The following is a 72,089-nucleotide window of genomic DNA, read 5'->3' as shown; positions in this document are numbered from 1 at the left end:
CAAACTGAGCAATCAGGGGAGAAGGGCCTTGGTCAGGGAGGTGACCAAGAACCTGATGGTCACTCTGACAGAGCTCTAAAATTCCTCTGTGGAGATGGAATAACTTTCTAGAAGGACAACCATCTCTGCAGCATTCCACCAATCAGGCTTTTATGGTAAACTAGCCAGACGGAAGCCACTCCTCAGTAAAAGGCACATGACAGCCCGGTTGGAGTTTGCCAAAAGGCACTTAAAGACTCTCAGACCATGAGAAACAAGAATCTCTGGTCTGAATGCCAAGCGTCACATCTGGAGGAAACCTGACACCATCTCTACGGTGAAGCATGGTGGTGGCAGCATCATGCTGTGAGGGTACTTTTCAGTGGCAGGGACTGGGAGACTAGTTTGGATCGAGGCAAAGATGAATGGCGCAAAGTACAGAGAGATCCATAATGAAAACCTGCTCCGGCGCGCTCAGGACCTCAGACTGGGGCGAAGGTTCACCTTACAAAAGGACAACGACCCTAAGCACACAGCAAAGACAGTGCAGGAGTGGATTCGGGACAAGACTCTTAATGTCCTTGAGTGGCCCAGCCAGAGCCCGGACTTGAACCCGATCTAATATATCTGGAGAGACCTAAAAATAGCGGTGCAGCAACGCTCCCCATCCAATCTGACAGAGCTTGAGAGGATCTGCAGAGAAGAATGGGAGAAAATCCCAAAATACAGGTGTGCCAAGCTTGTAGCGTCATACCTAAGAAGATTCAAGGCTGTAATCACTGCAGAAGGTGCTTCAACAAAGTACGGAGTAAAGGGTCTGAATACTTCTGTAAATATTTCATTTTGTTTTGTTTTATTAATTAGCAAAACATTCTAAAACCTTGTTTTTGCTTTGTCATTATGGGATATTGTGTGTAGATTGATGACGGAAAAAAACAATTGAATCCATTTTAGAATAAGGCCATAACCTAGCCAATTGTGGAAAGGTCAAAGGGTCTGAATACTTTCCGAAGGCGCTGTATATACATACACTACATTACCAAAAGTATATGGACACCTGCTCGTCGAACATCTAATTCCAAAATCATGGGCCTAATATGGAGTTGGTTCCCCTTTTGCTGCTATAACAGCCTCCACTCTTCTGGGAAGGCTTTCCACTAGATGTTGGAACATTGCTATGGGGACTTGCTTCCATTCAGCCACAAGAGCATTAGTGAGGTCGGTCACTGATGTTGGGCGATTAGGCATTCCAATTCATCCTAAATGTGTTCGATGGGATTGATATCAGAGCTCAGTGTAGGCCAGTCAAGTTCTTCCACACCAATCTTGACAAACCATTTCTTTATGGACCTCGCTTTGTCCATGGAGGTGTTGTCATGATGAAACAGGAAAGGGAAAGGGGGATACCTAGTCAATTGTACAATTTAATGCATTCAACTGAAATGTGTATTCCTCATTTAACCCAACACCTCTGAATCAGAGAGATGCGGGGTCAGCCTTAAACGACATCCACGTCTTCATTGCCCAGGGAACAGTGAGTTAACTGGCAGAACAACAGATTTTTACCTTGCCAGCTCCTGGATTCAATCCAGCAACCTTTCAGTTTCTGGCCCAACGCTCCTACCCTCCAGGCCACCTGCAGCCCCTTGAAAGCCTGCCACAAAGTTGGAAGGACAGAATCGTTGGGAATGTCATTGTATGCTGCAACGTTATGATTTCCCTACACTGGAATAAAGGGGTATAGCCCGAGCCATGAAAAACAGCCCCAGACCATTATTCCTCCTCCACCAAACTTTACAGTTGGTTCTATGCATTGGGGCAGGTAGCGTACTCCTGGCATCCACCAAACCCAGATTAGTCCGTTGGACTGCCAGAACGCGTTTCCACTGCTCCAATCCAATGGCGGCCAGCTTTACACCACTCCAGCCGACGCTTGGCATTGCACATGGTGATCTTAGGCTTGTGTGTGGACTGCTTGGCCATGGAAACCCATTTCATGAAGCTCTCGACAAAAAGTTATTGTGCTGACGTTGCTTCCACAGGCAGTTTGGAACTCGGTAGTGAGTGTTGCAACCGAGGACAGACAATGTTTACATGCTTCAGCACTCGCCGGTCCCGTTTTGTGAGCTTGTGTGACCTACCACTTCGCGGCTGAGCCGTTGTTGCTCCTAGACGCTTCCACTTCACAATAACAGCACATACAGTTGACCGGGGCAGCTCTAGCAGGGCAGAGATTTGACAAAATGAAAGATGGTATCCTATGACGGTGCCACTTTGAAAGTCAATGAGCTCTTTAGTAAGGCCATTCTACTGCCAATGTTTGTCTATGGAGAATGCATGGCTGTGTGCTCGATGTTATACACCTGTCAGCAATGGGTGTTGCTGAAATAGTCCACATACTTTTATATATATAGTGTATTTATCTGAACATCCAGTTGTGTATCCTACCCTCAACGTAACTGCAGTAATGGTTCAGTCCAAGCTAGGTAGGGCTCAGTGGATGTGTTTAGCTGGTCATTTGAGCTCAGATTGTTGGTTGGGTGAGGCTGTGGAGACTTTTGTATAAGTTTATTTATTCTTTTTTCTAACAATACTGAACAAAAATATAAACGCAACATTCAACAATTTCAAAGATTGTATTGAGTTACAGTTCATATAAGGAATCAGTGAGAAATCTGACATAAATTCATTAGGCCCTAATCTATGATTTTCACATGACTGGGCAGGGGCGCTGCCATGGGTGGGCCTGGGAGGGCATAGGCCTACCCACTTGGGAGCCCAGCCAATCAGAACGAGTTTTTCCCCACAAAAGGGCTTTATTACAGACAGAAATACTCCTCAGTTTCATCAGCTGTCCGGGTGGCTGGTCTCAGACGATCCCGAAGGTGAAGAAGCCGGATGTGGAGGTCCTGGGCTGGCGTGGTTACACATGGCTGCGGTTGTGAGGCCGGTTGGACTACTGCCAAATTCTCTAAAATGACGCTGGAGGCAGCTTATGGTACAGAAATGAACATTAAATTCTCTGACAACAGCTCTGGTGGACATTCCTGCAGTCAGCATGCCAATTGCACGCTCCCTCATTTAGCGTTTATATTTTTGTTCAGTATACTGTAATTACATTTTCTTTATCATTAATTGTTAATAAATCCACCACTTTTTTGCACTGGACCTCTGGCATTCTGCTTCCATCCTTCTCCATGCACCATCATCTTTAAAGGTTCATCCAGTACCAACTAGCCACAAACACATCCCTACTCAGTGGTGGTGCTACTGGCATTTCCACAATTGGTGGCAGGAGTGGGATGGTTTGCTGAAGAAGACACTGGAGATGATCGTGGAGAAGCATTATTACAACACCAGAAGTGTTGCCATGTCCAATCCCCAGAGGAAGCCCATTCATCTTAAACCAGGGGCTATTCAATGGGGCCATCTGTCTGAAAAGGAGGTCCAATGAGAAGAAGGAGCTGTAGGCGGAGTGACAGGGATGGAGCTGGCACCAGAAGAACAGGCGCCAACTGACCAGCTAGGAGCCCTGTATGCACTGGTCCGCAAGCAGATTGAAACCTATGAGAGGGAGGCCCAGAAGCAGGAGCAACGATGGTGGCACGTCCTGGTACAGCTGAACCAATTGCAGGACGACATGGATGGGGCGCCAGGAGAGGCCGGCGGTAGGGGTAGGCAGGAGCCCAGAGGAGCCCAGGTGATCCCTTATTGATGTCACAATCAGTGTAGATGATGGGGAGAAGACAGGTTAAATAACAATTTCTAAGCCTTGAGAGAATTGAGACATGGATTGTGTACAGGGTTGCCATGTCCGCGGTTTTCCCGATATTGGGCTACTTTGAAAAATATGTTGCAGGTGAAAATGTATTGGTCGTGGGTTGCGGGTTTTTGTGCTACTTCTAAATTGCATGAACTCATACCAGAGCAGTATGAGAGAGAGGGCTGTCCGGTTGATTAACTCATACCATAGCAGTATGAGAGAGAGGGCTGTCCGGTTGATTAACTCATACCATAGCAGTATGAGAGAGAGGGCTGTCCGGTTGATTAACTCATACCATAGCAGTATGAGAGAGAGGACTGTCCGGTTGATTAACTCATACTAGGGTTGGACGGTATATCATTTCCTCGTACCGTCCTTCTCTCACACCGGGATTTATGGTATTACCGGCTTAGTACACAAGGGGGTACCAAAAAAACACACAATTCTTTGTTTTTTCACGCAGGAAAAACCTAGTGGCCTGGTACTTTAATGCAGGCAAACTTAAATCCGTTTTACCTCATTTCTACCAGCATGTCACATGTGCAACCAGAGGAAGAAAAAATACTCTAGACCACCTTTACTCCACACACAGAGACGTATACAAAGCTCTCCCTCGCCCTCCATTTGGAAAATCTGACCATAATTCAATCCTGATTCCTGCTTAAAAGCAAAAACTAAATCAGGATGCACCAGTGACTCGCTCAATACGGAAGTGTTCAGATGACGCGGATGCTATGCTGCAGGACTGTTTTGCTAGCACAGAGTAGAATATGTTCTGAGATTCATCCAATGGCATTGAGGAGTACACCACCTCAGTCACCGGCTTCATCAATAAGTGCATCGATGACGTCGTCCCCACAGTGACCGTACGTACCCCAACCAGAAGCCATGGATTACAGGCAACATCCGCACCGAGCTAAAGGCTAGAGCTGCCGCTTTCAAGGAGCGGGACACTAATCCGGACGCTTATAAGAAATCCCGCTATGCCATCAGACAAACCATCAAACAGGCAAAGCGTCAATACAGGACTAAGATTGAATCCTACTACACCGTCGCTGACGCTCGTCGGATGTGTTAGGGCTTGCAAACTATTACAGACTACAAAGGGAAACCCAGCCGCGAGCTGCCCAGTGACACGAGCCTACCAGACGAGCTAAATGCCTTTTATGCCTTCTTCGAGGCAAGCAACACTGAAGCATGCAGCTGTTCCTGACGACTGTGTGATCACGCTCTCCGATGTGATCAAGACCTTTAAAAAGGTCAACATTCACAAGGCTGCGGGGCCAGACGCATTACCAGGACGTGTACTCAGAGCATGCGAGGACAAACTGGGAAGTGTCTTCACTGACATTTTCAACCTCTCCCTGACCGAGTCTGTAATACCTACATGTTTCAAGCAGACCACCATAGTCCCTGTGCCCAAGAAAGCGAAGATAACCTGCATAAAATGACTACCACCCCGTAGCACTCACGTCGGTAGCCATGAAATGCTTTGAAAGGCTGGTCATGGATCACATAAACACCATCATCCCGGAAACCCTAGACCCACTCAAATTCGCATAACGCCCCAACAGATCCACAGATGACGGAATCTCAATCGCACTCCACACTGCCCTTTCCCACCTGGACACTTATGTGAGAATGCTATTCATTGACTACAGCTCAGCGTTCAACACCATAGTGCTCAAAAAGCTAATCACTAAGCTAAGGACCATGGGACTAAACACCTCCCTCTGCAACTGGGTCCTGGACATCTGCCCCCAGGTGGTAAGGGTAGGCAATAACACATCTGCCACGCTGATCCTCAACACGGGGGCCCCTCTGGGGTGCGTGCTTAGTCCCCTCCTGTACTCCCTATTCACCCAAGACTGCGTGGCCAAACATGACTCCGATACAATCATTACGTTTGCTGACGACACAACAGTGGTAGGCCTGATCACCGACAACGATGAGACAGCCTATAGGGAGGAGGCCTGGACAACAACCTCTCCCTCAACGTGAGCAAGACAAATGAGATGATCGTGCACTACAGGAATAGGAGGGCCGAGCACGCTCCCATTCACATCGACGGGGCTGTAGTGGAGCGGGTCGAAAATTTCAAGTTCCTTGGTGTCCACATCACCAACAAACTATCATGGTCCAAACACACCAAGACAGTCGTGAAGAGAGCACGACAACACCTTTTCCCCCTCAGGAGACTGAAAAGATTTGGCATGGGTCCCCAGATCGTCAAAAAGTTCTACAGCTGCACCATCGAGAGCATCCTGACCGGTTGCATCACCGCCTGGTATGGCAACTGCTCGGCATCCGACCGTCAGGCGCTACAGAGGTTAGTGCGTACGGCCGAGTAGATCACTGGGGCCAAGCTTCCTGCCATCCAGGACCTATATACTAGGCGGTGTCAGAGGAAGGCCCCAAAAATTGTCAGACTCCAGTCACCTAAGTAATAGACTGTTCTCTCTGCTACCGCACGGCAAGCGATCCCGGATCGCCAAGTCTAGGTCCAAAAGGCTCCTTAACAGCTTGTATCCCCAAGCCATAAGACTGCTGAACAATTAATCGAATGGCCACTCTGACTATTTACATTGACCCCCCCTTTGATTTTACACTGCTGCTACTCACTGTTTATTATCAATGCATAGTCACTTTACCCCTACCTACATGTACAAATTACCTCGACTAACCTGTACCCTCACTCTAGTCTCTCTCGCTAGTCTCTCTCGCTAGTCTCTCTTTCTCTAGTCTCTCTCCAACTCTATTTTCCACTCCTGGTAATGGTTGAAGCCTTCTGTAACTTTCTGCTACTGTCCTCTACCTCTACTGACCTCTGAGTTGTGGAGTTCTGTCCAGCTCAGGCTGTGTGTGTGTGTGTGTTTGTGTCTTGAATCCTGCCCACCTTCGCTACTCACTGCAATTTCTTCTCGGCATGCATCCTACATTTACATTTACATTTACATTTACGTAATTTAGCAGACGCTCTTATCCAGAGCGACTTACAAATTGGTGCATTCACCTTATGATAGCAAGTGGGACAACCAAGGTGGATGTTGCCTATTTTTATATTCTATTAAAATAAATGTGTTGATTTTACACTAGGCAGAATGCATCTGATGAAAGCAGGTGAAGAGGAGGTTGTTGATTTGTGAAAGCATGCAGATGGCAAAAGAGAGAGAGAAAGAGGGAGGGAGAGAGAGAGAAGACGGCAGACAGAACAGAAGAGGTAGTAGAATAATTTAGGTGTTAATGACTCTCTCAGGTTCAGGAGTTCCTCACACCAAGGAAAAGGAGAATTCTAATTTCAGTTTAATGGCTTCAGTTTGCTGAGTTCCTTCGTGTGTGTGTGCGTGTGTGTGTGGGTGCGTGTGTGTGGGTGTCTTTCTGTATGTGTCTGCGCTGAGATGAGATGAATCCTCTAACAGCCTGGTAATAGCTTGACACAATGATTCAGTCAGTAGATAGATTTTGGGGATGGTTCTAGTCTTTGTCTCTTTCTGTGTACCAGCCCATGAACAGAAGAACGTCAGTAATGATTAGGTCAATGTCTGAGCGGGTATAGAAAGAGGCTTTCAGCAGAGTACATATGATTAGACCAGAAGAGGAAAAAGGGTCTCATTGTGGATGGGTGGAGGGGTATTTCCATTCTCTCAAGTCATCTCTCTCACTCGCACACAGAGGCCAAGGCCAACCCAGCGGTCAACCCCCAGAAAGAGCGACCGTAGGAGGAGGAGGAGGAGGAGGGAGGGAGGGAGGGAGAGAGAGAGAGAGAGAGAGAGAGAGATAATGAATTAGTCGTATGTAGGGATACACATGGTGGCCAAGCTCACCTCCTCCCTGTAGGTGGTCTCGTCATTGTTGGTAATCAAGCCTACTTATGTTGTGTCGACTGCAAACTTGATGATTGAGTTGGAGGCGTGCTTGGCCACGCAGTCATGGGTGAACAGGGAGTACAGGAGGGGGCTGAGCAAGCACCCTTGTAGGGCCCCAGTGTTGAGGATCAGCGAAGTGGAGATTTTGTTTCCTACCTTCACCACCTGGGGGCGGCCCGTAAGGAAGTCCAGGACCCAGTTGCACAGGGCGGGGGTTTAGACCCAGGGCCTCGAGCTTAATGATGAGCTTGTTAGGGTACTATGGTGTTGAAGGCTGAGCTATAGTCAATGAACAGCATTCTTACATGGGTATTCCTCTTGTCCAGATGGGATAGGGCAGTGTGCAGTGTGATGGCGATTGCATCGTCTGTGGATCTATTGGGGGTGGTAAGCAAATTGAAGTGGGTCTAGGGTGACAGGTAAGGTAGAGGTGATATGATCCTTGACTAGTCTCTCAAAGCACTTCATGATGACAAAGGTGAGTGCTACAGGGCGATAGTAATTTAGTTCAGTTACCTTTACTTTCTTGGGTACAGGAACAATGGTGGCCATCTTGAAGCATGTGGGAACAGCAGACTGGGAAAGGGAGAGATTGAATATGTCCATAAACACACCAGCCAGCTGGTCTGCGCATGCTCTGAGGACGCAGCTAGGGTTGCCATCTGGGCCGGCAGCCTTGCGGGGGTTAACATGCTTAAATGTCTTAATCACGTCGGCCATGGAGAAGGAGAGGCCACAGTCCTTGGTAGTGGGCCTCGTTAGTGGCACTGTGTTGTCCTCAAAGCGGGCGAAGAAGGTGTTTAGCTTGTCTGGAAGCGAGACGTCGGTGTCTGCGACATGGCTGGTTTTCCTTTTGTAGTCCGTGATTGTCTGTAGACCCTGCCACATACGTCTCGTGTCTGAGCCGTTGAATTGCGACTCCACTTTGTCACTATACTGATGTTTTGCCAGTTTAATTGCCTTGCGGAGTGAGTAGCTACACTGTTTTTATTCTGCCATATTCCCCGTCACCTTGCCATGGTTGAAAGCGGTGGTTCGCGCTTTCAGATTTGCACAAATGCTGCCATCTATCCACGGTTTCTGGTTAAGGTAGGTTTTTAATAGTCACAGTGGGTACAACATCATCTATACACTTCCTGATAAACTCAGTCACCGTTTCAGTGTATTCGTTTAAATTATTTTTCGGAAGCTACCCAGAACATATCCCAGTCCGCGTGATCAAACAATCTTGAAGCGTGGATTCCGATTGGTCAGACCAGCGTTGAATAGTCCTTGGCACGGGTACATCCTGTTTGAGTTTCTGCCTATAAGAAGGGAGGAGCAAAATGGAGTCGTGGTCAGATTTGCCGAAAGGAGGGCGGGGGAGGGCCTTATAACCATCCAGTTCGAATAGCAAAGGTCAAGGATTTTGGCAGCGCGAGTACAACAGTCGATATGTTGATAGAACTTCGGCAGCCTAGTCCTCAAATTTGCTTTGTTAAAATCCCCGGCTACAATAAATACACCCTCAGGATATGTGGTTTCCAGTTTGCATAAGGTCCAGTGAAGTTCTTTGAGGGCCGTCATGGTATTGGCTTGAGGGGGGATATACACAGCCGTGACTGTAACTGAAGAAAATTATCTTGGGAGATAATACGGTCGGCATTTGATTGTGAGATGTTCTAGGTCGGGTGAACAGAAGGACTCGAGTTCCTGTATGTTACTACAATTACACCATGAGTCGTTAATCATGAAACACACACCTCCGCCCTTCTGCTTCCCGGAGAGATATTTATTCCTGTCTGCGCGATGAACTGAGAACCCATCTGGCTGGACCGATTTCGACAGAATATCCCAAGACAGCCATGTTTCCGTGAAACAGAGTATGTTACAGGCCTTGATGTCCCTCTTTAAAGAAATCCTTGCTCGTAGTTCGTTGAATTTGTTAACCAAAGACTGAACATTAGCGAGTAGTATACTTGGAAGCGGTGGATGGTGTGCGCGCCTCCTAAGTCGAACCAGCAGGCCGCTCCGAGTGCCTCTCCTCCGCCGCCGATGTTTTGGGTCAGCCGCTGGAATCAGTTCAGTTGCCCTGGGGAGAGCAAACAAAGGATCTGCTTTGGGAAAGTCATTTTCCTGGTCGTAATCATGTGAGTTACCGCCGCTCTGATGTCCAATAGTTTTTCCCGGCTGTATGTAATGATGCAAAACACTTTCTGAGATAATAATGTAAAAAATTATACTTAAAAAAACTAAATTCTGCAAAGTTTCCTAAGAGCTAGTCGCGAGGCCGCCATCTTCATCGTCAGCACCAGGCTGATAGGGAAGGCAAGGTCAACTTTCACTCTCTTATTCTCTATCAGTCAGGGTTGGGGTCAATCACATTTCCATTCCCGTCAATTCGGGAATTATACTGAAATCCATGTCTATTCAATGCCTTTCAATTAGGAGAATTACTAAATTGGAATTTGGTTGACTTTCTGAATTGACTGGGATTGATAATGCATGCAACATCTGAGCAGGGGAACAACACAAACAACGGACCAATCGGAAGACGGCTAGAAGGTCAGGAACACCATTCAACATCTGAGCAGGGGAAATCAACCTAATTCTGCATTCATGACCAAGTGGGAAGGTGGTAATGAATTACCAGTTGTGATGTCGTGAATTCCAGTTGGATACATTCAGGTGCTTTGAGCTCGTTGAGAAACGCAGATTGGCTAATGGCCAACAAGCTGCATCGACTGTAAACTGAAAGTACAGCTATCAATCTTATAAACAAATCATAGTGTTCAAAAACCATATTAATAGATGTATTTGTATAAATACTGTTTTGTTGTTGCATGTAACTTCCAACTGCTAAAGTAAAAATGCTGTTATTGGGGTCATTGTCTTAGTAGGTGAGGTCAGAGGTCAGCTACTGCACAGTCGATAGAGTGGCACTCAACCTTAGTTGAGCCATGCATCGTCTGAGCAGGGGAACAACTTCCTGCCCCTGTCACCATTAGACGCACACAGTTGCTACCTTTAGGGGGTGGAGAAAGACTAGGTCTCAAAGCACAGAGACTAGAAGAGGAAATGACTGTTTATACACCATATCCCCTCCTGTAGAAACCAGCCATCGTAGTGGAGCAGGCACATGATTTCATAGAAAATGTGTCTTTGCTTTATAACTCCCTGCCCTCTAGACACAACTTTATTTTTTAACTCATAATACAAGTATGCTCATTGGATTCACCGTGCAACAATGTTACTTCCCCTTTAAGTCTATCCTTCCTGTTATGCCACCATCTCTTTGAGTGTGTAGCAGCCTGTCACATGATTTCATAGAAAATGTGTCTGCATTAGATCTCGCTGCCCTCCAGACACGTTTGTGTTGACTCAAAAGTGTCCATAATGCATCAAGTTTCTATGTTGATACAACATGAGGGAATAAATTGACTGTGGTGCATAGTGGATAATGAGTCTTGCTTTCAATTATGAGAACCATGGTTCTGTGAGGTCCTAAGAATAACACAATACAGAATTATCACATGGATGAAGTAATTAATTACAGTATGTCCCTTAGGGAAATTTGCTTGACAAATGCTTGATGGTTGAAATGTGTCCCTTGTGAATGTTAATAATACATCTAAGTAATACTTTATTTGAGTTCCTCCCATCTTTTTCAGGAGTCGGTTACTCCTGATAAAATGTAACTCGATACAACCACCTTTTCCAGTGATCACAAAAAAATAATGGCAAAAACAGCTAAGTATTTGTTCATCAACCCCCCAAATATATTCTACTGTTATTGTAGCCTACATTAAGAATTACACATTAGTAACAGTAGAATATATTTTTATTTATTAACTTTATTTGAACAGGGACAATGTACGACAAAACATAAGTCTCAGAAGTGAGAAGAGATACGGTGCAACAGATTTAGCGAACATCTCATTTACATCTGCAGTCTTCCTGTCAACATGGCTTCTGGTAACCACAATACTTTCCATCTCTCATATCTCATGACTTGTCTTTACATGAAGACGACCATATAGATGTCTTACTCCAAGTGTTCAGTGTAGATATTCCAGTGATGATATGAGTTAATGTCTAGTGTTCTCTGGCTTGGCTGTACTGAAGTGTTCCAATTAAAATGTCTTTAGGCCCTTTTCAAATCAAATCAAATCAAATCACATTTTATTTGTAACATACACGTGTTTAGCAGATGTTATAGTGGGTGTAGCGAAATGCTTGTGCTTCAAGCTCCGACAGTGCAGTAATATCTAACAAGTAATATCTAACAATTTCACAACATATACCCAATACACACAAAACTAGTAAGGAATGGGATTTAAGAATATATACATATATGGACAAGCAAAGACAGAGCGGCATGGACTAAGATACAGTAGAATATTATAGAATAGAATGCAGTATATACATATGAGATGAGTAGTGCAAGATATGTAAACATTATTAAAGTGACTAGTGCTCCATTTCTTAAAGTGGCCAGTGATTTCAATAGGCAGCAGCAGCCTCTAATGTGCTAGTGATGGCTATTTAACAGTCTGATGGCCTTGAGATAGAAGCTGTTTTTCATTCTCTCGGTCCCAGCTTTGATGCACCTGTACTGACCTCGCCTTCTGGATGATAGCGGGGTGAACAGGCAGTGGCTTGGGTGGTTGATGTCTTTGATGATCTTTTTGGCCTTCCTGTGACATCGGGTGCTGTATTTGTCTTGGAGGGCGGGTAGTTTGCCCCTGGTAATGCGTTCGGCAGACCGCACCACCATCTGGAGAGCCCTGCGGTTGCGGGCGATGCAGTTGCCGTACCAGGCGGTGATACAGCCCGACAGGATGCTCTCAATTGTGCATTTGTAAAGGTTTGTGAGGGTTTTAGGTGATAAGCCGAATTTCTTCAGCCTCCTGAGGTTGAAGAGGCTCTGTTGCGCCTTCTTCACCACACTGTCTGCGTGGGTGGACCATTTCAGTTTGTCGGTGATGTGTATGCCAAGGAACAAGAAGCTTTCCACCTTCTCCACTGCGGTCCCGTCGATGGGGATAGGGGGGTGCACCCTCTGCTGTTTCCTGAAGTCCACGATCATCTCCTTTGTTTTGTTGATGTTGAGTAAGAGGTTATTTTCCTGGCACCACACTCCCAGAGCCCTCACTACCTCCCTGTAGGTGGTCTCGTCATTGTTGGTAATCAAGCCTACTACTGTTGTGTCGTCTGCAAACTTGATGATTGAGTTGGAGGCGTGCTTGCCCACGCAGTCATGGGTGAACAGGGAGTACAGGAGGGGGCTGAGCACGCACCCTTGTGGGGCCCCAGTGTTGAGGATCAGCGAAGTGGAGATTTTGTTTCCTACCTTCACCACCTGGGGGCGGCCCGTCAGGAAGTCCAGGACCCAGTTGCACAGGGCGGGGGTTCAGACCCAGGGCCTCGAGCTTAATGATGAGCTTGGAGGGTACTATGGTGTTGAAGGCTGAGCTATAGTCATTGAACAGCATTCTTACATGGGTATTCCTCTTGTCCAGATGGGATAGGGCAGTGTGCAGTGTGATGGCGATTGCATCGTCTATTGGGGTGGTAAGTAAATTGAAGTGGGTCTAGGGTGACAGGTAAGGTAGAGGTGATATGATCCTTGACTAGTCTCTCAAAGCACTTCATGATGACAAAGGTGAGTGCAACAGGGCGATAGTCATTTAGTTCAGTTACTTTTGCTTTCTTGGGTACAGGAACAATGGTGGCCATCTTGAAGCATGTGGGAACAGCAGACTGGGAAAGGGAGAGATTGAATATGTCCATAAACACACCAGCCAGCTGGTCTGCACATGCTCTGAGGACGTGGCTAGGGTTGCCATCTGGGCCGGCAGCCTTGCGGGGGTTAACATGCTTAAATGTCTTAATCACGTCGGCCATGGAGAAGGAGAGGCCACATTCCTTGGTAGTGGGCCTCGTTAGTGGCACTGTGTTGTCCTCAAAGCGGGCGAAGAAGGTGTTTAGCTTGTCTGGAAGCGAGACGTCGGTGTCGGCGACATGGCTGGTTTTCCTTTTGTAGTTCGTGATTGTCTGTAGACCCTGCCACATACGTCTCGTGTCTGAGCCGTTGAATTGCGACTCCACTTTGTCTCTATACTGATGTTTTGCCAGTTTAATTGCCTTGCGGAGTGAGTAGCTACACTGTTTTTATTCTGCCATATTCCCCGTCACCTCGCCATGGTTGAAAGCTGTGGTTCGCGCTTTCAGATTTGCGCGAATGCTGCCATCTATCCACGGTTTCTGGTTAAGGTAGATTTTTAATAGTCACAGTGGGCACAACATCATCTATACACTTCCTGATAAACTCAGTCACCGTTTCAGTGTATTCGTTTAAATTATTTTCGGAAGCTACCCAGAACATATCCCAGTCCGCGTGATCAAAACAATCTTGAAGCGTGGATTCCAATTGGTCAGACCAGCGTTGAATAGTCCTTAGCACGGGTACATCCTGTTTGAGTTCCTGCCTATAAGAAGGGAGGAGCAAAATGGAGTCGTGGTCAGATTTGCCGAAAGGAGGGCGGGGGAGGGCCTTATAACCATCCAGTTCGAATAGCAAGGTCAAGGATTTTGGCAGCGCGAGTACAACAGTCGATATGTTGATAGAACTTCGGCAGCCTAGTCCTCAAATTTGCTTTGTTAAAATCCCCGGCTACAATAAATGCAGCCTCAGGATATGTGGTTTCCAGTTTGCATAAGGTCCAGTGAAGTTCTTTGAGGGCCGTCATGGTATTGGCTTGAGGGGGGATATACACGGCCGTGACTATAACTGAAGAAAATTATCTTGGGAGATAATACAGTCAGCATTTGATTGTGAGATATTCTAGGTCGGGTGAACAGAAGGACTCGAGTTCCTGTATGTTACTACAATTACACCATGAGTCGTTAATCATGAAACACACACCTCCACCCTTCTGCTTCCCAGAGAGATATTTATTCCTGTCTGCGCGATGAACTGAGAACCCGATTTCGACAGAATATCCCAAGAAAGCCATGTTTCCGTGAAACAGAGTATGTTACAGGCCTTGATGTCTCTCTGGAAAGAAATCCTTGCTCGTAGTTCGTTGAACTTGTTAACCAAAGACTGAACATTAGCGAGTAGTATACTTGGAAGCGGTGGGTGGTGTGCGCGCCTCCTAAGTCGAACCAGCAGGCCGCTCCGAGTGCCTCTCCTCCGCCGGCGATGTTTTGGGTCAGCCGCTGGAATCAGTTCAGTTGCCCTGGGGAGAGCAAACAAAGGATCTGCTTTGGGAAAGTCATTTTCCTGGTCGTAATCATGTGAGTTACCGCCGCTCTGATGTCCAATAGTTTTTCCCGGCTGTATGTAATGATGCAAAACACTTTCTGAGCTAATAATGTAAAAAATAATACATAAAAAAACTAAATTCTGCAAAGTTTCCTAAGAGCTAGTCGCGAGGCCGCCATCTTCGTCGTCAGCACCAGGCTGATAGGGAAGGCAAGATCAACTTTCACTCTCTTATTCTCTATCAGTCAGGGTTGGGGTCAATTACATTTCCATTCCTGTCAATTCGGGAATTACACTGAAATCCATGTCTATTCAATGCCTTTCAATTAGGAGAATTACTAAATTGGAATTTGGTTGACTTTCTGAATTGACTGGGTTTGATAATGCATGCAACATCTGAGCAGGGGAACAACACAAACAACGGACCAATCGGAAGACAGCTATAAGGTCAGGAACACCATTCAACATCTGAGCAGGGGAATAAACCTAATTCTGCATTCATGACCAAGTGGGAAGGTGGTAATGAATTACCAGTTGTGATGTCGTGAATATCAGTTGGATACATTCAGGTGCTTTGAACTCGTTGAGAAACGCAGATTGGCTAATGGCCAACAAGCTGCGTCGACTGTAAAATAAAAGTACAGCTATCAATCTTATAAACAAATTATAGTGTTCAAAAACCATATTAATAGATGTATTTGTATGAATACTGTTTTGTTGTTGCATGTAACTTCCAAATGCTAAAGTAAAAATGCTGTTATTGATGTTGTCGTGTATGAAGATTATGACGTTGTTAATGTTTTAAGTGGAACCAGAGAGGACTTTAATTTTAGTATCAAGAGGGAATGTTTTAGTGTAACGCCACATACAACAGACAGGAAGTGTGTTGTAGACAGAGGAGACTGGTGATTGGCCAGAAGAGGGAGCCCATCTTTTGCATTGTTTATAAGTAGGGGCTAAACGAAGGAGAAGGCAGAGCGGCCATTCTGAGGCGTCGCTCTCCGGGTTGGCATGTCACCTGTCACTTATGCTGAAGCTTGTGATATGAATAAACCTTATGATCCAAGTTCAGTATGAGCGGACTCCTTTGTTCATCAGCAATAATTGCCACCATTCACCCGATACGACAAATGGCGCCCAACGTGGGGCTGGTCTGCACCTCTCCTCTGTTTCTTTCAGCCGCCAGGCTAACTCGCTTTGAAGCCATGGCCAGACAAGGGTGAGTTTTTCTTACCGCTTTGGAGCTTGTTAGGTTGGATGCTATGTGATTGTACACTGGAGAAATGTACCATACGACCGTGCCTCGTGTGGCGTTATTGCTGATGACTGGGGGTCTGGCTAATCATTATAAATTTTTAAAAACAGCGCAAAAGTGGTTAGAGCTTATGGATTGTTTATAGAGATGTGTTGCTTGAATAGTAAGTCAAGAACAATCGGGGCCAAGATATGTATACAAGTTAGGACATTGCAGGATTTGATAAGCCCTCGTAACAAACGAGGCGACCGCATGGTGGGCCATAAAATCCTGGTAACGCGTTATGGGTTTCAGGTCAGTCAGTCAGTCTTAGACTGGGGTTTGGTTGTAGATTTAGTGGGGGTTGCTTGCCCATCTTCTGTCCGACGGGATATCTGCTTGGGGGGGACCGCTCATAAAAATATCCAGAACTCACGGCAGCCTAAAGTTAGGACAAAGGAAAAAGTAATTAAAGACGCAATGTCGGGTACATTGTTTTTATGCTACATGGTGCATACAGGCTAAGGCTAAATGCTAATGCTAAATGCTAATATGCTGCATGCTAACATGTGACCGTAGAGGTCCACTGCGATGGGAATAAAGCCTCTTAAATTATGTTTGTATGTGGAATTTCGTTGTGAGCACTGTTAAATGTTGTTTGACTATGAGGGGGAAACGGAGGTACAGCAGGACTGTTAACCGTCTATTTGGGTTGGGGAGAGATCTAAGAATCTCCCTTCCACGGTGAAAAAGTATTTTTGAATGTATCGCGCATGCGTGGGATTTTACTAAACAACACATCTGTTACACTGCAGGGGGAGACAGAGAAACACAGACGAGAGAACAAAGAGAAAATATTTGAAAATGAATTAGATCTTCTAGTTGTTACATCGGCTGTTGGTTAAAGATGAAACTTGTTTTGTGACCTATTGAATTTATAAATTAGATATATGAGGACGAATTATAATAAATTAAATTAAATGACGATTAAAATAAATAAAAATTAAATAAAAATGTTTTTGAGCGATCAATAATTATTCCTGAGTTAATTCTTAGAGCGGATGTAGAACGAACGAATATTGAATGGTTGGAAATACTCAGTGATTGCATTAACTACTAAAATGTTATTCTGTGTCTCTGTTCTTCTGTCATATGAGAGGAACGATAAGTGAGAGGAGAGAGAGAGGAGATACAGGAAGTGCTGACGTGACATCATGTGACGCGACAGAGGATCAAATATCAGGCTAGTTCACAAAATCTTCCCCTAACAGGATATGTGATGTTATGACAATTTCACATAGGCTTGGCAAATACTATTTCATTGGAAAATTGCATTTTGGAGGCTATGTGCATCACTTGGGTTAATTACAGATGTGTTGGGAATCAAGGACTGACATTATTCTGTAAATTTAAGATAATTAGGTGCTTATAGAGCAAGGGGTTATAGAGCAAGGGGTTACAGGCTTTGGTTTGGGATTGCTTTGAAGTTGACTAACTTACATTTGCATTTGATGGGTTGTGGTAAGATAGCCACCACTAATTGATAAATTGGTGACATAGGATATAGGAATAAAATTTGGTTTTAATTATTCATGATTTTTAATGGATTAGTTTTTTTTTTGTTTTTTTTTTGGAGTTGTTTAGTTATATTAATAATTAAAGGGGGGAAGCCATAGGCTATATAGTCTAAAATAAGATAATTCATAATAAAGGAATATAAAAGGGTTGTTACAATGGGGAGAAAGGACAGCAAGGCTAGGAAAGTGATTACACTGGTTGATATGGGAAAAATAGTAATCCTTTAACTAAAGTATTGCTAGGTTATCCGGCAAGTGAAACAAAAGTTGCCCTTCATTCTCAAACAAAAACTGATAAAAGATTCCAGCGATAAGATAAACAAAGCTATAGAGATAAGGCTAAGGGAAGTAGAGCTTAGGGATGTTTATCCTCAGCTTCCAGTGATCATCCAAGAAGGTGATTATTGCATCAGAGATGGAGATGAACGAATAATAAATAGAGGACAAGCAGAAACGACAATGAAGATGAATCCAAAACTCCAGAAAAAAGAAAATGAGATGTCTGAAAGAGAAGAGTGAGGTTAAGGAAGAAGATGATGAAGATCAGAGTGATTGAGAAGAGATCATGGGTGGATATGACTCTGTGATCAGAAGGAAGTTGGCAAGAGAGGAAAGAAGGATACAAGAGATTCGAGTTCAGATGAAGACAGCGAGAAAGAGGGGACTAAAGGTGCTGTGTATTCAAAAGGAGTTTGTCCTACAAGGACTAGCACAGAAGAAATAGAAGGAGATATAGACCGATGCTTATCAGGCCTGGAGGAAGCGAGGACTTTGGGAGAGGTAAGAGAGCTAGAGGAACAGCTCGAGACGTTGAAGAGACAAGGAGAAAACCTGCTGAGAAAAGGATCCCAAGAATTAGAGGAGAAGAAGAATACATTGAGGCCAAGAAGCTGAAGAAAAAGTAAGAAGATGATGGAAGTTGATATTTTGAGGACAGAACTTAGAATATATGCTGTTGAAGAATCCTGATATGTCAACAACAAAGAACAGGACAAAGAAACTCTCAAAAAACTCAAGCATACAACTGGTGGAGAAGAGAAGCTTTGGTTATGAAGAATCAGAGTGAACCAAATCAACAATCACTGTTACAGCTTCAACTGAACAATATCAAATGCAATTGTACCAGCCAAGGAGGGGTACCAGATGTTTCATATCCACAGCCAGTTTCTGGACAGACACAGAATTGGAGAGGAAGAGGACGAGAAGGCTTAGAAGGAGGAGGAAGATTTCAGCTACACTTCCAGCAACTTACAGAAGACTGTTATAATTATGGACAGGTTGGTCACTTTACCTGTGACTGCAACAAGTCAGGAGGAAACAACAGAGAACATTTTTAAGGAAGATACAGGGGCAAGTCAAGATCACCTGTTCTCCAGGTGAACCCTAAGGATTCTAGAGTGCCTAGAAGATACGAAGGGGGGTGTCAGCTGATAGCATCGATTAGAGAAGAAGAGAAAATATCCAACAATTGAAGTAAAACCAGAGGACTATGAGAAGTGATAGTGAATAGTGGAAAAACTTATCTGTGTTCAGCCTAAAGAGGTTAAACATCTCACTATGTAAAATTAACTAATTAGGATAGGGATTTGAGGTAATAAAACAGTTAATTACTCTTAGGGAACCAATTGAGCTATGCTATAAAAATCAAAGAGAAATTAAAATAGACATACTAATATTATAACATATACCTATTGCATTGTTGGGAAGAGATGCATTGTTTGAATTGAATTGTACAATAAGATGTACACTAGACGACTGTCTGGTAGAGAATTTTAAGAATAGGGTTTTTGGGAATCATATTGGCTTAAAAAGATCATATCATAGGAAGGATGATAATCTATTAGACTGCCTATTAGACAATCTGTCTGGAAAATAAAGTTAAAAGGGGTGACTGTTATTCTGGGTTACATTCTTACACCAAGGGATTTCAGGCTAGGCTAAAAGGTGTTTAGTCGTTTGCCAAGTCTGTGTGTAAAGAAGTCAGAAGCAGGTGGGGACTTACCCAATCACATATCCTAAAAATTTGGTGGTAAAGGGATTTTGTGAATAAATCAGTGGGAAAAGGTTTTTAAAGGTTAGGAGAAAAGATTAGATTAAAATAAGTTAGGAGAACTAGGTTGAAGGAACTCTAAGACAGTAAGCTAAGTTTCAAAGTTAGTAGTAAGAGAGAGAACAATGGTGAAGGACATTTTAGAGTAGGAAGATCAAGGTAATTATAGGTGTATTTTTTATAATCAAAAGTTTGAAAGTCAGGGATTAGAGGTAGGACCGAGAGTGGAAAAAGTGACACTAGTGGTGATAGATGAAAGTACAAGTAAAGAGTTCAAAGCTTTGGGGAAAACTAGAAGTAACAACAAGGACATTAACACTTCAGTCTATTAAAACAACAGTGAGAAGCAATTTAACTCTTTCAACATTGATAGTTATTAAAGCCATAAATATATCGCATTTGATTATAAGGGAACCAATAGCTCCAGCACCAATTTTAGGGAAAAATACTTATTGGGGTTAGGATGGGGATGTTCCTCCCACATGGAGAGATAATTATGGAGAAGAAGTATTGTTATCAGGACCAGATGTAGAAGCGGTTGCACCTAATCAAAGGAGGTATAGTTGGTACAACGATATGAAGTGGAAGAGGGTTATGAGTGACTGTTCACTTATTTTGCGTAATGATAAGAGAAGATTAGGGAGAATATATGTGTACTTATCTAGTGCAATCATTAAAATTTGTTCCGGTTAAGAATTATTGGTTAAAAGGCTATGTAATTCATAAAGTAACGCTTATAATGGAAAAGTTGAGGTCTGTTGTAGCCCCCAAAGTCACCGAAGGAGTTCAGGATAAGTTTATTACAGTAGTCACTCCAACAATAAATAATACACAGAGTATATAAGGGATTAATGATACAATGGCAATAGCAAATGTAGGAAGTATGACACCGACAACAACTTTCCTGAAATTAAAGGAGGTAGCAAGAGAGACTCAGGGGTTTATGTTAAAATAGGAGAGCAGATAGTAATAGAGATAATATAGATTCATCTGAAATAGTGAAGGAGACTATCATGGAAGTACAGGATGAGGTCTTTGATTTTAATGACAGACAAGGAGAGGTATCTGATCAGTACCGCTCGTTAGGGAAGAGAGAAACTAAATGGATGGATTTGATTCTTCTGTTGTGAAAATTAGAGATAGCAGCTCATTCTGTAATATCAGTGAGGAATCTTGAGGGTCCATGTCTGTTGAGAATTCCAGCCAAACATGTTAGAGACGGTCGTTCGATCTCTATCAAGTATGTGTCAATCTTATGCTTGGTCATGACTGTTGTATCAGCAACAACAATCAGTAACAGATAAAATAATGTCGTTGTCGAAACATTTGTTTAAGCCTAGGTTTAGGGGTTATTGGGTTAAGTGAATTAACTTGTGTGCATTTGTTGGATGGGAAGGAAACTCAGGTAACAGCAAACCCTGAAGCATTTGAGGTGTAACCATTGAGGGCTAAAAGTTGTGTTTGTTCTAATAAAACATATGATGTAAGGGGTATGTTTATGGGAATATCAGATTGTGATGATTATATGATGACTTTGGATAAGCATGAACATAAGATTAGAGATGACAAATATAATGTAACTTTTTATGTACCAGGTAGTAAGAAGAGCAGGAATTTGATGGTTAAAAGATTAGCTTTTGCCTGACAATGTGACTATGGGAAATTTTAGAGATATTTTGAGGGTTTGTGGTGATAAAGCATATATATTCTTACCCTATGGATGGATAGGAGGTTGTTACATGTCAACGTTGAAGCCTCCATATGAGGGTTCTACCATTAAAAGAGGGGTACCACCGGACACAGCTAAATCTAGGGTTGGAAATAGGATGAAAAAGACATGGCGGCATGTCATAGTCTTCAAGCCTATCATTGAAGGATAAATCTAAGGGAGAAGGGGGGACTTTTTCCATGGTATGGTGTAACATTTGGGAAGATCATATTGATAATATTTGGTATACTTTGAGTTCAGATATTATCACTAGGGTTATATATGCATTTAAGAATATGAGGGATGCATTTGGTATATCTGAAGGAGTGGATGGTCAGCGAAGACTTGGTTGCAAGATCAGGTAGGCCAGTAGGGGCAGTGATGGGTTACATTTTAATTGCAGCTTTGATAGCACTGTGTGTGATGTTTGTAATTTGTTACTGACCTTTGAGAAAGCTATGATATTGAGATAGGTTGGAGAGTGATGCCTGGAGACAACACTCAGATACCGGTGTTGACTGTTCCTGATCTGGAGGAAGATGGACAAGTAGAACTGAATAGATAAATATCCTTTTTGATTATTTGATCATTTTTCAATTTTTATTTCAATATTAGGGTGATTTTGGTATGATTTTATGAATCAAAGGGGGGAAGTGTATGAATGAATAATTATCCTAGTTCATTATTCTATCATTAATGTGATTCATACATCATTTATATATCATTTTTATATTCTTAGTTGATATTGATCTTTAATTTGAAAGTGTTTGTTTTGCAAAAGATACTGTTTGGTCTTTTCTTTTTCTTCCAGAAGCATTTGGGGGACATGTGGAGATTGAGATACTCAAACAAGGACAATATGAAGGGACAATATGACTGGAGGAGATGAAACAAGAAAGGTGTGGAGAGATTCCGATTCCATCATCAACAGTCCATTGGAAGAGGGGACTACGGGGAGATGAAGTGTAGTGGACTACATTCCAGTGTCTGCAATGAAATATAGACATGTGTAATACATAATTGTGTCATATTCTTAGGTATTGATTTTTGTTGAATGATGTTTGATGTTATTGAATACATGTGAGGATCTTAGATGTTTTTGTTTATTTCGTGAATGCTTAGGGACAGGGAGTCTAGGCAGGGAGTGGTCCACTGTAGGGTCCAATGGGTTGACCAGCCTTAGAGTGGATATTTTTTGGATAGGATTTTGTTTGCAGGGGCTTACATGTGTATTTAATTGCTTCATAGTTTCAAAAGCGGACGGCAGGTAGCTTAGTGGGTAAGAGCGTTGTGCCAGTAACCGAAAGGTCGCTGGTTCTAATCCCCGAGCCGACTAGGTGAAAAATCTGTCGATGTGCCCTTGAGCAAGGCACTTAACCCTAATTGCTCCTGTAAGTCGCTCTGGATAAGAGTGTCTGCTAAATGACAAAAATAATAAATAAGAAATGCATTTACATTGTTTATGAGTTTATCGGGAGTACCGAGGTGGTTGCCTGGGGCAGAGGGACCGTGAGAGAATTTTACAGTCTTGATTGATGGATGGATTTGGAACGAAGGTTGCCGGACAGTTTTTCGCTCTTACACGCCATAAAGATTTGTTCATATTTCATAGTAATGTATACACACTTCATAAACAGTTAGTCATATTTCATAGAAAGGTATTTACACTCTAGAGAATAATGTTTTTGGTTTAATGTTAAAGATACTCAATAAGATAAATTGTTACTTGTCATAATCCTATTCTGTTTGTTTTCGAGACTGTTTAGTCTCGAAGGGGGGAAATGTCGTGTATGAAGATTATGACGTTGTTAATGTTTTAAGTGGAACCAGAGAGGACTTTAATTTTAGTATCAAGAGGGAATGTTTTAGTGTAACGCCACATACAACAGACAGGAAGTGTGTTGTAGACAGACGAGACTGGTGATTGGCCAGAAGAGGGAGCCCATCTTTTTGCATTGTTTATAAGTAGGGGCTAAACGAAGGAGAAGGCAGAGAGGCCATTCTGAGGCGTCGCTCTCCGGGTTGGCATGTCACCTGTCACTTATGCTGAAGCTTGTGATATGAATAAAGCTTATGATCCAAGTTCAGTATGAGCGGACTCCTTTGTTCATCAGCAATAATTGCCACCATTCACCCGATACGACAATGTCATTGTCTTAGTAGGTGAGGTCAGAGGTCAGCTACTGCACAGTCGATAAAGTGGCACTCAACCTTAGTTGAGCCATGCATCGTCTGAGCAGGGGAACAACTTCCTGCCCCTGTCACCATTAGACGCACACAGTTGCTACCTTTAGGGGGTGGAGAAAGACTAGGTCTCAAAGCACAGAGACTAGAAGAGGAAATGACTGTTTATACAGCATATTCCCTCCTGTAGAAACCAGCCATCGTAGTGGAGCAGGCACATGATTTAATAGAAAATGTGTCTTTGCTTCATAACTCCCTGCCCTCTATACACAACTTTATTTTTTAACTCATAATACAAGTATGCTCATTGGATTCACCGTGCAACAATGTTACTTCCCCTTTAAGTCTATCCTTCCTGTTACGCCACCATCTCTTTGAGTGTGTAGCAGCCTGTCACATGATTTCATAGAAAATGGGTCTACATTAGATCACCCTGCTCTCCAGACACATTTGTGTTGACTCAAAAGTTTCTACATTGATATACCACAAGGGAATAAATTGACTGTGGTGCATACTGGATAATGAGGCTTTCTTTCAGTTATGAGAACCATGGTTCTGTGAGGTCCTAAGAATAACACAATACAGAATTATCACATGGATGAAGTAATTAATTACATTATGTCCCTTAGGGAAATTTGCTTGACAAATGCTTGATGACTGAAATGTGTCCATTGTGAGTGTTAATAATACATCTAAGTAATACTTTATTTGTGAGTGCCTCCCATCTTTTTCAGGAGTCGGTTACTCCTGATCAAATGTAACTCAATACAACCACCTTTTCCAGTGATTACTAAAACATAATAACAAAAACAGCTAAATATTTTTTATCAACCCCCCAAGTGTCATTCTTAATGTAGGCTACAGTAACAGTATAATATATTTCTTTTTATTTATTCTGTTTATTTGAACAGGGACAATGTACGACAAAACATACATCTCAGAAGTGAGAAGTGATGCATTTCAACAGATTTAGCTAACATCTCATTTACATCTGCAGTCTTCCTGTCAACATGGCTTGTGGTAACCACAATACTTTCCATCTCTCATATCTCATGACTTGTCTCTACATTAAGAGAACCATATACTGTACAGGTCTTTCTCCAAGTGTTCAGTGTAAATGGTACCAGTGAGTTTCTATCCAGCAAAATATGTTCTATTGTCCAATGTTCCCTTTGTATACATTATATCTCCATCTCCCTATGCCCTGTACTAGTTAGACCATAGCACGGAAAGGAAGCAGTTAAGGAGAGAGTTCTTTGCTTTTTTATTTTGGGATTGGATAAATTTCAAAAACATTGAGAGGTATTTTCAGTGACCCTTTATTATAGGACCATGAAATATCTATGAAATTATTAGTAATGGTTTGTGCTGAAATAATCTCCATTCATCATTGTTCTGAGGCAGCAATGGGAGCTGTGACTGCAACTGTCAATTCATATTACAGTATAGCATATAGCTTATGTCACCTGACAGGCAGAAATACACTTGTACCTTCTGCGCTCTCAATTGTGCGATACCCAGATCTATCTTTATGTTCATGCTGTAAGTAGTGACGACTAAAAAACCTTTCCAAGGATCCTTTCCTGTAAATTGTGAGAGGAGATATGAGTTCACATCTGGTGTTCTCCGGCTTGGCTGAAGAGCTTGGCTGCCCTGAAGTGTTCCAATTAAAATGTCTTTAGGTCCTTGTCCAGGTTGATAGGGAAGGCAAGGTCAACTTTAACTCTCTTATTCTCTATCAGTTCTTCAAGAAGTCCACCTAGGTCTTTTTTGCTCTTTTCTAGTGGCCTCTAGTGGCCATGGTAGTTTCATTTGTTTTGTGCATTTATTGTGTGTGAAGGGATCACTGCCGCTACCTCCCCTTAAACAGTTTTACCACAGTACTACTATGGTGCTTTCATTCATACCATGGTATATTCTTAGTCATGGAAATGTACCATGGTTTTAGCCTTGAAGTATGATGGTACTACCATGGTACTAACATTATACCTAAATATTACCATGTTATTGCATCATTTATACCATGGTATAGATCTGAATCATGGAAATGTACCATGATTTTAGCTTTGAAGTATGATGGTACTGCCATGCACCTAAATAATACCATGGTATTGCCTAATTTATACCATGGTATAGATATGGATCATGGAAATACCATGATTTAAAACTGCATTATACATTCTACCATGGTAATGCACAATTATGTTAAACGGTAGCAAAAATGTACTTATGGTACCATCTATATGAATTGTGCGTTACCATAGTACAATGGCAGTATAATGCATTCAATAAATAAACCACCCCAAGGTCAAAACAGGTTGGTTTGTATTATATTGATGAATTTATATACCAGTATGGGCAAGTTTCTGATAAAGTCGGAGGCAGGCTACTATTGTTGGTCCTAGTTGGTAACATCAAAGAAAAAGAGACATAGTTGCTTTGAGAAAATGGTACTACTTTCTGTATTAATAGTACCGTTGTTTTTTACCAAGAGGGGGGCCACTTTTTGTTGTTGTCCGATTGGTGTGGGGGCCCCACAACCAAATCTCATAGCATTTACTGTGCAACAATATTCCTTCCTGTTATTTAAACACTTAAAACTGTAATGGGTGTTCCCTAATGGGATTCCCTAACGTCTGCTGATTGCAATTATATTCTCTATTGTGTTGATTTCCTGTGACAGGAAACCTGTCTTCTCAGTCTCCCCCCAACGACAAAAAAATGAGAGACAAACAATCTCCATGAGCCCTTTTTTAAACATTTTAATTGTAGGAGCAATTGAGTGCTTAGTCCAAGTCACGTGATTTCATAGAAAATGTGTCTTTACATTAGAACTCCCTGCCCTCTAGACACCTTTGTGTTGATTCATACTAAATTATTATTCACTCATCTATACTATTCATGTCAGCCAAGTGATTTCCAGGCACTTTTGTGTTGACTCAAAAGAGTGTCCGTAATGCATCTAGTTTCTAAGTTTATACAACATGTGGGAATAAATTAACTGTGGTGCATAGTGGATAATGAGACTTCATTTCAATTACGAGAACCATGGTTCTGTGAGGTCCTAAGAATAAGACAGGTGTATAAAATCGAGCACACCGCCATGCAATCTCCATAGACAAACATTGGCAGTAGAATGACCTTACTGAAGAGCTCAGTGACTTTCAATGTGGCACCGTCATAGGATGCTATCTTTCCAACAAGTCAGTTCGTAAAATTTCTGCCCTGCTAGAGCTGCCCCGGTCAACTCTAAGTGCTGTTATTGTGAAGCGGAAACGTCTCGGAGCAACAATGGCTCAGCCGCGAAGTGGTAAGTCACACAAGCTCATAGAGGACCGCCGAGTGTTGAAACGCCTAGTGCACAAAAATAATCTGTCCTCGGTTGCAACACTCACTACCTAGTTCCAAACTGCCCCTGGAAGCAACGTCAGCACAAGAACTGTTCGTCGTGAGCTTCATGAAATCTGTTTTCGTGGCCGGGCAGCCAGACACAAGCTGAATATCATCATACGCAATGCCAAGCGTCGGCTGGAGTGGTGTAAAGCTCGGCACCATTGGACTCTGGAGCAGTGGAAACGCGTTCTCTGGAGTGATGAATCATGCTTTACCATCTGGCAGTCTAATGGACAAATCTGGGTTTGGCAGATGCCAGGAAAACGCTACCTGCCCAAATGCATAGTGCCAACTGTAAAATTTGGTGGAGGAGGAATAATGGTCTGGGAGGGTTTTTTATGGTTCGGCCTAGGCCCCTTAGTTACAGTGAAGGGAAATCTTAATGCTACAGCATACAATGACATTCTAGACGATTCTGTACTTCCAACTTTGTGGCAACAGTTTGGGGAAGACCCTTTCCTGTTTCAGCATGACAATGCCCCTGTCCACAAAGCGAGGTCCATACAGATATGGTTTGTCGAGATCTGTGTGGAAGAACTTGACTGGCCTGCACAGAGCCCTGACCTCAACCCCATTGAACACCTTTGGGATGAATTGGAACGCAGACTGTGAGTCAAACCTTAATCGCCCAACATCAGTGCCGGACCTCACTAATGCTCTTGTGGCTGAATGGAAGCAAGTCCCAGCAGCAATGTTCCAACACCTAGTGCAGGGGTGCCAAATGTCCGGCCCGCGGGCCGGATCAGGCCCGCAAACGGGTTTAATCCGGCCCGCGAGATGATTTAAAAAAAAAAATTGTGCAGAGTGTTCCAAGAAAAATGGTCATCCTATTTATTCATGGTATTGAATGGGAAAGCTATATGTTTGGTGTGTTCAGAGCATGTTGCAGTGCTGAAAGAATATAACCTTCGTCGCCACTATGTGTGTCTTCATGCCGACAAATATGACAACTTTCAAGGACAGCGGAGATGAGAGAAGGTGAATGAACTGTTGGCGGGTCTGAAGAAACAGCAGTCTGTGTTTACTCACAGCCGAGACATCAGTGACGCTGCAGTGAAAGCTAGCTACCTCATTGCTAATGAAATCGCAGTGGCTTCAAAACCATTTAGTGAGGGTGAATTTGTAAAAACATGCATGATGAAGGCAGCGGAGATTGTGTGCCCTGAAAAGCGGCAGGCTTTTGCAAATATCAGCCTGACAAGAAACACAGTTGCAGACAGGATTTCCGATCTTTCAGTGGATTTGGACAGCCAGTTGAAGCAAAAAGTAAAGTCATTTATTGCGTTTTCGGTTGCAATTGATGAAAGTACGGACATTACAGATGTTGCACAACTGGCCATTTTCATCCGCGGAGTTGATGACACATTGACCGTCACCGAGGAGTTCGTGGAGTTGGTGCCGATGACAGATACAACGACAGCAGCTGATATTTTTACCTCACTCGTCGGCGCGCTGGACAGGGTCGGAGTGGACTGGTCCCGCGCTGTAGGCCTGGCTACAGATGGTGCAGAGCACCTGAATAACTTGAACAAACAGCTGCAAGGGCGCAACAAAGTTGTCACGCAGTATTATGACAGCATACGTTCTTTCAAGTTGAAACTGTCATTGTGGGAGACGCAACTTGCCGGTGGTGATGCAGCTCACTTCCCCTGTCTGAAAAATGTGTGCGCGACCCAACATGTGGCAGACATGAAGCGGTTCAAAGATAAAATAACGGGACTGTTACGGGAGTTTGAGCAACGCTTTCAGATTTATGTTTATATGTTTTTATGTTGATGTGCTATTGTTTTTAATTGATTTTATTTTATTTGTATATTTAACCTATTCTTGACTCTGTGGTTCTTGCACTTGTTTGGGGAACAGGATTTCATTATTTTTATCTACATTTCTGCCTGAGAAATGACACCCTGATATAGTTCTGTGATCTGTGATATACTTCTGTGAATCACTGAGGCATTGTGTGTTTGTGTGTTCTTTGTCCTCAGAACTTTCAAATAACTTGAGGTGTTTTATGATTAATAGTGATGTTGTGCTTTTGGACACTGTCCTCAGGCTCCAGCTTTATGTTTATATGTTTTTATGTTGATGTGCTATTGTTTTTAATTGATTTTATTTTATTTGTATATTTAACCTATTCTTGACTCTGTGGTTCTTGCACTTGTTTGGGGAACAGGATTTCATTATTTTTATCTACATTTCTGCCTGAGAAATGACACCCTGATATAGTTCTGTGATCTGTGAAACAGTTCTGTTAATCACTGAGGCATTGTGTGTTTGTGTGTTCTTTTTCTTTAGAATTTTCAAATAAACTTGACTTGTTTTATGATTAATAGTGATGTTTTGCTTGTACTATTTTGGACACACTGATCGTATTAAAACAAAGAAAACAATCTGAAGTTGTTGTTTTTAAGTTATATATACCATGATTTTTCCGGTCCGGCCCACTTGGGAATAGATTTTCCTCCATGTGGCCCCTGAGCTAAAATGAGTTTGACACCCCTGGTGTAGAGTCATTGTACCATCTAAACCGATGTGAAATATATTTTCAATAACCAAAAGTATTGTATTTTCAGCTGTTTGAAGATGGTGTACAAAACCAAAAGTAAGAAGACGCAAAAACGATACTTAAGAACGGGAAGCATAGAAATAGTGCACATAGAACAGATATACCACTTCTTAGACTTGCGTTCAATGAGAATGACAGATCTATTACTCATATGTCTATATGAATTTGGTCGTGTTGCCCAAAAAGTTGCAGCTTTAAATGTTTCAAGGACAAAATTACATGTGTTTAAGTTTTAGTTGTATTTATTTTTGTATTGGGGACAGTAACATTAGTAATCAAAAAAATATATACTTTATGAAAAATGTTTTTATATATTTGTAAATTTGTGTATGTTTAGCTCACATAATCTAATTTTAAAGTATGTATTTAGGTGTCTGTAATAGAATAGATGTGGCAAAAACTAAAATAGGCATTAATACATATATTTCTATAGCTTCCAAAATATTTTTTACAATGGTGGGGGGTGCCAAGATGGAGGCACGGTGGCTTCAACACAGCGCCCCCTATCAGTCATCTAGTGTATATATATAAATAATTGGGCACACAGGCTTGATGAGTTCTCTTGGCACTTATACATGTTGCAAAGTCAGTGCCTGGCCTGCTAAACGGGGGGAATATATACACATACATAGTGGGAAATGTATCTCAAATTGCTAATGTTGCTAATTGTATGCAGTCGTTAGTTTACAAAACCATATTGTGTATTGCAGTCACTCATTTTTCATAGTCATAGACTGCTTTCAAGGTAAGGAAATACATATTTGAACTATACCTTCAGTGTCATAACACTGAACAACTTTTTCTGACATTCATTTCTTGTTCAATATAAACATGTTACAAACAAAGACATATTACGTCTACATTTCAAAAAAGGTGATGTCAGAAGTGGGATTCGAACCCACGCCTCCAGGGGAGACTGCGACCTGAACGCAGCGCCTTAGACCGCTCGGCCATCCTGACATATACACTGCATTTGAAATTGCCATTACTTGAACGTGATACCTTCCCTAGCTTACGCGTCAAAACATTTGCGATCGAGTTGAGGACCTTATTTTATTTGCACAAATTCAGACAATCCTAAAATTTCTAAAATGAAGAAGAATGCTATCCGCTTTTAAGCTACCATTGCAGCAAGCCAAGACCTGCCTTTACTATTCACTATGTTTGACAAAGAAATGCCTTCATAATAGCAAACCTTGATGCGTTGGTTTGCCTTCGTTTAGATATCAGGTAAGAAACCTACTTTTTTAGCTATCTATCTTTAACTTCAGAATAAATGTTTCTGACTTCATATTGCTTGCTGTCTTGCGGCTTTAAAGGTCCGTGTAGCTATAGTTTTGGGAATACTACCCCCTACTGGACATTGGTTTTGGAGTTTTATTACGTTGAACAACGAGAGAACAACAGACAGATACAGTAAGGACCCAAGCAAACAGACAGTACATGTTGTCTACTTGTTTTGAACAGAATATTCTTATTTACTGTATTATTAGCAACAACCATTATTGTATTGGACAGGTTGACTGAGAAAAATAGTGTACTTTCTCACCATCAGCACCTCACACACGTCTTTAAGGGACCCTATTGTTTAAACAAATAATCATAAGAATAATTAGTTAATAGTTAGGTATTGTGTAATCAGCCCCTCACTGTCAGTGTGTGATTAACAATGTCGTTATCTTTGTGTTGGTCCAGTAGACGGTGCTGTCAGACCAGTTATTCTTAAAAACTGTATTTCAACTACTGTAAAACATAACAGAACCACATATTATGTAGAATCAAAAGCTATTTTTTGTAGCAAATTAATATAATCATTAAAGATAGTCTATCTGCCTGTTGTGTTTGTATTTGTAAAATATGATTAGGACCAGCACATTTCAGGGATGGCCATTTTGTATAGTTGTCCAGCTGAAAATGGGCAAATGGTAAGATATAGAAAAGCCAAAGTGGCACATGAAACATTTTCTGGTAAATTAAACACAACAACAAAATAATCAAACAGTGCTTTACTGTAGGTAAATAATATTAATTTGGCACAATACCATGGTCAAAAGTGTCACAAATTTAAATATTAAAATATTTTCAGTAGGGTGCAAGAAATGCAGGTGAAGATATTTTATACACTGCTCAAAAAAATAAAGGGAACACTAAAATAACACATCCTAGATCTGAATGAATGAAATAATCTTATTAAATACTTGAATAGTTGAATGTGCTGACAACAAAATCACACAAAAATTATCAATGGAAATCAAATGTATCAACCCATGGAGGTCTGGATTTGGAGTCACCCTCAAAATTAAAGTGGAAAACCACACTACAGGCTGATCCAACTTTGATGTAATGTCCTTAAAACAAGTCAAAATTAGGCTCAGTAGTGTGTGTGGACTCCACGTGCCTGTATGACCTCCCTACAACGCCTGGGCATGCTCCTGAGGAGGTGGTGGATGGTCTCCTGAGGGATCTCCTCCCAGACCTGGACTAAAGCATCCGCCAACTCCTGGACAGTCTGTGGTGCAACGTGGCGTTGGTGGATGGAGCGAGACATGATGTCCCAGATGTGCTCAATTGGATTCAGGTCTGGGGAACGGGCGGGCCAGTCCATAGCATCAATGCCTTCCTCTTGCAGGAACTGCTGACACACTCCAGCCACATGAAGTCTAGCATTGCCTTGCATTAGGAGGAACCCAGGGCCAACCGCACCAGCATATGGTCTCACAAGGGGTCTGAGGATCTCATCTCGGTACCTAATGGCAGTCAGGCTACCTCTGGCGAGCACATGGAGGGCTGTGCGGCCCCCCAAAGAAATGCCACCCCACACCATGACTGACCCACCGCCAAACCGGTCATGCTGGAGGATGTTGCAGGCAGCAGAACATTCTCCACGGCGTCTCCAGACTCTGTCACGTCTGTCACATGTGCTCAGTGTGAACCTGCTTTCATCTGTGAAGAGCACAGGGCGCCAGTGGCGAATTTGCCAATCTTGGTGTTCTCTGGCAAATGCCAAACATCCTGCACGGTGTTGGGCTGTAAGCCCAACCCCCACCTGTGGACATCGGGCCCTCATACCACCCTCATGGAGTCTGTTTCTGACCGTTTGAGAAGACACATGCACATTTGTGGCCTGCTGGAGGTCATTTTGCAGGGCTCTGGCAGTGCTCCTCCTGCTCCTTCTTGCACAAAGGCGGAGGTAGCAGTCCTGCTGCTGGATTGTTGCCCTCCTACGGCCTCCTCCACATCTCCTGATGTACTGGCCTGTCTCCTGGTAGCGCCTCCATGCTCTGGACACTACGCTGACAGACACAGCAAACTTTCTTGCCACAGCTCGCATTGATGTGCCATCCTGGATGAGCTGCACTACCTGAGCCACTTGTGCGGGTTGTAGACTCCGTCTCATGCTACCACTAGAGTGAAAGCACCGCCAGCATTCAAAAGTGACCAAAACATCAGCCAGGAAGCATAGGAACTGAGAAGTGGTCTGTGGTCACCACCTGTAAACCAGTCCTTTATTGGGGGTGTCTTGCTAATTGCCTATAATTTCCACCTGTTGTCTATTCCATTTGCACAACTGCATGTGAAATTTATTGTCAATCAGTGTTGCTTCCTAAGTGGACAGTTTGATTTCACAGAAGTGTGATTGACTTGGAGTTACATTGTGTTGTTTAAGTGTTCCCTTTATTTTTTTGAGCAGTGTATAATCATAATCGTTGTACAGAACATTCAGAGAAAAAATACTCTCAAATATATATATATATATATAGTATGCAATCATCTTTATTCCATTAAATTAACAACATTGACAATAGGTTTTATCCTAATTTCTTGTCTCTTGTAAATAATGTAGCATATAATTTAATATAACCGCACAATTGAATGCATTTAGACAAACAACTGAAGAAGCTACATAACAGGGTAACTTGCAGAAAGTCGATATGCCTTGTAACATAATAATCATTTGATACTTTCAACAAACACAATGCAAAATCATAAAAAAATGTTTTAAGCATTGAATAGTTGCACATGGTTTATAGGCCTACAATGCTTGTTCATTGATCTGCTACTGTATAGTACTGTATTTTCAAATGTTAAAATTAGAGGGACTTAGAGAGAGTGCAATCCATTTCTTATGCAAGATTGATTGTCATTGTTCCACCTCTAAAAGCATGAATGATTCATTGCTGCATGTCACCCGACACCTGTTCTCTCTGCTTTGATTATACCCAGGTGGTTGAGGTTGCGTTTCCTCACACAGTGACAAGAGCACACTTGTATCTTACTTACTGTGATTCTGTCCTGGTTCACAGACATTCACCCAAGTCAAATCCTCTAATATATGCCATTTAGCAGACGCTTTTATCCAAAGCGACTTACAGTCATGCATGCATACATTTTTTATTTTTTTTATTTTTTGTGTGTATGGGTGGTCCCGGGGATCGAACCCACTACCTTGGTGTTACAAGCGCCATGCTCTACCAGCTGAGCTACAGAGGACCACTCTAGGCCTATATAACTTCAATGGAAACCTTTCCTTTCCCTAAGTGCGAACGCTTGCGTCTCTTACTCAGTCTACCTGATGGTAAGCTGTTTACGGGTCATTTTCATACTTTATGTCATAGGCTACGGGTCCCTCCATGGTGAATCCAAGGTAAAAGGAGACCTCCTCCGTGCTGCATCCACTCCGGACTCCACCAAGGTATACTGGACGCACTGAGATTTTCAGATTGCCCCCGTAGTAAACATAAATGTCACCGTTTTCAGTTTTCCCTTTGACCCGTAGTAACAGGTTTTGTATCTCAGGGTCCCTCCATATTGCTCCACTTTGCCACAGTTGATGCGGGTTTGGGGGTCTATCTTTGAATGAGGCCTTCTTGTGTGAGGTTTTGGGTCCCTCTTTACACAGGAACTGATCAAGCCTGCCTTTGTGAATTATTCTCCTCAGTCCTCTTGAGTTCCCGAGGTAGAAATGTGCGATGCAACTCTTCGCCGGAAACATGTGGGAGAAGCGACGATGGAAGGATTTTTTCGATGATGTGACGTACGTGCCAATGTTTTTGAATGTTGTTGTGCTTTCAAGCAAGTTGTCCTTTCTTGGCCACATCAGCAACATTGAGAGGTAGTATAGCTCTGTGCAGTTTGAATGGGTTCCCTCTTCTTGCAGTGCCTCGTTGAGAAGGGAGACCAGCTCCTCGTACCTCTTCAGCAATGTTGAGCTTGGCTTAATGCAGTGAAGAACAATGTTTGCAAGGATGAAATTGATCCGGTCAGCCATGAGTTTTCGTGTAGAATGTTGAACAATGAACTGCCATTTCTTCAGAATTAATTCCATTTGTAACCCATTCTTCTCATTCAGACACTGGAGAAGCCCAGCAAATGAATCTGCTCGCTTTTGCTCCAAATAGTTTCGCTGCTCCTCAATCTCCTGACGGAGACTCAGTTTTGGTTTACTGGCCCTTTCAGAGGCCCTCTCTTCTCCCGAGGAACAGAAGATCTGCATGTACTTCTTGAAGTGCTCTGATACTTTTCGTTTGTTTCTGTCCTCTGCTGTCTCCTTCTCGATTGACCTCGGCTTCAGGTATGTGAAGTAGTTCTCAAAAAAACTGAACATCTCCTTCAGCCGTGGCTTCAAAGAGACCAGGAATTTCTCATGGTCTGCCAGAACAGCAATGAATTGAACATTTGTACTGTTGCTTGTTTCATGAAAATCACTCACTGGCAAGTGGTTTTTGAGGAACTGCAGCATTTTGTCTCTTTGGTGTGCGTCACTTTTGTTGAAGAAAGGAATATCTTTAATGATATCAAAAATAATAATTGAAACTTCCATTTCACCAACATACCCAGATGTGTTGTAAGTTCGTTGCCTCTTTCTGTTGGGCAGATCAAGGGAATCCATTGGCTCATCCTTCTTCGCGAGTTCCTGTGAATCTCTGAATGCTTTGGTGGCCTGAAATGCTAATTTGAGGCATTTGTCTAACACTTCTGGTGTGAGCTCTTCAGCATGCTCAATTTCATATTTCAGGTGGCTTTTGTACACCTGCCCTAATGTGTCAGCAATGTAAGAATTGTACTTTTTCTGCTGTGCATCCTGGGCCCATTGCAGAGCAGAAGTATAATCTTTCTCTTTCAGGTAGAAATGCCTTGCCAAAGCTTGTGGCACAGTTGCGTTTTTGTCAAATCTCTTTGTTGCTCTTACAAGAACTTCTTTGATTTGGCTGATTCCCTCATCCGTCTGTATATCTTCAATCAATGGAGAGAACAGTGTATCTTTGTCATGTCCAAGTTCCTTTCTTTGCCGCGTGATCAGCATACTTTGGATGTTTTGAACCAGGATGTCCTTACCCATCCCAGATTTGTACAGCAAGTCACAGTGCAACAGATTGGTTGTTATTTCCCCCAGTTGAAGCTTGTGCTTTCCGGTAAGGACTTTGAGGCAATTACTTGCAATCATTTGGTGTAGAAACCTAACTGCCTGATAAGTGCCGTGCTCTTCAATGTTGAAGCGGATCAGAAGCGTGGAGTATGGGTTCATTTTGTCCTCAAGTGTCTCCTTTCCCCACAGGGCATTCCTAATCCCCACAAACTCCTCACACAGGGACAGGGACATGTAGGAGCCGTTCACATACGTATTTAGCAACGCTAAGAGTGAAAATAGCTGTCCTTCTTTTCTGGAGGTGTCAAGGTCTTTCAGGGTGTTGCACACCAGATTCTTGATGTACTTCTCACTGAAATTGTTTGTCATGATCATGAAGGCGTAGAACGTTTCAGGTTTTTCATGGTGACCTTTGAGCTCTTTCAGTTTCACCTCAAAGAAGCTCTGCTCTTTGGTGGAGAGTTTGTTGACAATGAACACGTTATCAAGTCGGCTGTTTCTGGAACTCTCTGCAGGAATTTGTGATCTCTCACAGTTCAGTATGATCACCATCAGAGTCTCAGGTTTCTTCTTCTCATTGGCTGCACTTAGTATGCATCTCTGTAGGTCTTCAACGTCCTCCCAGTTGTCCACCAAGAGTAGAACAGGAGTAAAACTCGACTGCTTCTCTTTGCCACAGGTCAGCAGGTGTGCGACTTGGACTGCGATCTCACTGTTCTGTGCTATGGTGTTTTTCAGAAAGGCACATCTGAATTTACGTCTCAAATTCCACAACACGTGCATGGCCAGTGTTGTTCCACCACAACCTGGATGATGGAAGAGGTTGATTATTACACATGGCGATGTGTACCCCTCTGTAGGTGTGATCAGGTTGTGAAGATCCTCATACTTGTCACGTTTGATGAATGGCAGACAACCTGGCCTCTCGGACAAGTAGAAGTTCCACCAAGTCACCTGTCCGCCTCTATAAAAGTCCTCCTCCGTGTTGGTCTTGAATTCCTCAAAAGTGTCCTTGGTTTCAATTTCAGTGTTCTCACATTCATTTTCACTCAGGATATCAAGTACGGTCATCAGCTCTTCGTCTTTTTGTGTCAGGAGGACCGAACTGGAGCCAGAAGATGGCAGATATCTCCTAGAGGACCGTGTCTGGGGTTCTTTGATTTTCCTGATGGTGCAGTCAATTTCATTCAGACTCAGTTCGTAGATACATTTACTGGTGATATCCACTTTGCAGCGAGTGTTTATCATGTCTCTCCATTGACTGAACACATTTGAATCTTTGCATATGCAGAGCATATTATCCTCACCCTCAAGAGTGCGATAGATCGCACAAAAGGCCTCGAGTATAGGGCTTGAGATGTCAGTGACTCCTGAGTGAAGCATGAACACCACAAGTAATCTGTCTTTCGTCAAGACATCTGGATCGCAGAGAAATGAAACCATATCGCTGATTTCTCCGGCACGTTTCTTCAGCCAATCACTGGTAGTGAAAGGTCTGTCTGCTTCACTGTCCTCATTGGCTCTACCATTACAAAAGATCCAGCTTGTCTGTTTAAACAAGTTCAGCTTTCCGATAACAGTGGAGACACTGTCATTGGTATTGTACATTCGAGGGTAGTGAAGATTAGCTATGCGATCTGTTCTGTAGAAACAGCATGTCCCGTTCATGTCAGATTCTGGGTCAAACTCGAGCACTGCAGACAACTTCATCTCTTTCAAAAAACCCAAATGCTCAAGTTGACTGGGGTGGCACTTGTTTGTGACAACTATAACTTGCAATGAGTTTTCAAGTGTGTCTCTCCCATGCGTTATCAATTGTTTTAGCCTCTGACCTTGGTGGTTTTGGTTGGGCTGCTGACAGTTGCTCTCCTCGTTTGACTTGCGTGCTGATGACCAACATTTGACTTCCTCTGTCAAACCACTCATCTTCTCCTGAAGACTTCTGGGATTATTGTCTGCAAGAACGTTGATACTCTTTGGGCCTTGTCGAAGAAATAGACATTCAGTTTTGTGTTCTTCTCCACTATGTTCAGATATTATTGAGGTATAGAAAAGCTTCTCTTGAGTCTGTGAATAACTTGGGACAACATCAACTTCTATCACCCACTTGTCTGAAGTCGTGCCATCTAGATGTTGAACCTGAAAGAATTTTGGAGGCCTGATGCATGCTCTTGCGATGTTTGTGTTTACTCCAAAGTGTTCCTTGAGACGAAAGTCAAACTTGTCTGTATACATATTGAATGATGGCAGTTTTTGCCCAATCACCTGTCCATGCATGTGTCTGGGCCCGCCTGTCACCCCAAAATGAATGGTCCCATTGGTGCGAGAGTTCATGCAGGCTGCGGAAAAACAAAACACTTCCTTGCTGAACTTGTCCAGGATATCTTTCTCACTGGCTTCCTCTGTGCTTGGCAGGATCTTGTACTCATGTACCGGGTCAATGAGATTGCTTGGACCGGCTTCAGGCGGGAGGGTATCATTTTGTATGTATGTGAACGATGGGTCGTTTTTGTCGAAGGGACGTGGGGGACATATTCTCTTCTCCAGATTCAGAGCTGTTTCAAATGATGAGATGGAAGTCTCACTTTTTCTCGGATTGTCCTCCATATTTCCATAAGCTGGAATGGATTCCGACCCTCCCATTGGCAGCTGAATGGGGGATGCAACATCTGAATCTGAACGTCTCAGTTCTTCCACTGATGTCCATGAAGAGCTTAGACTTGGAGCCACCGACTCCGATTTCACACTGTCAGAATCCGTAGTTTCCTCATTTGACCCTATCCTAGCTTCTGGTATGGCTCTAAATATTTCCTGTCTTCTGAAGGAGTCACTCTCATGGGATCTCATGCTTCTCCCTACACTCTCCAAGTAGTTTCTCAGTAGCTCTACATTTTTTATGATTTGAATCGCAGGCCCAAACTTAACACCTAAATAAGTCAAGTCCTGTTTCTCAATGCAAACCAGGCTAGCTCCTGACACATCCTGTTCATAAAGTTTTGTTGCGACCTCAGGGAGTTTGAGGCTACTAATTAGCCACTCTTTCACATGCTCCTTAGTCCAGTCTTCCATTCTCTGTGGGAATTCTCTGAGGTCGCTGGCTCTGTTCATACCTTGATGTTCTGTAGGCTGAGAACCAAAGAAATAAAAATGATCATCAACAAATGCAGTAGTATTTTTTTGAAAACCAATTAACAGTTACTGTACCTGCACATGTAGTTAATATTTGTTATTTGCCAAATCACCAATGCCTTTTGTTTATTATTAAGAACAAACAACAATCCACTGAATATACATTTGCAATGAATACATACAATTTCAGCTCAAATCTTGCCAACATACCATTGTTGCATGCACTCCACCAATGGATAGTTGTGTTATGTCTGAAATCTTCATCCTACATTAGATGGAAATACATTAGGTGGAAATACATTAGGTTGAAACACATTCATTTGAAATTAAACAAATTAGCTGTTTTGGATAACCTCAAATGTTGTTTTTATACATACATGCATGGTATTGTGTATTTTCGTTTTGTTTATTTTTTATAGTAATGATTTCCCACATGACCGACTGTTAGATCAAATAAAAATCATAAATTACCTTAGAGATGGATCCATTGACTGGTCACTCGTCATTGACAGATAGCTGGGTGTAGGTGAGTCTGCTCCCTCCCTGTGAAAAATACATGGAGATGTGTTTTTAATCAAACCTATCCTCATGATGTACAATCGCTTGTAACGATCTGCAAGATGTCTATTAGAAATCACACATTCAAAGCTTCTCAGAGTAGGAGTGCTGATCTAGGATCAGGTCCCCACCTGTCCATTCATTATGATCTTGTAGATAATAGGCCAAATCTTCCGCACACCCAAACCGATTTAGTGAAGGTGCTGGAGTCAAAATGCTAAAGTGGAGAAACAGGAAAAGGTCTCTGCACATTCCCAGTCAGATGCCAATTTATTTATTTAACTGTGGCTGAGCTTTCGGTCAGTCGACCGTCATCAGAGAATATGCAAAATAATATCAAAAACTGATGCTAGTCAGTATTCCTACTCTGAGACTGTGAAAACGGGCCCAGACCTTTTGTTTCTTGCGCCGTGACCTTGTGGAAGTCGATTGCCTGACCCATTGACCCATTGCAATGTCCTCATTATGAAAATCATAAATTACCTGGGATTGGGAATAAACTCTCTCTTGTAGTTTATCGGTGGATCCATTGAGCGGTCACTCCTCATTGACACACAGCTGGGTGTAGGTGACTCTGCTCCCTCCCTGTGAAAAATACAGTCAGTGCCCTAACCCCATAAAATAGCTTGTAATGACTGCAAAATGTCAGTTGGAAATCGGGACCCATATTCAAAAGGCCTGTTCTCATTGCACCTTAGCCCGGGTCTAAGAGTCTCCTTATCCCTGGGCTTATGGAGATTTTAGCCTGGGGCTATGCGAGTGTTCACACTTGCACATTCTAGCACCATCCTTAGCCCAGGGCTAGCTGGTCCTGCTCCGGAGCAGGGTTAGCACCATCCTTAGCCCAGGGCTAGCTGGTCCTGCTCCGGAGCAGGGTTAGCACCATCCTTAGCCCAGGGCTAGCTGGTCCTGCTCCGGAGCAGGGTTAGTACCATCCTTAGCCCAGGGCTAGCTGGTCCTGCTCCGGAGCAGGGTTAGCACCAACCTTAGCCCAGGGCTAGCTGGTCCTGCTCCGGAGCAGGGTTAGCACCGTCCTTAGCCCAGGGCTAGCTGGTCCTGCTCCGGAGCAGGGTTAGCACCGTCCTTAGCCCAGGGCTAGCTGGTCCTGCTCCGGAGCAGGGTTAGCACCGTCCTTAGCCCAGGGCTAGCTGGTCCTGCTCCGGAGCAGGGTTAGCACCGTCCTTAGCCCAGGGCTAGCTGGTCCTGCTCCGGAGCAGGGTTAGCACCAACCTTAGCCCAGGGCTAGCTGGTCCTGCTCCGGAGCAGGGTTAGCACCATCCTTAGCCCAGGGCTAGCTGGTCCTGCTCGGAGCAGGGTTAGCACCATCCTTAGCCCAGGGCTAGCTGGTCCTGCTCCGGAGCAGGGTTAGCACCATCCTTAGCCCAGGGCTAGCTGGTCCTGCTCCGGAGCAGGGTTAGCACCATCCTTAGCCCAGGGCTAGCTGGTCCTGCTCCGGAGCAGGGTTAGCACCATCCTTAGCCCAGGGCTAGCTGGTCCTGCTCCGGAGCAGGGTTAGCACCATCCTTAGCCCAGGGCTAGCTGGTCCTGCTCCGGAGCAGGGTTAGCACCATCCTTAGCCCAGGGCTAGCTGGTCCTGCTCCGGGAGCAGGGTTAGCACCATCCTTAGCCCAGGGCTAGCTGGTCCTGCTCCGGAGCAGGGTTAGCACCATCCTTAGCCCAGGGCTAGCTGGTCCTGCTCCGGAGCAGGGTTAGCACCAACCTTAGCCCAGGGCTAGCTGGTCCTGCTCCGGAGCAGGGTTAGCACCATCCTTAGCCCAGGGCTAGCTGGTCCTGCTCCGGAGCAGGGTTAGCACCAACTTTTTAGGGTTTAGCCCCAGAAACACGGTGCCAAAATAGCCGGTGTGAAACAGGGGTTCAAGAAAAACACATCTCATTTTTCACTGTCCAATCACAATAGCTGGATTTTAACCTAATTTGCATAAGCTTGTGCTGCCTGTGTTGAGTTATGCACACTATTTTAATAAGTACATTTATACTATTTCATCCTTCCATCTGAGGACAACAACGTGACAAAAAATGAAATACTTTAATCAGTGCGAAAACATTGGTTGCTATGGCTAACAAAATGGTTGCTATGCAGGCAGGCTAACGTCTTCTCCCCACTGTCCCTAGGATATTTCAGCCCAGGATTAACAAATGTTTGTGTGAACACAGGATAAGCTAGCCCAAGGTCAGTCTTAGCCCGGGGCTAAGAACATTGCAGTGTTAAAAGGCCTGAAGTGTCTCAAAGTAGGAGTGCTGATCAAGGATCAGTTCCCCTCTGTCCTTTATAATATTATTAATTATGATCTAAAAGGTGAAACTGATCCTAGACCAGCACTCCTACTCTGAGACTGTGAATACAGGCCCAAACCTTTTGTCTCTTGTGCCACGTCCTCGTTGGAAGTTGATTGGCTGACCCATTGAGTGATCACTCTTCATTGACAGGCAGCCAGGTGACTCTGCTCTCTCCTCCCGGGCCGCCATGTCCTGTTTACCAGGGCAGAGAAGACTTGTCCCTGCAACGTCCTCATTATACTCCTGTGGGACAGTGGGACTACTATGTAGCCACTGGCGGACATGTTCTTTCTTCCCGCTCTCTGCACCCTCAGGCAATGCAGTGTTGTCACTCATCCTGTCTTGACACCAGCATTCAGGTCCCTGACAAAGGCAAGAGGGGTGAGAGGAAAAATGTATTTACTTTCACTGTGATTGTCTCACCTAGCTGTCTTAATAAGATGAATGCACTAACTGTAAATTGCTCTGGATAAGAGCATCTGCTAAATGACTAAAATGTTATTTAGCCATGTATCAAAACCTTGCATCTCTCTCTAACCTCATACTCTTTCTGAAACTCTCAGCTGAAGGGCATCATTGAAACAAGAGGAAGCAATATACATCCAAATCATAGCGAAACAGGTCTATTAAACACACATTCCCATATGATTCCCATACCATTCCTCTGCAAATAAGCCACTTGGGATACTCTTGTTGAAAATGTATTATGTTTCCCAAACATTGTAGTTATGTTGTTTGTAGAAAAGGTATATCATATTGTGTTCCCTGTTACAGGAGTGGGTCGCAGTTCCGGAGCGACACACTAGGTGTCATCCTCCGACAACCATAGGCACCTCCTCACTCATAGTCGGGACTAATTATCTGCCTATTGGTGTCACCTGTGTCTATCTGATTCACTTGTGTATTTATGCCCTCACTTCCCTGTGTTCCCTTGCTCAGTTTTCTCTGCTAGTTCCTTGATGTCAAGCAGTACGTATCAGTGTCGGATCATGTGACGGAGTTACAGGTACTCGAGAAGTGTTCTCCCTGTGTCATTGTGTTTTTCCAGTCAGTTAGTATTTCGTATTGTTTGCTGTCAGCCTGTTTTTTGGAGACATATGTGACATTTGTTTTCGTGAATAGTCCGTTGTTTTGTATCCTGGTTTTGGGACCACCAGTAAAGATCCTTGTTTCACCATCTCTGCCTACTGCCTACTGTCTATCCTGCACTGCACCTGGGTCACACCTCACACCAACCCTTACAGTTCCCATGCAGTAGAAAGCTACAGTTGAAACAATAGCCAAAGTGGATAAAGGTAATCTGGTTACTCTCTCCTATGGTCCAGCAACAGGGATAGCAGATCAGACACCTCTCCTCGATGACTCAGCAGTGGTTGCACACGCAGTATGTTTCATTTGACAGTAAAACTAACCTGGGATATCAGCTTCTCACATTAACTTGCTTGTGATTTGAACAGTTTTATGGTATTTGACTATGGCTTACTTCCGAAACATTACTATGAGAAGCAAACAAACATATTCATTGCCTATCCCTTCAACAAACATGGAGACTGAATTAAAACGTGTCTTTCTGCATTCCAGAGATAAACAATATACCAAGGAAGTACAGTAGACTTGCTACGTCAACTAAGATTTTCTCTCTGGAGGGATTTGATTTCAGTATGCTATTGAGTATACTTGAAACTTTATCACCCATGGATTATGTCTGATTTATGCATTCAGAATCTCAGTTATTGCATGAGAATAATCTGTATGATTATTGTTATAACTAGCTACACGTAATGTGGCTACATTCATTAGTAATAAGTAGGCTAATAACAGCAGTTTACAATATATTTATTTAGATAATAACAGAATATGTCCAAGACTTTAAACATAACCTTACCGTTAAGAGTCCTAACTTTACTTTCTTAACTCATATCTGCACAGTTTGAAAGCTGTGCTCTTGGATCGTGTGCAGCCACAAATATATCAGTAATCCTTTCCCCGGTGTATTCTTGACAACGAAACACCAATTCTTCACGTATTCCGGGCCGCACTTAGAAGGTGCCGAATATAACCTTTAACCCCTGACGTTAGTAATACATGAGTAATATGGTCTATTTAGTAGCTCACAGCTAGTAGATCCTTAGCCTGCGTCTGAACAGGTGTGGCGGCTGACAACAGATCAGACTTTAGACCTACCTATATAAAAGGAAACCAAAGGGCGGAGTTAGGGTGTGTGGGAGGTGGCTTTGGATATATATTTCAGATATTTGTGTCTTGGATTAAAATACGGTAGAAAGTAGAATGAAAAACCTCTTGTTGATAAAACAAGAATGAAAAAATGGTTTGGGGAGCGTTCTTCTTTGTGGGGTTGTTTGTGTTTTCTACCCGTCTTCAACTCTAGGCTCCACTGTCTTGCATTTGTTATGAAGGCAGAGAGTCTGGGAGCCAGTGGACCAGTTTTGTGCTGGCTCAATGCCCGTGTTCCTGCCCTGACCTGCCATCTTCATTACATTCTCTTTGTGGCTGTCGTCTATACTTGAACACCAGTGGAGGCTGTTGAGGGGCAGCTCATAATAAATGGCCGGAACGGAGCAAATGAAATGGCATCAAATACCTGGAAACCATGTCTGATGTATTTGATACCATTCCACGAATTCCGCTCCAGTCATTACCACGAGCCTGTTCTCCCCAATTAAGATGAAACCAACCTCCTGTGTTGAACACCCATAATCTTCAACAACCACAATGTATAATACCTGATCATGAGTCAAATAACATAATATGGATCCTGTAGGACACAATGAACTGTAGGACTCTGGAAAACAATAGTGTACATCTACATGTTAACAGTTGACAGGATATTTTATTGACTGACAGAGGTATAGGAGAATCTAGTACAGTACAGAGACAGTTTTGCAGGATAAGTAGGCTAAAACACATACTCTTACATAGTTGGTGAAAGGTGGCGCTCACACAGAAAACATACTGTACACTGAGTGGACAAAACATTAGGAACACCTGCTCTTTCCATGACATAGACTGACCAGGTGAAAGCTGATGATCCCTTATTGATGTCACCTGTTAAATCCACTTCAATCAGTGTAGATGAAGGGGAGGAGACAGGTTAAAGAAGGATTTTTAAGCCGTGAGACAATTGAGACATGGATTGTGTATTTGTGCCGTTCAGAGGGTGAATGGGCAAGACAAAATATGTAAGTGCCTTTGAACGGGGTATGGAAGTAGGTGCCAGGCGCACCGGTTTGAGTGTGTCAAGAACTGCAACGCTGCTGGGTTTTTCACGCTCAACAGTTTCCTGTGTGTATCGAGAATGGTCCACCATCCAAAGGACATCCAGCCAACTTGACACAACTGTGGGAAGCATTGGAGTCAACATGGGCCAGCATCCCTGTGGAACAGTTTTAACACGTTGTAGAGTCCATGGCCCAATGAATTTAGGCTGTTCTGAGGGCAAAGGGGGGTGCAACTCAATATTAGGAAGGTGTTCCTAAGGTTTTGTACACTCAGTGAATATCACAATGCAATGACAGGTTATGTTTAAGCAATGAGGCAACTCGGGGGTTTGCGGTATATGGCTAATATACCACGGCTAAGGGCTGTTCTTAAGCACGACGTAACGCGGAGTGCCTGGATACAGCCCTTAGCCGTGGTATATTGGCAATATACCACAAACCCCAGAGGTGCCTTATTGCTATTATAAACTGGTTACCAACATAATTAGAGCAGTAGAAATAAATGTTTTGTCATACTCGTGGTATACGGTCTGATATACCACGGCTGTCAGCCAATCAGCATTCAGGGCTCAAACCACCCAGTTTATAATAACATTTATAATTAAAATGTTAAAGCATATTTCTAATCATGTAAGGCAGGTTAACGCTTGGCTCTTGTTGCAGAATGACAGAAGGGACGAGAAGCAAAGAGCTGCAGTGCCTGGTTATATAATGGACCTATAGTGGATGTAGTGCCTGGTTATATAATGGACCTGTAGTGGATGTAGTGCCTGGTTATATAATGGACCTATAGTGGATGCAGTGCCTGGTTATATAATGGACCAGTAATCATGGACACCTTGGTCTTCATTATAGGGCTAATCACAAAAAATCTGTGTGTGTTTATTTGTGTTTGTGTGTGTTTGTATGTGTGTGTGTGTGTGTGGGGGGGGTGTCAGAGGAGGCTGGTGGTAGGAGCTATAGGAGGACAGGCTCATTGTAGTGGCTGGAATGGAATTAATGGAACGGAGTCAAACGTGGTTTCTATATGTTTGATACCGTTCCATTGATTCCATTCCAGTCTTTACAATAAGCCGTCCTCCTATAGCTCCTCCCATCAGCCTCCTCTGGTGTGTGTGTGTGCCTCTACACGTGCATGCATGTGTGCGGCTAAGTGCAGGTAAGTGCTGGTTTGGCTCTACTACGATGGTTGGTCTCTGCAGGAGGGGAAGATCTAAAGCAGGGTTCTTCAATTCCGGTCCTGGAGGGCCGAAACACCTCTGTTTTTCATCCTCTCCTTCTAATCAGGGGCTAATTCAGACCTGGGACACCAGGTGAGTGTAATTAACTACCAGGTAGAAATAAAAAACAGAAGTGTTTAGGCCCTCCAGAACCGGAATTGAAGAACCCTGATCTAAAGGGACGGACGACGGCTGGTCTCTACAGGAGGGTAGATATAAATAGACGGACGATGGCTGGTCTCTACAGGAGGAGAGGATAAAAAGGGACGGATGACGGCTGGTCTCTACAGGAGGGTAGATATAAATAGACGGACGATGGCTGGTCTCTACAGGAGGAGAGGATAAAAAGGGACGGATGACGGCTGGTCTCTACAGGAGGGAAGATATAAAGGGACGGACGATGGCTGGTCTCTACAGGAGGGTAGATATAAATAGACGGACGATGGCTGGTCTCTACAGGGGGGAAGATATAAAGGGACGGACGATGGCTGGTCTCTACAGGGGGGAAGATATAAAGGGACGGACGATGGCTGGTCTCTACAGGAGGGTGAAGATATAAAGGGACTGACGATGGCTGGTCTCTACAGGGGGGAAGATATAAAGGGACGGACGATGGCTGGTCTCTACAGGAGGGTGAAAATATAAAGGGACTGACGATGGCTGGTCTCTACAGGGGGGAAGACCTAAAGGGACGGACGATGGCTGGTCTCTACAGGAGGAGAGGATATAAAGGGACTGACGATGGCTGGTCTCTACAGGAGGGAAGATATAAAGGGACGGATGATGGCTGGTCTCTACAGGAGGGGAAAGATATAAAGGGACTGACGATGGCTGGTCTCTACAGGAGGGAAATATAAAGGGACAGACGATGGTTGGTCTCTACAGGAGGGTGAAGATATAAAGAGATGGACGATGGCTGGTCTCTACAGGAGGGAAGATATAAAGGGACGGACAATGGCTGGTCTCCACAGGAGGGTGAATATATAAAGGGACAGACGATGGTTGGTCTCTACAGGAGGGTAAGATATAAAGGGACGGATGATGGCTGGTCTCTACAGGAGGGGAAGATATAAAGGGTCGGACGATGGCTGGTCTCTACAGGAGGGTAGATATAAAGGGACGGACGGCTCATTTCCTTTTTTCTTTCTCCGCCCCCAGACACCGCACCCCCTCCAGCAGCATGGGAGTACCATGGTGGCGATCTATAGAGAGAGGGAGAAGGGGAGGGAGGGAGAGAGAGAGGGGGGAGGGAGGGAGAGAGGGAGTGGGGAGGGAGGTAGAGAGAGAGAAGGGGAGGGAGGGAGAGAGAGAGTGGGGAGGGAGGAGTATGAGGGAAGGAGGGAGAGGGTGGAGTAGATCGGGTTGGTGGGGAAGAGATAGGGAGACAGAGAGAGAAAGAGGGAGGGATGGGTATTGAGAAAGAGAGCGGAAGAGTCACTGTTATTTTGCTGAGTCAAAGGATCATATTGAGTGTGTGATGTAGAGGAAGTTGTAGAGAGCTCTGAGTCCACCAGAGGGTGCTGTCCACCCTTTAACACTGACAGGCCATAGTACATTTGTTGCATAATAGCATTTAACTCAGCAGTATGCCTTACTGTAAATACCATAAGTAAGTAGTAACTAACCAGATATTTCCCCTATTAACACAGGGTTACTGCCCAGATTATCAGTGTGTGTCACTGTGTGTGTTCGCGTGTGTGTTTGTGTTTGTATGTCTATGTCCATACATGTGCATGATCAGGGACACAGGAGTAACTCACCCATGACCCGGGCCTGTATTCTGACCTGCAGACGTTGGTCCCTCTTCCCCCGGCTGACCAGCGTCAGCTCCTCCTGCAACACCCCCTCCTGGTGGGTGGTGTACTCACACGTCACCTTCACCCCACCTGGAGAGAGAGAGTGAAGTAGGAAGGGAGGGGGTGGGATAGCAGGAGATGGCAGATGGACTGAGAGAGAGAGAGAGAGAGAGAGAGAGAGAGAGAGAGAGAGGGGGATGGAGAGAGAGAGCGAGAGAGAGAGAGATAAGGGGTGGAGAGAGAGAGAGAAGGGATGGAGAGAGAGAGAGAAGGGATGGAGAGAGAGAGAGAGAGAGAGAGAGAAAGAGAGAGAGAGTGGTAGAGAGAAGAGAGGGAGGGAGACAGACAGAGAGGTAGAAAAAGAAAGGGAGAGAAAGAAGGAGAGAAAGAAAGAAAGAAAGAAAGAAAGAAAGAAAGAAAGAAAGAAAGAAAGAAAGAAAGAAAGAAAGAAAGATGGAGACCATCAATAATAAAAGGACAACAATGGTCGGGGAAAGAGTGACATAAAGACAGAGACAAAAAGGAGTCAGACAGACAGCGGTAACGTTAGACTGAGAGACAGTCGTCTATTGAAAAGAACAAGTGTCAGCGTAGGGTCAATATCTAATAACTTAACTAGCATTTACCTCAATGTAATTGGCCATACAGTGGCTTGCGAAAGTATTCATCCCCCTTGGCATTTTTCCTATTTTGTTGCCTTACAACCTGGAATTAAAATTGATTTTTGGGCGGTTTGTATCATTTGATTTATACAACATGCCTACCACTTTGAAGATGCAAAATATTTTTTCTTGTGAAACAAACAAGAAATAAGACAAAAAATAAAGAAAACTTGAGCGTGCATAATTATTACCCCCCAAAGTCAATACTTTGTAGAGCCACCTTTTGCAGCAATTGCACCTGCAAGTCTCTCTATAAGCTTGGCACATCTAGCCACTGGGATTTTTGCCCATTCTTCAAGGCAAAACTGCTCCAGCTCCTTCAAGTTGGATGGGTTACGCTGGTGTAGAGCAATCTTTAAGTCATACCACAGATTCTCAATTGGATTGAGGTCCGGGCTTTGACTAGGCCATTTCAAGACATTTAAATGTTTCCCCTTAAACCATTTGAGTGTTGCTTTAGCAGTATGCTTAGGGTCATTGTCCTGCTGGAAGATGAACTTCCGTCCCAGTCTCAAATCTCTGGAAGACTGAAACAGGTTTCCCTCAAGAATTTCCCTGTATTTAGCGTCATCCATCATTCCTTCAATTCTGACCAGTTTGCCAGTCCCTGCCGATGAAAAACATCCCACAGCATGATGCTGCCACCACCATGCTTCACTGTGGGGATGGTGTTTTCGGGGTGATGAGAGGTGTTGGGTTTGCGCCAGACATAGCGTTTACCTTGATGGCCAAAAAGCTCAGTTTTAGTCTCATCTGACCAGAGTACCTTCTTCCATATGTTTGGGGAGTCTCCCACATGCCTTTTGGCGAACACCAAACGTGTTTGCTTATTTTTTCTTTAAGCAATGGCTTTTTTCTGGCCACTCTTCTGTAAAGCCCAGCTCTGTGGACTGTAAGGCTTAAAGTGGTCCTATGGACAGATACTCCAATCACCGCTGTGGAGCTTTGCAGCTCCTTCAGGGTTATCTTTAGTCTCTTTGTTGCCTCTCTGATTAATGCCCTCCTTGCCTGGTCTGTGGGTTTTGGTGGGTGGCCCTCTCTTGGCAGGTTTGTTGTGGTGCCATATTCTTAAAATGTTTTAATAATGGATTTAATGGTGCTCCGTGGGATGTTCAAAGTTTCAGATATGTTTTTATTTTTTTATAACCCAAACCTGATCTGTACTTCTCCACAACTTTGTCCCTGACCTGTTTGGAGAGCTCCTTGGTTTTCATGGTGCCACTTGCTTGGTGGTGCCCCTTGCTTAGTGGTGTTGCAGACTCTGGGGTCTTTCAGAACAGGCGTATATATACTGTCTGGTGGTGGTGGTTATATTCCTCTGGTAATGACTGTCTGGTGGTGGTTATGTTCCTCTGGTAATGACTGTCTGGTGGTGGTGGTTATATTCCTCTGGTAATGACTGTCTGGTGGTGGTGGTTATATTCCTCTGGTAATGACTGTCTGGTGGTGGTTATGTTCCTCTGGTAATGACTGTCTGGTGGTGGTGGTTATATTCCTCTGGTAATGACTGTCTGGTGGTGGTTATATTCCTCTGGTAATGACTGTCTGGTGGTGGTTATATTCCTCTGGTAAAGACTGTCGGATGGTGGTGGTTATATTCCTCTGGTAATGACTGTCTGGTGGTGGTGGTTATATTGCTCTGGTAATGACTGTCTGGTGGTGGTGGTTATATTCCTCTGGTAATGACTGTCTGGTGGTGGTGGTTATATTCCTCTGGTAATGACTGTCTGGTGGTGGTGGTTATATTCCTCTGGTAATGACTGTCTGGTGGTGGTTATATTCCTCTGGTAATGACTGTCTGGTGGTGGTGGTTATATTCCTCTGGTAATGACTATCTGGTGGTGGTGGTTATTTTCCTCTGGTAATGACTGTCTGTCACGTTCGTTCAAGGACGGGTCAGACCAAGGCGCAGCGTGATATGCATACATGTTTATACAACGAATAAACACACGACAAAACAACAAAACAAACCAAACAAAACGTGAAGTCCAAAGGCTGAACACAAAACTAGCCTAAACACGGAACAAGATCCCACAACTAACTAGTGCCAATAGGCTGCCTAAGTATGATCCCCAATCAGAGACAACGAGTGACACCTGTCTCTGATTGGGAATCACACCCGGCCAAACATAGATATACAACATCTAGACTGCAACATAGATATACACAACATAGAATAACACACCCTGACTCAACATATAAGCGTCCCCTGAGTCAGGGCGTGACACTGTCTGGTGGTGGTGGTTATATTCCTCTGGTAATGACTGTCTGGTGGTGGTGGTTATATTCCTCTGGTAATGACTGTCTGGTGGTGGTGGTTATATTCCTCTGGTAATGACTGTCTGGTGGTGGTGGTTATATTCCTCTGGTAATGACTGTCTGGTGGTGGTGGTTATATTCCTCTGGTAATGACTGTCTGGTGGTGGTGGTTATATTCCTCTGGTAATGACTGTCTGGTGGTGGTGGTTATATTCCTCTGGTAATGACTGTCTGGTGGTGGTGGTTATATTCCTCTGGTAATGACTGTCTGGTGGTGGTTATGTTCCTCTGGTAATGACTGTCTGGTGGTGGTGGTGGTTATATTCCTCTGGTAATGACTGTCTGGTGGTGGTGGTTATATTCCTCTGGTAATGACTGTCTGGTGGTGGTGGTTATATTCCTCTGGTAATGACTGTCTGGTGGTGGTTATGTTCCTCTGGTAATGACTGTCTGGTGGTGGTGGTGGTTATATTCCTCTGGTAATGACTGTCTGGTGGTGGTGGTTATATTCCTCTGGTAATGACTGTCTGGTGGTGGTGGTTATATTCCTCTGGTAATGACTGTCTGGTGGTGGTGGTTATATTCCTCTGGTAATGACTGTCTGGTGGTGGTGGTGGTGGTTATATTCTGATCAGAGTCTCACCCTCCATGGGTAGGGTGGCATTTGTTGGGGACAGGGGATGGAGGGGGAGAGGGGATGGAGGGGGAGAGGGGATGGAGGGGATGGAGGGGGAGAGGGGATGGAGGGGGAGAGGGGATGGAGGAGAGGGGATGGAGGGGATGGAGGGGAGAGGGGATGGAGGGGAGAGGGGATGGAGGGGAGAGGGGATGGAGGGGGAGAGGGGATGGAGGGGGAGAGGGGATGGAGGGGGAGAGGGGATGGAGGGGGAGAGGGGATGGAGGGGATCCAAAGTGGGGAGAAAGGGGGATAAAAGGGGAAGAAGTAGGGAGACTGTCACCTTCGCACCAGACAAGTATTCATTGGGGAGAGGGGGTGGAGGGGAAGAGGGGATGGAGGGGATGGAGGGGGAGAGGGGATGGGGGGGAGAGGGGATGGGGTGGGGGGAGTCTGTTGCCAGTGATCCAGACAAACATTCAATGTTTCAAGTTTCACAGGTTTGATAAAAGACCGGTTACTGTAATAGTAGGTTACAGTAATGACAGAGTCTTGTTATGGTGCTAATATGTTTGTTGGCAGAGGGGTTTCTGCCACTTTCAGGTCTACACCGCACCCCATCCCAATTTATATCCATTCGTATCCATTTGGACAATTTAGATCCTGTATATCCGACACAGAAGCAATCATCTCAGTTTCAATCCTGGGTCGGATTCATTAGGCTTCGAACAGCATAAAAACTGACTGAAACAGGAAGGGACTACCTGGGCTTGTCCAATAAGAAAAACGTAATTTTCATTTTCCATTGCAAAACGGCTTTAAAAAAATTATTTGGCATGCCGTAATGAATACGGCCCTGGTCTCCCACGTACCCTCTGGTGTGGGTGTGACACGGTTGACTTTGAGGAGGGGTCTGGGCGTCGGTGATGAGGAGGAGGGGAGGGAGCACACGTCTTTCCCCAGAACAGGGACCTCTGGGAGGGTGAAGACGATCTCATAACGGTGCAGACTCCTCAGGAACCCTACCTGGAGGGGGGGAAGAAAGAGAGAGAGAGAGGGAGAGAGACACACACAGTATAAATGACAAAAACATTTATTAAATACTCACGCACTTCTTATGAAATGTGTTATGTAGTTCTTATTGTCACGATCGTCTTGACGAGAAGGAGTAGACCAAGGCGCAGCGTGTGAAATGAACATGACTTTAATAGATAAAGCACAAAATACAAAACAAAACACGATCGAGAAGTCCACAGTAACACTGACTGAACACGGAACAAAAACCCACAACCACAAGGTGAAAACACACAGTTTAAATATGGCTCCCAATCAGAGATAACGAGCCGACAGCTGACACTCGTTACCTCCAATTGGGAGTCATTGACCAAACCAAGAAAACACAACCAAAACACAACAAAACGAACACACCCTGGCTCAACATACAAAGTCCCGGAGCCAGAGCGTGACAGTACCCCCCCCTAAAGGCGCGGACTGCGACCACGCCTCAAAAACCCCAAACAGGGGAGGGCTGGGTGGGTGTTGCTCCTCGGAGGCGGCTCCGGCTCCGGGCTTGACCACCACCCCTCTTCAATCCCCCCGTAGCGCCCCCAGTCCGATCTGACCCAGCTGGTAGGATTTGGAATGACGACGCACACACCTGGCTTGGCGCGTGAGGCAGGAACGGACCGGACCTGGCCGACGATACGCACCCTAGACTTGATGCGTGGATTCGGAACGACCCTCACCAGGCTGACGACTCGCATCCCTGGCTTGGTGCGAGTAGCAGGAATGGGCTGGATCAGGCTGACGGCTCGCACCCTTGGCTTGGTGCGAGTAGCAGGGACGAGCTGAACCAGGCTGACGACCCGCAGCCTTGGCTTGGTGCGAGTAGCAGGAACGGGCTGAACCAGGCTGACGACTCGCACCCTTGGCTTGGTGCGAGTAGCAGGAACGGGCTGGACCAGGCCGACGACTCGTACCCCTGGCTTGGTGCGAGTAGCAGGAACAGGCTGGACCAGGCTGACGACTCGCACCCTTGTCTTGGTGCGAGTAGCAGGAACGGGCTGGACCAGGCTGGCGACTCGCACCCCTGGTTTGGTGCGAGTGGCAGGAACAGGCCGGGCTGGGCTGGCGACACACACCTTAGCCTTAGTACGTGGAGCAGGAACAGGCCGGGCTGGGCTGGCGACGCACACCGTAGGCTTCGTACGTGGAGCAGGAACAGGCCGGGCTGGGCTGGCGACGCACCCCGTAGGCTTGGTGCGTGGAGCAGGAACAGGCCGGGCTGGGCTGGCGACGCACACCGTAGGCCTTGTGCGTGGAGCAGGAACAGGCCGGGCTGGGCTGGCGACGCACACCGTAGGCTTTGGGCGTAGAGCAGGGACAGGCCGGGCTGGGCTGGCAACGCACACCGTAGGCTTTGTGCGTAGAGCAGGAACAGGCCGGGCTGGGCTGGCGACGCACACCGTAGGCTTTGTGCGTAGAGCAGGGACAGGCCGGGCTGGGCTGGTGACGCACACCGTAGGTTTTGTGCGTGGAGCAGGAACAGGCCGGGCTGGGCTGGCGACGCGCACCATTAACTTAGTGCGTGGAGCAGGGACAGGCCGGGCAGGACTGGCGACGCACACCGTGGGCCTGGTGCGTGGAGCAGGGACCGGCTGGGCTGGGCTGACGACGCACACCGTGGGCCTGGTGCGTGAAGCAGGGACAGGACGAGCTGGGCTGACGACGCGCACCATTAACTTAGTGCGTGGAGCAAGGACAAGCTGGGCAGGGCTGGCGACGCACACCGTGGGCTTGGTGCGTGGAGTAGGAACAGGCCGGTCCGTACTGGGAACACACACCACTGGCCTTAACCGGGGATCAGGAACGGGCCGGACCGGACTGGTAACACACCTCAGTCTCTCACGCCGTGCCTCAACTACTTCCCTCCCTCTACTCGCCAATGGCTCCCGTAATCCGGTAGCCTTCTCTCCACGTCTCCCTGTGGCAGCCTCCTGCTGCCCAGCCGCCCAAGCCATGTGCCCCCCCCCAAAAAACTTTTTGGGGTTGCCTCTCGTCCTTCCGACGATGGCCCTGCTGACGCCGTTGCTCCTCTCTCAGTCGCCTCTCCACTGTTTTACTCCATGGCCGGCGATCCATCCCATCCAGGATTTCCTCCCAAGTCCAAGACCCTTTACCATCCAACATCTCCTCCCATGTCCAGACCCTTGGCTCCTGGACACGCTGCTTGGTCCTTTTTTGGTGGGTTTTTCTGTCACGATCGTCTTGACGAGAAGGAGTAGACCAAGGCGCAGCGTGTGAAATGAACATGACTTTAATAGATAAAGCACAAAATACAAAACAAAACACGATCGAGAAGTCCACAGTAACACTGACTGAACACGGAACAAAAACCCACAACCACAAGGTGAAAACACACAGTTTAAATATGGCTCCCAATCAGAGATAACGAGCCGACAGCTGACACTCGTTACCTCCAATTGGGAGTCATTGACCAAACCAAGAAAACACAACCAAAACACAACAAAACGAACACACCCTGGCTCAACATACAAAGTCCCGGAGCCAGAGCGTGACACTTATTTACATTTACGTCATTTAGCAGACGCTCTTATCCAGAGCGACTTACAGTTAGTGAGTGCATACATCATTTTTTTAAATATAGTTTTTTTATACTGGCCCCCCATGGGAATCGAACCCACAACCCTGGCATTGCAAACGCCATGCTCTACCAACTGAGCTACATCCCTGCCAGCCATTCCCTCCCCTACCCTGGACGACGCTGGGCCAATTGTGCGCCGCCCCATGCGTCTCCCGGTCGCGGCCGGCTACGACAGATGTAGGTACCCATCAGGGGTGCGTTCAGCAGGGCATAACGTTGTAGAAATATGTTATAAAGAACAAACATTTCTCTCTGACTTGTAGAATAATGCATCATTTCTGCTCTATTCATAACATTTCTATCTGCAACGTTCAATAATGTTTGCCTACTGAACTGGTATTCCAAACCCTGCCCACCTTAACCAGGAAGTTCCCATCAGGCTCTGGGAGAGCAGGGATGGCCGAGTCCTTGGCTTTGTCCTCACGGTGAACAGGGGAGCCCATGGCATCCTCGTCGTCAGGGAAACGCACGCTTCCTCCCTTCGAGGTCGACCCTGGGGAAGAGGCAGTCAGAGCGTGACTCGGTCAGGGACAGAAATACACACATGGGCATGTACGCACGCACACACAACTCATGCATGGCTAAGCAGCCGTATATGACTGCAAGTTTTTATTGCGCTTTTATGAGAGAGAGAGAGAGAGAGAGAGAGAGAGAGAGAGAGAGAGAGTGCCAGAGAGAGAGAGAGACAGACAGAGTGCCAGAGAGAGAGCGAGAGCGAGAGAGAGTGAGACATAGACAGAGACATAGACAGACAGAGAGAGAGAGAGAGAGAGTGTTTTGGCCCATCAGTACAACTTAGGTCTGACATTGCATTAGGGGCTTTACAAACAGTGGGAATGGAATTGAAAATCCATGCACTTAGAGACAATGACTGGCAGATTAATGAATTAAAATCCGGGCAATATCAGTTGCACTCACACAGACAGAGGGATGGACGGACAGAAACAGACACACACACAAACACACATAGAAGTCAAGGACTCACCCTTCCTGCCTGTTGCCATGTCAATGTCAGGCCAGGAATGATGGATCACACTGTGTCAGTCTGATTACGTGATGTCATCATTGCCCTCCTGCAGAGAACATGACAAGGAACGATGTAAGGAGATAGAGACGGAGAGAGAGGGAGAACAAGAGAGATGGACAGAGAAAAAGGGGGAGCGAGATGGGGAATGAGAAAGGGAGAGAAAGAGAGAAAGAGAGACTAATATCTGTGTCTACTCGACTCGAGTAGCAATTTCACAAAGACACCACACACTGATGTCTTTGTAACGGTGACAGCTCCTCAACAACAGTTTCTTCTGGCTTCCGCCTTTTTCTGCCAAAAAGATCCCTCAGACTCAACCGCCTCTTAGAACTAGAAGCAGGACAAAGTTGTCCCTAGGCCTGGACACTAATCTAAGGTCAGTTTTACACTTTCCCCTCTAATTACGGTCATGATTTGGGTATGGCTGATCATAGACCTGTGAATAGGAAAAGCACTCACACATCTGAGGTTGCTTGTCGCAGGTGTTTGGGAATAATTCTATGATATCTTTACGTAAAAGTCTAATCAACTAAAGTGTTACTGGCAAAGTCATAATGGTAAAGTAGATCATTTTCTTTAGATCTGTGCCAGGTGGCAACTTCTGCCCAAACGTACTCTGGTACTGTAGGCTATCAATCCGCTGGATAGAGCCCTAGTCTGTGTCCCGAATGGCAGCCTAGTGCACTTCTTTTAACAAGAGCCCATGGGGGAATAGGGTGCCATCTCTGACGCACGTCTACAATAATCTTTGACCTTTAATTTAATCCTACTGCTGCTTTTTCCATATCATTAGAAGCGCCCAGCAGTGAGTCCAGTCCAGTGTTGCAGACGAAGGCACGACTAAACGACTCACTGACGTGCTCACTAAAGAAGCTTATCTCAGTCCCCAAAGCTTAGCCCGTGGGACTAGACGAAGAAAGAGTCATTTCTTACAGTTTTACCATGGGGATTGGGTACTAGCCAAATTCACAGAATCCTCCCTAATACGGAAACAATGGAAGGGGAATAGCCTCGAGTGTTATGTCACCTAAAATACAATGGGGAGAAAATAAAACACAGAACAGAGAGAAGCTCATTCCATTCCACATTCAAACTCAATCCCCTCTCTTTATAATTGATTTAGGTTACCATCGACAGTTATCCAGTGGTGGAAATAGTACCCAATTGACATACTTGAGTAAAAGTAAAGACCCTAATAGAAAATGACTGAAGTAGAAGTGAAAGTCACCCAGTAAAATATTACTTGAGTAAAAATCAAATCTAAGTATCTGGTTTTAAATATACTTAAAGATGCACTATGCAGAAATAGATTGCAAAATAGTTGGGAAGAGATCTTTGACGTACCGATCCCATGGCATAGTGTTTATGAACTGACACGCAAAACGACACCGGATTCAAAAATTAGAATCTTTCAATTTAAATTATTATATAAAATTCTTGCTACCAATAGAATGTTATTTATATGGGGGATACAATCTTCCCAGCTCTGCAGATTTTGCTGTGAAGAGACAGAATCATTAGATCATTTGTTTTGGTTCTGTCCATTTGTAGCTTGTTTTTGGACACAGGTCCAGGAATGGCTAAAGGATTGTAATACTTTTAGCAAAAATGTTTATTTTTAATTCACAATCTGTAGAAGTAATGAGAATCGAAAGGTTCAGAACTTTTGTAAAACATCACAGTACGGTTGAAATATATATGGCAAATAGAAATCCTATATGGATGGTGTTAAGAGATAGATGGGAGTTATTGAATAGAGTTGAAGGATGGGACTAATAACAAATAACAACAAATAATAACAAAGATAGCTAATAATGTAAGCATACTGTGTCCATAATAAGTATATAGGTTGTATGTTGGGAGCTTTTGGGAAAGAGCACAGTTAGAAAGATATGGCATATAGAAGCAAACCTGGATGGACATCATGAAAATGATCGGAGAGGTTGAGAGTAGAAGAAGTTCAGGAGCAAAAAAAAATATATATATATATATATATATATATATATATATATATAATATTATTATTGTAAAATTAACTCTGTCGATAAGGTGTAGATAGTAAGTATAGACCGGAAGTAGAGGCCTGGGCATTGTTGTTCACTAATTTACTCCAAGTAGGGAAAGGATGGCGGGGTTGAAAAGTAATAAAGGGGAGTATATATATAAAAAACATGGGGGATTGGAAGTGATGCAGACAATTACATTGATAGAAGATACAATATATCTGCAATATTAAGCTGATCCACCCCCCAAAAAAAATAAAAATAAAAATAAAATAAGATGCACTATGCAGAAATCACTCCACCAATTTCCTGGTTGCTAATATTCTAATAGTTCGCCTAATTTCAGTTTATGTAACAAAACAAACAAGTAGAGAATCATTGTACTATCTAAACCGCTGTGAAAAATATTTTCCATAACCAAAAATATTTTATTTTAAGCTGTTTGAAGCTGGTTACATAACGGAAAGTAAAAGATGCAAAAATAAAACTTAAGAATGGGAAGCATAGAAAAGGAGCACATAGAATAGATATACCACTTCTTAGACTTGCTTTCAATGAGAATGACAGATCTATAACTCACATTTCTATGACCATTTACAAAACACTCCGACATAATTTACAAACTAAGTATCTGTGTTTAGTGAGTCCGGCAGATCAGAGGCAGTAGGGATGACCAGGGATGTTCTCTTGATAAGTGCATGAATGTGACAATTGTTTCCGGTCCTGCTAAGCACTGGAATGTTATGGAGTAGCCTAGCCTACTGTTGGGTGTCAGGGAAAATACAAGCCTAGTAAAAAGTACATTCAGTGCATTTGGAAAGTATTTACAGTTTGTTTTAGTTGTGTTTTGGGTTATGTTTTTGCCCAATAGGAACTGAATGGCAAAAATGCAACATTGGACTTCAGGAAAAATGTGCAGTAAGAAAACTGTGAAATTCTATAAATATCACATCAAAATGGATCAAAAGCATTTATATTTGATAGAAAATATTGTCTAATGATATATACAGTGCATTCGGAAATTATTCAGACCCCTTTCCCTTTTCCACATTTTGTTACCGTACAGCCTTATTATAAAATTGATTCATATTTTTTTTTCTCATCAATTTACACACAATATCCCATAATGACAAAGTGAAAACAGGTTTTTAGAATTTTTTGCAAATGTATAAAAATTACAAAACAGAAATACCTTATTTACATAAGTATTCAGACCCTTTGCTACGAGACTCCAAATTGAGCTCAGGTGCATCCTGTTTCCATTGATCATCTTTGAGATGTTTCTACAACTTGATTGGACTCCACATGCAGTAAATTCAATTGATTGGATATGGTTTGGAAAGGCACACACCTGTCTATATAAGGTCCCACAGTTGATAGTGCATGTCAGAGCAAAAACCAAGCCATGAGGTCGAAGGACTTGTCCATAGAGCTCTGAGACAGGATTGTGTCGAGGCACAGATCTGGGGAAGGGTAGCAACAAATGTCTGCAGCATTGAAGACCCCAAGAACACAGTTCCTCTGTGGAGATGGGAGAACCTTCCAGGACAACCATTTCTGCAGCACTCCACCACTCAGGCCTTTGTGGTAGAGTGGCCAGACGGAAGCCACTCCTCAGTAAAAGGCACATGACAGCCCGCTTGGAGTTTGCCAAAAGGCACCTAAAGGACTCTCAGACCATGAGAAACAAGATTATCTGGTCTGATTTGAACCTGATCGAACATCTTTGGAGAGACCTGAGAATAGCTGTGCAGCGACGCTCCCCATCCAACCTGACAGAGCTTGAGAGGATCTGCAGAGAATAATGGGAGAAACTCCCCAAATACAGGTGTGCCAAGCTTGTAGTGTCATATCCAATGAGACTCAAGGCAGTAATCGCTGCCAAAAGTGCTTCAACAAAGTACTGAGTAAAGGGTCCGAATACTTATGTAAATGTAATATTTCCGTTTTTTATTTTTAATACATTTGCAAACATTTCTAAAAACCTGTTTTCGCTTTGTCATTTGGGGGGATTGTGTGTAGATTGATGAGGAAATCTTTTTATTCAATCAATTTTATAATAAGGCTGTAAAGTAACAATGTGGCAAAAGTCAAGGGGTCTGAATACTTAAATAGTAGCCTACTTCAAAGTATTTTTTTACTTTGTTACTTTACACCACTGCAGTTATCAATAGAACTGTGCAAAGGCATCGCGGTAGGTCGGCTTCTACCTCAATTGACAGTGTCACTGTTGTACATGAAAATGCGCCACTGTTGGGACCGACGCAGCCCCGTGCCACCACCACCGCAACAATAGGGAGGGACATCGATAAATTCGCAGTCCGGGACATTTTTGTGGAAGGTTATAGCCTAATTACAAAATACTTAGGAATAGGAAGTGTTCCTTAGTCTGCTTGGGTGGTTTAATTAATATATAGCCTGTTCAATGTTGTTCCATTCAATCACATACCGGTAGTTTTTATTCTGATGGTACATTTTTCATGTTGATGATCGCACACACTTCATGCCCATTCGAACAGAGTTTCATTCGCAGTCGTTTCAACTGATGGGCAAAACTGCAGCGAATAGATTTGGACAACATATTCGTTATAGTGTCATTGTGGCATAAATCAAATCGAATCTATTCAACCTGAGATAGAGACAGACAGACGGGCAGATAGCCTACGCCCAGTTAATGTCAATTCGATATGAACCTCCAACCTGGATCCCCCACAGGTGCAAGAAAGCTTTTATGAAAAAATGTAACGGAATAAAAACCCTATAGACGCACTTACCGCTTTGGAGATTTGTTCAGTGCTTATATCTGACAGTGGAACGCGTTACCATCCCAAACGGCATGCTGCTTGCTGTGTTTTTATGATCTGTTATCTCGGATGCTCTGCTCAACGCAGTCTCGTCTCCACCTCTCCTCCCCCGCCCGACGCTGTCTACAACAGACATCCATGGCGCGTCGCTGTCTCGGTGATCTATAGCTGCAGTCATTGGCGGATGCAGGCATGGGATCGCGGCGGGAAGTTTTACCACCTCCCTCATGTAAACTTCACGTTTACACTGTAATTATTCTGCCTATTACATAAATTAGTTGTGATATAGGCCCTATACCTGCTTTCAGATGTAATAAAATGCAGGCTATCAATTGGATAAATATTTTATTCGTAGCCTTATTGAATATGATAATTGAATAGGCTCTAACAGGGTATAATGTAATATAATATAATAGCCTATAATATACTGTACTATAAAGTTCAAGAAGATATGTGATGGACAGCTCAACAAGGTCAGGGTTATAAAAAAAAAATCAAGCAATGATTTATTAGATTAGCCTTATTACAACATGATTCATATATATTCTGTCACTAATATAGGCCTAGTTTTCCAAAAAGTATTCTATCTCATTCAACCCAGACTATCCAATATGGTAGGGTTAAATCCCCAAATTCCATAAATTGTAATTATAGATGTCTGTTTGATGCCCATGTACACAATCTGGACAGAAGTCAGTGATTATTGTGCTCTCTGTGTAAGATCAGTAATTCTGCATCAGTGATGGCCAACACAACCAAGGGGACATCCTTTTATATGGTGTTAGTTATTGTACATACACTGAGTGTACAAAACATTAAGAACACCTTCCTAATATTGAGTTGCACCCCCTTTTCCCCTCAGAACAGCCTCAGTTCGTCGGGGCATGGCCTCTACAAGGTGTCGAAAGCGTTCTACAGGGATGGTGGCCCATGTTGACTCCAATTCTTCACAAAGTTGTGTCAAGTTGGCTGGATGTCTATTGAGTGGTGGACCACTCTTGATACACACGGGGAAACTGTTAAGTGTGAAAAACCAAGCAGCGTTGCAGTTCTTGACACAAACCAGTGCGCCTGGCACCTACCACCATACCCCGTTCAAATGCACATCAATATTTTGTCTTGCCCATTCACCCTCTGAATAGCACACATACACAATCCATGTCTCAATTTGTCACAAGGCTTAAAAATCCTTCTTTAACCTGTCTCATCCCCTTCATCTACACTGATTGAAGTGGATGTAATAAGTGGCATCAATAAGGGATCATAGTTTGTCCCTGGATTCACCTGGTCAGTCTATGTCGTGGAAAGAGCAGGTGTTCCTAATGTTTTGTGTTTGTCTCTGTGTCTTATTCGGTTGCTCCCAGTCCACATAGTCCACATTTGGTTTATTGTGGATATCCTTCAAAAACTGCATTGTAGTAAGTAACAAGTCATATGTTTGATTTGTATGACTGTGGTTGTATCCCAAATGGCACCCTATTCCCTATAATATTGTAATACTTTTGGCCCATAGGGCTCTTGTCAAAAGTAGCACACTATATGGGAATAGGGTGCCATTTGGGACACATATGACCCCAGGTAGACAGATTAATCCATCGTATGATAAGGACAGATGGTGAAATCCTTAATTCTCAGACTGATGGACTGTAGTTGGTCAGAATGATCAGTCCAATCCAGACTCTGTATCCAGAGTATCCATTGGTCAGCTCCATAGAACACAGGAGGTCATTATGAATGGACTCATTCCAAAATCCACTAAAGGTTTCTAAGAGACTATTTCATTCCAGAAAATTGCTCCCTCTCTTCTGGCCTTGTTCACTTCCCTTTGTTGACATGAGAAAACTGGGTGCTCCAGCTATAGCTTCTACAATATTGCTTTGACCTATCCAGTCCCGTCCTATTGGATCAGTGAAGGACATTGAACAAGGACAGACTTAAAAAAAACTCAAACCCATCTCAGTCGGCCAGAGGCATCGAGACAGGACAAATGACGAGCGGCGCCTCGTTCCTGCCAGACTTATTGGTGCATGGGCTGAAGAAGGGATGAATGGCATCTGAGAAGCTGTCGGTGAACGTATAAATGAGCATCTTAGCGTCCACGTTATAGAACGACACCTGTCCCTTATCGCAGTCTACGTAGATCCCTATCCGGTTGGGTTTCTGGTTGAGGCCCAGCGCTGTCGACGGTTCAGTTCGGAACGCGTAGTCATTATTATCCCGGAGGCTCAGGAACCAGTAGCCGTGGGCGGGGCTTACTGTGATCTTCCCTTTCCTGTTGATGGAGTGGCTAGCCACGCCCAGGTCCCAGTCCGTCTTCCCACCCACCTCCACCTACAATACAATACGATAACTTTATTGTCCATTTAAATCCATTTTGTGAGGTCAGAATACATATCAATACACTGCAGTACAACATCATGCAATACAACAACACTGTAAAGTGAGTACATATATATTCAAATAGTCCTTGGCATTCAGCCCCACCATCTATCGGGCCCCATTATGACCTATGACCTGATGGCTCTGTTGGAATGAAACCCTGCTTCTGTTCTCACCTCCCAGTAATGGCGTCCCGAAGTGAAGGCCTGGCGCCCGAGGACGCAGACCACGCGGTCAAAGCGCTCGGGGACGTCCAGCACGGGCTGGTAGCGGTCGCTGCAGCGCACCTGCTTGCCGTCGTCGGAGATGAGCAGGCGGGGGTGAGCGGTGAGAGGGTCCAGGGTTACATCCACTGAGAGGGAGAAAAGAGGGTGAGGTAGAAGGGGAGGGGGGCAGAGAGAGAAACACACAGAGACACAAAGGGGGAGGAGAAGTCATCAGTCACCAATGAAGAGTTCAATCAGCAGTTTTGTGTCTATATTTAGCGATGATGTGCTTGACACATGAACACAGAGAACATGATACAGGAAGAAGGAAGTACATACCTGCATATTCCTGCACTCTCCTCACCTCTGGATCGCGCGAGAGAGAGAGAGAGAGAGAGAGAGAGAGAGAGAGAGAGAGGTGTTAAACCATCTAACCCCTGATCAAATACTGTATGTATTATCACACATGACTGGGACTTTGAGTTAATAAATTAATCAAAGCCTTACTTGGATTTACATATCTTCCCACTGACTGTTCTAGTCGAGGTTGAGAAAGCCAATCTGGCCAAACAAAAGAAAAATAAATGTAATTATACAACGGGTGGGTATAATCCTGAATGTTGATTGGTTAAAAGCGTATTCCAGCCGGTGTCTATTCCACAAGTTACCACCAGCTAAATCTATGACGTTAAAATGACTCTTTACTCTGTTCCATCTGACTGCGCAATCCACTGTCTCATCAGCCCAGGCAGGGAAGTTATGAACTTGATCTCAACTATAAAAAGCATCTAGACATTATCCCAAATTTCTTTTAGACTAATATCGTATCTGAAGATTATGCCTTTGTTAAATGTTTTTCATGACGAAATGGAATGTTGGTTGTTCAGGCCAAAGGGGGGATGTTTTATGATGTTATTTGAAATGTGCCGCTTGGAGGGTGACGCCCGAGGGGAGACTGGTGATTGGCCAGAAGAAGGGAGTAGCCCCTCCCTTTGCATTGTTTATAAATAGGGGGTAAACGATTAGACGGCAGAACGGCCATATCAATGTGGGAGCCGTTCTCCGGACATCGCGAGTCTGTATCTATGCTGTAGATTCGTGATTTTAATAAAAGCCTCTAACACGATGCAGTATGGCGAACTCTTTGTTGACAGCGATAATTGCCACCATTCATCATATACGACATAATGGCACCCAACGTGGGGCTGGTTTGCGTCTCCTCTGTGTTTCAGTCAATCGCCGGGCTAACTCTCTCTGAGGGAAAAAAGGGTGAGTGTTCTTACCGCTTCGGAGTTTGTTAGATTGGATATGACTTGTGTACATTGAGGAGATGTTCCATTATAACCTGGCCTCAGGTGGCGTTGTTGCTGGTCAACTAGAGTCGGATAAAATTTATCCCAGGGGAAACGGCAGATAATTGGGAGTTTTTAGAGCATGAAACGGTAGGATTTAAGTATTGAACGTGTATAATTCATTGGTAACGGGTGACAATGGGTTAGTAGAGAATAAATGTTGGGAAGATATGCGCATTCTTTAGGGCACTGTACCACTTAAGACCTCCAGGGGGGGCCATTTTAGATGTCGGGCCTACAAATCCGTTTACACGATAGAATGGGTGGACGGTGGGTTTCTTTTCTTAAAGAGAGCTCGGATTCATGGGGTTTATCTGATTGTAATTATGATTTGACTCTCATCCGACGGGGCGTTTGATTGGGTCTGATTTCTCGGTGTAATGGTCATTAGTCCCGGTAGCAAAAACGGTAGGATAAATATGTTAAAATTGATAGGGCAGTGCAGGGTTTGTTACATGTTGTAGGCTGCCGTTAGCTAGAGGCTAAGGCTACAAGGCTAAATGGGAGTGTGTTTCATGCTACATGGTACATCGTGGCTAGAGGCTAAAGGCTAATTGTGTTGTGTGCTACATGCTAACGGATATCCTTAGAGATTCCGTTGCGACGGGTGAAAGTCTCTTAAACTTGTTTATGTGTTTGTAAGTCAGGTTATATGTTTTGTGAGCGCTGGTAAATGTTGTTTGATTATAAGGGGGAAATGGGGAGTTACAGCTGGCTGTTATTCTTTCTGTTTGGGGAGAGAGAGAAGAGAGAATCTTTCTTCCACGGTGAAAAGGGGTTTTTGAATGGTTGTGCGCATGCGTTTAATTTTGCGACACTACACTACAGAAAGGGGAGTTTATGGCACGAGGTTAGGGAACGTTTTGGTTTACGGCACTAAATCTACGACATGCGGTCGACGAAACAAATAGGCACAGGGAGAGTTTAAGATGAAACTTGTCTTGGGACCTATTGAATTTATAAATTAGATATATGGTAGCGGATTATAATACATTTAATTAAATAATTAAATAACGGATTAAAATAAAAAAAAGGTTTTTGAGCGATCTATTCGTCCTGAGTTAAAGTCTTAGAGCGAATGTAAAACGGACGAATATTGAATGTGGATAACTTGGTTAATTGCATAAACTGCTGAAATCGTGTGTGTTTCTATGTTTTTGTGAAATATGAGAGGAACATGGAACGGCGAGACGAGAGAGAGAGAGAAGGGGCTGACTGTGTGCGTCACGAACAAGGTGTGACGAGGCAGACGAGAGGATCGGATCAGGCTAGTACACAAACTCATCCTAACAGAATATGTGATGTTATGACGAGTTTACATGGGCTTGGCAAATACTATTTCATTAAAAATTGCATTTTGGAAGCTCTGTATCACTGGGGTTTAATTACAGATGTGTTGGGAATCCAGGATGGATTGAGGATTCTTCTGTAAATTTATGATAATTAGAGCTATAGAGCAAGGGGGTTTATGGGGATTGTAGTATTGAAGGGTTAGAGGCTTTGTTTTTGGGATTGCTTTGAAGATGACTAACTTGCATTTACTTGCATTTGATGGGTTGTGGTAATATACTCAACACTAATGGATAAGGTGGTGACATAGGATATAGGAATAAAAATTGGTTTTAATTATTCATGATTTTTTAATTGACTTATTTGGATTTATTTGGAGTTGTTAGGTTATATTAAGAATTACAGGGGGGAAGGCTACATAAGCTATATGGTTTAAAATAGGATAGTTCACAATAAAGGAATAGAAAGGCTTGGTACAATGGGGTAAAAAAAAAATAATAATAATAATAAAAAATATCAGGACTAGGAAAGTCAGTACACCGGTTGATATAGTGCATAGTGGTAATCCTTTAACTAAAGTGTTGCTAGGGTATCCGGCAAGTGAAACAAAAGTTGCCCTTCATTCTCAAACAGAAATTGATAAAATAGGTTTAGAAAGTAGAGCTTAGGGATGTTTATTCTCAGCTTACAATGATTATCCAGGAGTGATTATTGCATCAGAAATATAGAGTAATAATAGATAGGGTACCAGCAGAAACAACGATGAAGATGAATTCAAAACTCCAGAAGGAAGAAGAACCGACATGTCTGGAAACGAAGAGAAGGAGGTTCAGAAAGATGAAGATGAAGAGAAGAAAAACTGATGAAGAAAAGGATCCCAACAATAGGAGATGTCTGGAACGTGGAGAGGATGATGAAGATGATATTTCAAGGACAGAACTTAGAAGATAACCTTTTGAAGAATACTGATAGGTCCACAACGAGAAGAACCGGACGAAGAAAACTCTATCAAATACAACTTATAACTGGTGGTGGAGAAGAAGAAAATAAGTGTTGGTTATGAAGAATCAGAGTGAATCAAATCAACAATCACTGTTACAGCTTTAACTGAACAATATCAAAGGCAATTGTACCAACCAAGGGGGGACCAGATGTTCCATATCGACTGTCAGTTTCTGGACAGACACAGAATTGGAGAAGAAGAAACAGAGGAAGATCAACGAGCAAGTGAAGATCACCTGTGCTTCAGGTGAACACTAAATATTCTAGAGTGCCGAGAATATCCGGAAGGGGTGCATTGCTGAGAGCCTTGATTAGAGAAGAAGAGAAAATAGCGAACAGTTGAAACAACCAACAATTAGAAGTGATAGTGAATAGGGGAAAACTTATCTGTGTTCAGCCTAAAGAGGTTAAACATCTTATTAATTGATAACGAATTAGGATAGGGATTTGAGGTAGTAAAACGGTTAATTACTCTTAAAGTACTAATATTAGAAGATACTGTTATTGTAGTGTTGGGAAGAGAATTGAATTGTACAATAAGATGCACACTAGACGACTGACTGTCTGGTAGACTATTTTAAGAAGTAGGGTTTTTGGGGAATCATTTGCTTAAAAGATAAATATCATAGGAAGGATGATAATGTATTAGATTGCCTGTTAGACAATCTGTCTGGGAAAAAACTTAATAGGGGTGACTGTTTATTCTGGGTTACATTCTTACACTAAGAGATTTGAGGTTAGGCTAAAAGGGGTTTAGTCGGTTTTGCCAAGTCTGTGTGTAATGAGTCAGAAGCAGGTGGGGAACTTTCCCAATCACATATTCTAAAATTTGGTGGTAAGAGATTTTGTCAATAAGTCAGGGGAAAAGGTTCTAAATGTTATGAGAGAAAAGATTAGATTAAAATAAGTTAGGGGTAGGTTAGGTTGAAGGGACTCTGAGACAGTAAGCTAAGTTTTAAAGTTAGTAGTGAGAGAGAACAGTAATGAATGACACTGTCCAGTAGGGAGATCAAGGTCATTATAGGTGTATTTTGTTATAATCAGGAGGTTTAAAGTTTAGAGGTAGAACTGAAAGGGGGAAAAAGTGACACTAGTGGGGATGGATGGAAGTACAAGGAAGGAGTTCAAAGTCTTGGGGGAAAACTAGGAGTAAATAAGGACATTAACACTTCAGTCTATTAGAACAACAGGGAGAAGCAATTTAACTCTTTCAACATTGATAGGTATTAAAGTCATAAACATATTGCATTTGATTATAAGGGAACCAATACAGCACCAATTTTAGGGGGAAAAATACTTATTAGGGTTTAAGATGGGGACGTTTCTCTCATATGGAGAGATAATTATGGAGAATAAGTATTGTTATCAGGACCAGGAGTAGAAGGAGGTATAGTTTGGAATAGGGTTAGGAGTGACTGTTCACTTATGTTGCGTAATATTATAGAGAAAGGTTAGGGAGAATATATGTGTACTTATTTAGGGCAAGCATTAGAATTTGTTTCGGTTAGGAATTATTGGTTAAAGGGCAATGTAATTCATAAAGTAACGCTTATAATGGAAGATTTGAAGTCTGTAGAAGTTTTCACAGTCATTGAGGGAGTTCAGGAGGAGTAGAACTGAATGGACAGTAGTCACTCCAACAGTAGATAATACACAGAGGATAATGGGAAATTTTGCACTAGAAGTAATTAGGGTTGATACAGCAGCTAAATCAACTACTTTAAGGGTAACTTTGGAAGGGATTAATGATACTATGGCAATAGCAAATATAGGAGTATGATACTGACAACAATTGTTCTGAAATTAAAGAGGTAGCAAGAGGGACTCAGGAGGTTATGGTACGAATGGGGTTAAAATAGAGCAGATAGAAACAATATAGATTAATCTGAAATGGAGAATAGAGATTCATCATGGAAGCTGCAGTATGGGGTCTTTTGATTTTGATGACGGAGGGGGGGGGCATCTGATCAGTGCTGCTCGTTCCTCTGTTGTGGAAATTAGAGATAGATTAACTCATTCTGTAGGGTCAGTGGGGAATCTTGAGGGTCCATGTCTGTTGAGAATTCCATCCCGAACCTGTTAGACGGTTGCGCAGCCTCTGTCAGGTGTGGGTCAGTCTTGAGCTTTGTCATGACTGTGGAATTGGCAACAGTCATTGACCGATAAAATAATGTAGTTGTCAGACCAGTAGGGTTTAAGTGTTCTTGGGTGAAGGGATTACCCTATGGGAATTGTTAGATGGAAAGGAAAATCAGATAACAACGGAACCCTGAAGTATTCAGGTGAAATATTGAGGGCTAAAAATTGTGTTTGTTCTAATAAAACATATGAGGTAAGGGGTATGTTTATGGAAAGATCAGATTGGGATGTTAGATGATAACTTTGGATAAGTATGACCTTAAGGGTAGTAATGACAAATAATAGGTTACTTTTTATATATCAGGTAGTAAGAAGAGCAGGACTTTGATGGTTAAAAGATTAGCTTTTGACTGACAATGGGACTATGGGAATTTTTAGAGATATTTGGTGGGTTTGTGATGATAGAGTATATTCTTACCCTATGGGGGATAGGATGTTGTTACAGGTCAACGTTGAAGCTTCCATATGAGGTTTTACCATTATAAGAGGGATAGCATTGGACACAGCTAAATCTAGGGTTAAAAGGGTGACATTACATTTACATTTTAGTCATTTAGCAGACACATGGCGACATGTCATAGTCTTCAAGCCTATCATTGAAGAATAAGTTTAAGGGAGAAGGGGGGACTTCATTCATGGTATGGTGTAACATTTGGGAAGATAATATTGATAAATATTAGTGTATTACTGTGAGTCCAGATAGTTCAGATAATATCACTGGGGTTATAGATGCATTATAAGGGATGCATTTGAAAGGATTTGGTTGCAAGATCAATTAGGCCAGTAGGGGCAGTGATGGGTCAGATTCTAGTTTAAGCTTTGATAACACTGTGATGTTTGTACTGACTTTTGAGAAAGTTATGAGATTGAGATAGGTTGGAGAAGTGGTGCCTGGAGACAACACTCAGATGCCGGTGTTGACTGTTCCGGATCTGAACGAAGACGGACGAGGGGGTCTAGATGGACTACTGAATGGATAAATATCCTTTTTGATTATTTGATCATTTTATTTTTATTGTTTCAAGGAAAACATTTTTTTAGTATGATTTTAGTATGATTTATGAATCAAGGGGGGGATAGGTTAATGTGATTCATACATCATTTATGCATCATTTATGTATCATTTTTTAAATTCTTAGGTGAAATGGAGGTTTAATTTGAAAGTGGTTGTTTTGCAAAGGATACTGTTTGGTCGGTTATTTTCTTGTCATTCCAGAAGCATGTGGGAGAACATGTGGAGATTGGAATACTCAAACAAAGACAATATGAAGGGACAATATGACTGGAGGAGATGAAACAAGGATGGTGTGGCTGATTCCATCATCAACAAGTCCATTGGAAGAGGACACTACAGGAAGAGGAAGTGTAGTGGACTACATTCCAGTGTCTGCAATGAAATATAGACATATTTGATGTGTAATACATAATTGTGTCATATTCTTAGGTATTGATTTTAGTAGAATGATGTTTGATGTTATTGAATGCAGATGAGGATATTAGATGCTTTTGTTTATTTCGATGGGGTTAGGGACAGAAGGTCTAGGAAGGGAGAGATTCATTGTACGATTCGATGGGTGGACCAGCCGTACAATGGATATTTATGGATAGGATTTTGTTTACATGTGTATTTAATTACATCATAGTTTCAAATGCATTTACATGAGTTATGAGGTTATCTGGAGTACCGACGGTGGTTGCCGGGGGCAGAGGGACCGTGAGAGAATTTTACTGTCTTGATTGATATGGATGGATGGCTGCTGGACAGTTTTTCGCTCTCACACTCCATAGAGATTTATTCATAATTCATAGTAATGAGTTCATACTTCATAAACAGTTGTTCATATGTCATAGTAATGTATTTACACTCCATAGAGATTTCTTCATAGGTCATAGTAATGTATTCACACTTCATAAACAGGTATTTCATAGAAAGGTATTTACACTCTAGAGGAGAATGTTTTTGGGTTTAAGGTTAAGAATATTCAATGAGATAAATGGTTAATAGTCATAATCTTATTCTGTTTGTTTTCGAGACGTTTATTTCGTCTCGAAAGGGGGGAATATCGTATCTGAAGATTATGCCTTTGTTAAATGTTTTTCATGACGAAATGGAATGTTGGTTGTTCAGGCCAAAGGGGGGATGTTTTATGATGTTATTTGAAATGTGCCGCTTGGAGGGTGACGCCCGAGGGGAGACTGGTGATTGGCCAGAAGAAGGGAGTAGCCCCTCCCTTTGCATTGTTTATAAATAGGGGGTAAACGATTAGACGGCAGAACGGCCATATCAATCTGGGAGCCGTTCTCCGGACATCGCGAGTCTGTATCTATGCTGTAGATTCGTGATTTTAATAAAAGCCTCTAACACGATGCAGTATGGCGAACTCTTTGTTGACAGCGATAATTGCCACCATTCATCATATACGACACTAACAATTAGTTTTCAACAGCTGAGATTTGTATAAACCTTGCTGTCTGTCTCTCCGACATTTGCAACATTGTTTCAATATTCA

At 43.5% G+C, this 72,089-nt stretch overlaps 3 protein-coding genes and 1 non-coding gene across 5 annotated transcripts; all 4 read right to left on the bottom strand.

Annotated features, from left to right (window-relative positions):
* Positions 1 to 23,595: 23,595 nt before the first annotated feature.
* LOC121561891 (sterile alpha motif domain-containing protein 9) lies at positions 23,596 to 44,514 on the bottom strand. Its single transcript, XM_045213688.1, has 8 exons — positions 43,807 to 44,514; positions 41,998 to 42,284; positions 40,107 to 40,208; positions 39,537 to 39,608; positions 39,276 to 39,330; positions 36,033 to 39,062; positions 35,015 to 35,189; positions 23,596 to 23,714 (listed from the first exon to the last, which is right to left on the bottom strand). Exons 2-8 carry the CDS (start codon positions 42,255 to 42,257, stop codon positions 23,596 to 23,598), a joined length of 3,813 nt encoding a protein of 1,270 aa, XP_045069623.1. The 5' UTR covers positions 42,258 to 42,284; positions 43,807 to 44,514.
* Positions 30,447 to 30,529, bottom strand: trnal-cag. Its single transcript has one exon. It is a non-coding gene; the product is annotated as a tRNA-Leu (tRNA).
* A 1,966-nt stretch (positions 44,515 to 46,480) lies between the features above and the next one.
* On the bottom strand, positions 46,481 to 61,399 carry si:ch211-151p13.8 (uncharacterized protein LOC562078 homolog). 2 transcript variants are annotated; one of them, XM_041874318.2, is made up of 6 exons: positions 61,182 to 61,399; positions 56,363 to 56,450; positions 55,734 to 55,870; positions 52,586 to 52,739; positions 48,141 to 48,326; positions 46,481 to 47,582 (listed from the first exon to the last, which is right to left on the bottom strand). In XM_041874318.2, exons 2-6 carry the CDS (start codon positions 56,379 to 56,381, stop codon positions 47,509 to 47,511), a joined length of 570 nt encoding a protein of 189 aa, XP_041730252.1. In that variant the 5' UTR covers positions 56,382 to 56,450; positions 61,182 to 61,399; the 3' UTR covers positions 46,481 to 47,508. The 2 variants fall into 2 exon arrangements, with proteins under 2 accessions (XP_041730252.1, XP_041730255.1); XM_041874321.2 differs by having other exon boundaries at positions 48,141 to 48,266; positions 61,182 to 61,388.
* A 1,087-nt stretch (positions 61,400 to 62,486) lies between these two features.
* Positions 62,487 to 64,357, bottom strand: LOC123483497 (erythroid membrane-associated protein-like; the record flags this gene model as incomplete). The annotated part of the gene is made up of 4 exons (XM_045213682.1): positions 62,487 to 63,542; positions 63,767 to 63,942; positions 64,136 to 64,162; positions 64,304 to 64,357. Coding segments are annotated over 4 exons (632 nt in total), but the record flags the coding sequence as incomplete, so codon positions are not given.
* Positions 64,358 to 72,089: the final 7,732 nt, after the last annotated feature.

Source organism: Coregonus clupeaformis, unplaced genomic scaffold (assembly GCF_020615455.1).
Source record: "Coregonus clupeaformis isolate EN_2021a unplaced genomic scaffold, ASM2061545v1 scaf0139, whole genome shotgun sequence".
Lineage (NCBI taxonomy): Eukaryota > Metazoa > Chordata > Actinopteri > Salmoniformes > Salmonidae > Coregonus > Coregonus clupeaformis.
The sequence above is the reverse complement of the archived record's forward strand: the minus strand, read 5'-3'. Positions and strand labels throughout refer to the sequence as shown.

Bases quoted from the DNA above. Each gene is read 5' to 3' on its own strand.
- LOC121561891 (XM_045213688.1), bottom strand. From the start codon at position 42,257: ATGAGTGACAACACTGCATTGCCTGAGGGTGCAGAGAGCGGGAAGAAA. The intron at 39,331-39,536 runs GTAATTTATGAT...CATCTAATGTAG, and splicing joins TCAATGGATCCATCTCTAAG to GATGAAGATTTCAGACATAA. The intron at 23,715-35,014 runs GTAAACCAAAAC...CACCCCCTAAAG, and splicing joins GAGGGCCTCTGAAAGGGCCA to GTAGCAACTGTGTGCGTCTA.
- si:ch211-151p13.8 (XM_041874318.2), bottom strand. The intron at 52,740-55,733 runs GTGGGCAGGGTT...CCCCCCCTCCAG, and splicing joins ATGGGAACTTCCTGGTTAAG to GTAGGGTTCCTGAGGAGTCT. The intron at 47,583-48,140 runs GTGAGTTACTCC...CTCTCTCTATAG, and splicing joins AATACAGGCCCGGGTCATGG to ATCGCCACCATGGTACTCCC.